The sequence below is a fragment of the Salvelinus namaycush genome, chromosome 15 (genome assembly GCF_016432855.1).
Source record: "Salvelinus namaycush isolate Seneca chromosome 15, SaNama_1.0, whole genome shotgun sequence".
Classification (NCBI taxonomy): Eukaryota; Metazoa; Chordata; class Actinopteri; order Salmoniformes; family Salmonidae; genus Salvelinus; species Salvelinus namaycush.
Window position 1 is genome coordinate 35,385,907 of NC_052321.1, and position 72,089 is coordinate 35,457,995.

Sequence of the window (72,089 nt, forward strand, 5' to 3'; positions counted from 1 at the left end):
AGGGTTGAACACTTATTGACTCAAGACATTTCAGCTTCTAATTTGTAAAGAATTCAAAAAACATAATTCCACTTGACATTATGGGGTATTGTGTGCAGGCCAATTTAAAAATTCAGGCTTTAGCACAACATAATGTGGAGAAAGTCAAGGGGTGTGAATACATTCTGAAGGCACTGTATACACTCCAAAAAGGACAAGTATGGACGTTAGCCATATAAAGGGAACAAAATGCTGTGCTCCAAATCCCCTTCTAACGAACCAGGACCCCAAAACATATCTGATGAGCCTCTCTGCGCACTCCAACAAAAGAGGAATATTATAATTTATTCCCCTCTACCGTTCAGACTAATGTAGATCAGTGGTTGTGTCGCAAATGGCAGCCTATTCCCTATACAGTGCACCACTTCTGACCTTTGCCTTATGGTAGTACACTTAATAGGGAATAGGGTGTCATTTGGGACACAGCCCCTGTGGCCCCTCGCTTCCCTTCCTCCTCCAAGGTTGTAGTCAGTCATAAGTAGCATCAGGCACCTCAGGTAGGCCTCAGAGCCCAGGGAGGGTAAATGAGATAATATACCTGTGACAAGCCTCAGGCCGGTTGAGGGTGACATCAGCACATCAAGCAGGCTGTGTATCATACAGACAGTTGGAAAGAGATGGAAAGGCAGAGGGCCAGCGGGTTAGAGGGCGGACAGGATAAAGAGAGCCTTTTAAAGGGGCAATCAGAGATCGGTAAATGCATGTTTTGCAGGTTTAGTTATTTGAAATCCCGGTTTTTCTCTTTAATCTGCTGTAAACACAGATCATCAAGGTTAGGTGAATGAGGTCTGGATTCTGTCCTGCATTATTGCATCTTGCCTCAAATAAAGGACTCTCAATTGGGATAGACACAGGAAATGGTGGCTTAGAAACGTATGTACATTATTATGCCTTAGAAATGGGAGATCTGTCTCGTCAATAACCATATTCTTAGGGCAACCCCTTAAACTCTTGATTTGATCTGATGTTAAGCAAAAGTATTAATTGTGGCGAGAGTAACTCCAAAGCTTTAAACACGCAGTTAAAAATAATAGAGACAATTCTGAGAGTAAACGTAAGATGTGTATCTTGGACTATGCTGTGGTGGTGTAATAAAACATTTTTATCAAAATGCCTGGTGAGATGCTTGTACAGCTGAGAGTACATGAGGTCATTTCTCTCCTCAACAAGCAGGATAAACCACTATTTCTTCCTTCAGCTTGGCAATCAGGGCCATGTGTAAGCACAAAAACTGAACACACAACCCCGTAAAGAGCCCGGAGAGAGTGTAAAAGTACACTCAGACAAACATATACTTAATACCTATACTTCATCTATTCCATAGGCCTTGATGTGATAAAATGGGAGAGGGGGTAGGGTGGGTGGTTTGGGAGAGAGGCTTGACTGAAGCCTCTCAGTGGCCATAAAGGGTGGGTAGAGCGGTTCACAAAGCTGGGCTGGAGTACTGAGGTCACCACCAGCGCCCACTAACACACACGCACAGTGAAACCCACTTACACACACAGCAACACGGCAAACCCCACTTAGACACACAGTAAGCCTTACTATTAAATACTGGACTGACCGCTGGACTGGAAGGTAAACATAGATTTCATAGAGTGTAGTTTGTAATCTTAATCGTGAAACTGACTTAAGCCCTTGGCTCCTATAAGGAGCATAGGCCGTTGACAAATGTCCTGCATATCACTCAGTTCGGGGAATGTTCAGGCCACTCTTGGTCATCTGTCTGGGCGTGTCTCCTCCCAAGTGTTTATGGGTTAAACTAGATGAATATTTGATTTCAATTCTCCTCTTTGGAAATCACAGAAGAATACTAAACTGAAGTATATGAAATTGCACACCAAACATTGAAAGCGTCACAATAAAAGCGGGGGGAACTCATAATAACATACCCAGAGTGTCATACCAGAATGAACGACCATACCATATCTTTATTGTAAATAAACTCGGGCTACAATTACAAAAATGTAACAAAAACTAAAAAGAATATTAAAGGTAATTGTGATCTATAAGGTGCAGACTGCAAACCACTGCAGCACGGTATTACAGTATGAGTGAGAAGTTGGTATTATTTTCAATGTCCCTTAAAATTCCCGCTGCAAGTTGTGATGGCCCATATTTCCCCGTACTGAAATCAATACATCATCAAATCTGTTCCATTCCATTCTATTCTGCTGGTGTTCCGCTGTTTGGTGACAATTACATTCTCACAAGTTCATTCACAAAAGTCACTGTCTGTCAAGACTCCCCATCCGCTAGAGCAACTTGCTGCTGTAAAGAGCGCATCTGATTATTAAGTTATTTTACTCCATGTCCAATGTAGAAGATCTTGTTTACAAATGTATAGGGGCTGGGAAAAGCTTGTTGTTGATTGAAATCATAATAGTACAATACACAAAATAAGGGGGGGCACATCTTTCTACTGAACATGCACTACTCATGTGGAACTAGTTAAATGTAATCTAACTCAAAGGGGGGAAATAGTTGACTAAACATAATTCAAGTCATGCCTATCGGAGGACATGGTAGTTTGTGGGTTGCATTACAATTCAATATTCAAAGAATAACATTGAAGGCAGGACATCGATGCATACACAACACATACATTTTAGCCCCCGTCCTATCGCAGAGATCTTTTAATTCTTTACTAGTGTATTCATCAGATGGTATCCTGCCGTAGGCACATCGTATCTTTCCCATCCATCGCTTCTTATGGTACAGACACACAGAGAAATCTGATTGCCGAAAGACACTAGTGCCGTAGGAGGCCGTTCCCTCTTTTGCTAGAACAAAAGACGCCCCTGCTGTGTCCCGACCTGGTACAGACGAACCTGTCGTTTCTACTAGTAGAACCACAATGATCTTCAGTGGCCGACAACGTGACTTTGAGACAATCAGAAAGTACGACCCCCACGTGGAGGATCTGACAGAAGTGACTTATTTGTACAGAAAAAAATAGGGGACTTTTCTGATGTAATCCACCCCCCTTTCGTCACAATTGTTGAAACTAATAAAGCCGCATAATTCATTTTTTTTTTCTAGAGCAAGTCTTTACATCATCTACATCTAGCTAAGGAGTTTTGTGCTTGAATTATTTTTTTGTTAGGTTCAGTTTGATAATGTGCACCTGCTCATTAGTTAGCTAATGTTAGCTTGCTAACTGAGCTTGGCAGTCACACACATTTCATATGAAACGAATGGGGTGGTAAGTGCAGCACAATGCACTAAATGCTTAACCAAGCTAACGATCTAGTAAGATGCTTCATTCAAAAACGTATCCAGTGTGATTCAAATATAATGTTGCTAGTTATCTAGTTGTGGCCATCTGGTTAATATGAACAAGGGCTTACTACAAATTCTAGCTAGCTAGCAACATTAGCGCAGCTTGCGCGTTAGCTTACATTAGCTACAGCAGGCACAAGCCAAACTAGCTACTGTCACCTTGTGGCCTGGAGTATTTAAACAAAGCAAATCAGAGATAAAACAGTTATAGGTGAACAACAAAAACTTAACTGCTGACACTCTGGGAAGAGGTGCCATGTACACATCGACAGTCAGATCTCTCTGTGTCTGACCCTTTAAATACAATTGTAAAATACCAGCAATCAAAACAGCAGCAAAGTATAAACCACAAGTTGTTCCTCCTCTTCACATAAAGGCAGCATCATATAAACACTTTGACTCTTTCTCTGACATAAGTATGGTGCCCAAGTGCAATGCTAAATTGTGCTACATGTACAAAAAGCAAAAGCAAACAAAAAACAATTATCAGTTGCCAAGTCCACAAACAATTGAGGACTACCTTATAACTACACTCCCATCAAACACCTTTACTAATACAACACTCAGGTTGTTGGAAATTGATCATGCTGCAACATCTGGCTTGACTGATAATTTCTTAATTGTGTATTTTCATCAGTGAAAAAAAGACAATGGGTGTGATACCATGTGAGTGATTTCATATTATTTTAAAGTCATCGCCCCAAATAAAACATTTGTGTGTGTGCACGCACGCATTGAAATTCCGGAACACATAACAGAACAAACCAAAACATATATAGATGAATGTTACATTAGCTGCAGTTCTTTAGACTGGCTGAGTGTTGGAGAGAGACAGTGTGCCTGGTAGTGCCTGAAGCTCCAATCTCCAGTCCGATGCTTGATGCTTATTATGATGAACAATGTACACTTTAGACCAAATTTCACTACTTAACAAATGCTTAACGGGGTCACACAACTGCTGCTTGAGAGCGTAAATCCAGATTGCACTCTATACGATGGCATCTGATGTCAAATTATATGTTATAAAACAAACTGTCAGAATATTAATATATATAATAATGTTCTAATATAATATACACCACTGTCGTTGAGTTAAGCCTTCCTTCTAGTCACATACACACACAACTTTTGAATGCTGTTATCAATAATGTATAAATTCAGCATATTTACATGGGTATTCCAAAGTTCAGAAACCAAATTCCATTGTATGGCACCAGGTTAAGTAATAGTATTGCATGCATACACACATACCCACTATGAACAAACAGTACTAGACTCGTTGCAGCTACTGTAGGCAAGGTTGCCTTCGAGAGACAAGAGTTGCAGAATTCACTTGATTAGTCAGGATACTGTAAGTCGAAAGGCACTGTTTCAGTTTGCGTTATTCGGCTGTCAAAAATATACGGCATCATCAAATAGATACAAGTAACTGTGGGAATGTTGCCTCTTTGCAAAGAATTACATGAGTTTATACATGTCTATATGTATATAGATAGATTACATTTTTCAAGGTACGGATATCACAGTAAAAAGACTACAGTATATATGTCACTGCAATAGATATTTGTCAAATTGCAGTTGTGTCCAGGAAAAACAGTTCATTTGTATTGATATATATATATTTAAACAAGACATTGTGACTGGCAATGATCAGAGTGCAGTGTCTTCTGAGGTAGGATTTTATGACTTAGCCATACATTTGCCCAAGTTGCCATACTAACGGAAAGCGTCGGAAGCATACATGATATATATATGAAATATAACACCATAAAATACACCACAAACCTCCTAATTCATTCATTCACTTTGGGCACTACTAAGTTAATCATTTGAAAGAGCTTAATTACATTTCTTGCACACCCACTGATTTAGGACAACACGGGTATACAGTTTAAGGAATGAAACAGCTGTGAGGAATGCCATTTTCAAGTGAGTTGAGAGTAGAGTGAGAAATTATCTTAGAATCTAGAATCTTAGGATCTGGAAATCTAGAATCTTAAGAGTTTTCAACCTACAGTAAGACTGGGCTGGCCACACAAGGTGAGAGAGAGAGATTTAGAGTGCAATCGGGTTACCTCAACAAGCTACAGTACAGATGGAACCCTCCTCGGATCATTGCTGATTCATTTATTTTTAATTTAAAGAGGATTGATGCTCAACAGAGACTAAACACGTTACTTTAGGCCTATGTATGTGCAGAATGAGAATACCCTCTGGTTTAACCCAACCAAATCTTCAAGCATTAAATCAAAAGAGGGGAGAGGGAAAAAAACATGACAACAACGAAGCTAAACCTCTACAGCTTGACGGCTGCTAAAACAGGCCAATCAACCCGACTGACAGATTTCAAAGGTCAAATAAAGAGGTATTGTAGGTACAGTGCAAAAATGATTAAAAATTCAAGCTTAAAACGAAGAGAAAAAAAATCATGGCACCATAAACGAAATTGCATGCAATCAACTGAGGTATTCAAGTGAAGAGGGCCTAATGACATTTTTGAGAGAAAATAAAAAACATTTAATCTACGAAGCTATGTAGTCACAATGTGTTTGAACTAAATAATAAAACAAAAAGGCTGGTATCCAAATCCCTAGGAACTCACATGTGCAACCCTGTAGCGCCACATCTGCATAAGCTTTGACGCGTAAAGGGATGTGTGAACCGCAATTCTGTTGAAGAACAACGTTGTCTGTGTGTCCTAAAGACGGTACTTAAAAGGTGCTCTGTGCCTTACAGAAGTATCCAATTCATACAAAATCTGCAGCATATTACCTGGGTGATATGTCTTCTTTTTCATAATATTTATAAACAACTCAGCCAATAGAGACATAACTAAATGCTAAAAAAATGACCAAAAGGTGATCAAAAGGAACATTATCAATCTTAGTATCAAAAGACATACTTGAAACCAAAGTTTCGACTTATGTCATAATAAACATATAATTTCTTTCACTTTAGATATATTGATAGATTTATAATGTTTATATAAGCCATCCAGTTGCCATTGTTATTAATACATAAGCTACACAAACATGCATTCTCAAATGCTGTTTAAAATCTATTTTTAAATTACAGTAACTGGGTATGTTGACTTTCTATAAAAAAAATTCAGGATACGAGGAAGGGCCTTTTAGTATGTAAGGCAAATAATATTTATATTTCATCATCAATTTATAGATATTGTTACGTATATTATTTGTGTCCATCAGACCACACAATTCTCAACACAACAGACCGTAATGGAATAAGTGCAATAATGACTGACGCTGCATTCCTAATGGCATCCTATTCCCTATATAGTGCACTACTTTTGACCAGGGCCCATAGGGTCGTATATAGGGGAAAGGGTGCCATTTGAGACACATCCTAAGAATACCATCTCAAGAGAGTTCAGACAGAGGTGGGCCCCAATGGTCTATTTCGTCGGTGGTCTGGCCTCTGCTTGCCATGTTCTTAGCCATAGCGTTTTTAAAAAACACTTTAAAACTGGCACTAGTGCACAGACTGAGGATTTTAGCGTTTTTTGATTTACACGTTTGATTTGAACCATCTATGTACAATCTAAAATTACTCATAATAAGCATAAGCCTCATATCTCACTGACACAAAGCAAACAAAGCGACACCTGACCCTTTTTTTCTTTTTAACACTTTGCTATATGTTAATAAAGCACTCTTGTGATTACACAAAGCAGAGAAGGAAAGTAAAGATTGTGTTTGCGCAAAAAAAAAATCCAACGTAAAATCCGTTACGACCAGATCAGCTCTCTTGTTGTGTTGGTACTTCCCCAGGTCTCTACAGAACGTTCCCTGGCTGCACCGTTGTGCGCTGGAGATACAGGGCTAATGTTGCGCTGTATTGGTAACTAGCATCAATCGCTAGCACCGGTAACTACTGGTTAGCGTCAGTAGCTAGCATCAGTGGCTACCGGCTAGTAACAGTTGTAGGTAGCTAGTGTCAGTTGCTAGCGTCAGTAGCTAGCTAGTTAGCGTGTGACGCTCAGTTGTTCGGGACCTGAGGTTGGTTGGCTTTGAGGCTGCGCAGAGCCCGGCGCGCAGCGGCAGACTTGGCGATCCGGTAGCTGCGGCCCACGCCTTTAAACTTGCCCTTGCCTACGACCTCCACCGTCACACGGACCTTCCCGTCGTACGTCCTCTCTGCAGGGCTGAAGGGGAGGGCAAAGAATTACATAAAGGACACTAGAAGGACAATGGCATCCTAGCAACACAACCAGAAAAACTTTCATTCTAGAAACTGATTAAATATGGTAAAATATTGTATAAAACAATGCATTTGTAATTTTAGGATCTATATAGGGTAGAGGGTGAGGGGATAGAAAAGAATGGGAAAGATTACATTAATTGCAATCAAGTATGTAAGCTAAAACCATCAACAAAAATAGTGTAAAAAAAATCTTCTTACCTGAACTTGGCCGTCTCTGGCTCCATCTCCAACAGCTCCCGCACCGGAGAGCGAGGGACATTAGCTGAGAATTTCTCTGAGAGGGAAAAGAAAAGTGTTATAACACGAACCCTCATCTTTTTACTTCCTCAATATGATGTATCACTGGGACAGACAAATATGAGAACCTTTACATTTTGCAAATCAGTGGAACTAAAAGCCTCCCTGCATGAACTATCAAACAATCAGAAAAGAGGAAATCTAAAATGTGGTCGAAGTTTCCCTCTCTCCGTTTCTCTCCTCCTTACCTATAAGTGGCCTCATCATTGGATAATACACTTGCCACACAGTCTCCAGTGACATCCTGCTATCCATGTAAATTGCTCCGGCTAGCGACTCAAAGATGTCTCCCATTGCCTTGGGGACCTCAATGTCCTCCTCTTTCGCCTCGTCTTCCTCTGACCGCCGCAGCTGAAAGAAAGAGTGGACTAACAGAGATGAAGTACAAGTTGTTTTTATTAGGGTGAAAAAAAGAAAGATTTTGTCTCGAATGGATTAAAGGAAAAAAAATGATTGTCTGTGCTGTAGTGTGGCATCTTTCTAATAACTCTGACTGAGCACTGTCCCCTATTTCATATCATATCCATCCAGTAACAAATGCGCTTAGAAAAAAGTAAACGTCAGCTATAGAGTGAATTTAGCATTTTCCTTTGAAAATGTAATCTGAGAAAAATATCTATTACACGCCTCATTTTACGTATAGGCCTACATCGATAGAAGATTGCAAATGTATAATCGGCAAGCGTCAATAGTTTATTAGAAGTATTGAATACAAGTGATACAGGTATTGAACTGTATTCAAGTTGTTACTGTATTACATTTAATCCCAAAAACTTAGTCAGCTGTACCCTTGCACACTCTTGAGACCCCGTCGTCCAGTTGTGCTTATTAAGGGGAAAATATTTACCAATGTTCCTGAATTAGTTTTTCCTCTTACTGTATCCAATGTTGTCCCTTAGGCATAAAACCAGCATTGCTCAAACGAGACCAGATTCACTGCCAAGATAGGCATTACAAAATAAATTAAATCCAACTGCTCTCACTCCAATCCAACTCTCTTTCCAATACTCAAAACTCAACAAAATATAAAACAGATTCATAAGAACTGACAGCCCATGTTTTGGGCTGTTAATAATTAGCAATAGGGGCAGAAAAAACATGATTATGTCCCACAAAACACATTTAAATGTTAGTAATTATCAACAAGGCCAAAGGCTATCATTATGTCCCTGCAAAAATGTATTGGTCAACATATACACTGGGGTGTGCTGGGAAAATTGGGAATGGTCGGACATTCCGAACAGTAGAAGAAGAGAAATAAAACAGATGTACATCGCACTATGACAAACAAACACATGCAACTTTTGTTTCTCATCCAGAAAGCACCAATAAATACACCACAACAAACAACTTCTTCACCAAAGCTGCATCTCAAATGGCACCCTATTCCCTATATAGTGCACCACTTTTGACCAGAGCCCTATGGGCTCTATATAGGGAATAGGGTGCCGGAGATGGACCACCTAACCGTAAACACACCTCAGAGTCCATGCCTTGCATCTCCTTCTTCTCCAGCTGGAATTGCACAAAGTCGTCGATGACGTGGAACAGCTCGGGTGACACAGCCTTGAAGTACTTGTGGTAGTCGTACTGGACGGCCAGGGAGGCGAAGATAGTGTTGTTGACGAGTGCCGAGCGCAGGTCTGTGAGCACGCCGGGAGAGTGTTGGCGAGGGTCTTCATAAAGGTGCTTCGTTATGAGGTAGTCTAAAATTGCATCGCCAAGAAACTCCAGCCGCTGGTAACAATCTGGGACAGAGAGAGAGCGGGGACGAGAAAGAGAGCAGGAAGGAGTGATACTAAGCCGACACAAAATACGCTTATCACTGAGCAGACATACTAAAGGCAAGCTGGAATCAACTATTTAAAGTTTCTTTTCTGCTTCTTTACAATGGTTCAGCTAATGGTATTGTTGTGATATCACAGCCCCTCAGGTATGATCGTATTGCAATTGAATTGGGTTGCTGTGCTACTACAGGCCCTCACCTTGTGTTATTATTAGGTCCTCACCTAATATTGTGATATTTCTAACCTGTAATGGTATTATAATGGTAGGAGGCGTGTGTGAACGCCTGCAGCAGGTAGGCCTTGTTCTGGAAGGTGTAGCTGATTTTCCTCTCAAAGTTCTCAAAGCCGGAGATGAGGTGGTTGAGGGTGCGCTCTGCGTCCGGGTGGTCGAACATGCAGCGGGGCGGGATCTTCAGCCAGCCATATTGGAGGTCAAGGTTCGCTACCTCTGTGACTCCGCCCTCCTCCCTCAGAGTCCGACTCTCCACCGGTAACACCTGTTTGATACATTGATAGAGAAAGATTTTATTATTGAACTACAAAGGGTAATTTTCCAGAAGAAAAATGGTGTGCTTGCATCAGCTGCTCAAAAGTATTTGTATTGTAGTGGAAGAACTTCCTCTCCACCTGTAATACCTGTTTTGATCCGTTGACATTGTTATTGGAATATAAAGTCACAATCATTGAAAAATTATCACGGTTTTCGATTTCAATATATATATTTTTTTTTACATTAAACGCGTTATGAAATAATGACGTTACAATGATTTTGTAGCTTTTTAAATGGAAATTCCAAAGCAAAAAAACTGAAAAAATATTCCATTGACTCTTTCAGGTCCACATTGGGTAGCCATCAACACAAAAATAGGAAATTACTATGAAATAATAAGTACATATATATATATATATATATATATATATATATATACATACATATATATATATATATATATATACACACATAGTACCAGTCAAAAGTTTGGACACACCTACTCATTCAAGGGTTTTTCTTTATTTGACTATTTTCTACATTGTAGAATAATAGTGAAGACATCAAAACTATGAAATAACAGATATGGAATCATAAAGTAACCAAAAAAGTGTTAATCAAATCAAAATATATTTAATATTTCAGATTCCTCAAAATAGCCATCCTTTGCCTTGATGACAAGCACACTCTCGACATTCTCTCAACCAGCTTTATGAGGAATGCTTTTCCAACAGTCTTGAATGAGTTCCCACATATGTTGAGCACTTGTTGGCTGCATTTCCTTCACTCTGCGGCCCAACTCATCCCAAACCATCTCAATTGGGTTGAGGTCAGGTGATTGTGGAGGCCAGGTCATCTGATGCAGCACTCCATCACTCTCCTTCTTGGTCAAATAGCCATTACACACCCTGGTGGTGTGTTTGGGGTCATTGTCCTGTTGAAAAACAAATGATAATCCCACAAAGCGCACACCAGATGGGATAGCGTATCGCTGCAGAATGCTGTGGTAGCCATGCTTGTTAAGTGTGCCTTGAATTCTAAATAAATCACTGACAGTGTCACCAGCAAAGCACACCATCACCCCTCTTCCTCCATGCTTCATGGTGGGAACTACACATGCAGAGATCATCAGGTCACCTACTCTATCTCACAAAGATACGGTGGTTGGAACCAAAAATCTCAAATTTGGACTCATCAGACCAAGGACAGATTTCCACCGGTCTAATGTTCATTGCTTGTCTAAAGCATTTATTTGGGCTGCAATTTCTGAGGCACACCTGTTAATTGAAATGCATTCCAGGTGACTACCTCATGAAGCTGGTTGAGAGAATGCCAAGAGTGTGCAAAGCTGTCATCAAAGCAAAGGGTGGCTAATTTGAAGAATCTCAAATATAAAATATATTTAGATTTGTTTAACACTTCTTTGGTTACTACGTGATTCCATATGTGCTATTTCATAGTTTTGATGTATGTCTTCACTATTATTCTATAATGTAGAAAATGGTAAAAATAAAGAAAAACCCTGGAATGAGTAGGGGTGTCCAAATGTTTGACTGGTACTGTATATACACATAAATCCACTACATAAACAAAAGTATGTGGACACCCCTTCAAATTAGTGGATTCGGCTATTTTAGCCACACCCTTTGCTGACAGGTGTACAAAATCGAGCACACAGCCATGCGATCTCCATAGACAAACATTAGCAGTAGAATGGCCTTACTGAAGAGCTCAGTGACTTTCAACATGGCACCGTCATAGGATGCCATCTTTCCAACAAGTCAGTTTGACAAATTTCTGCCCTGCTAGAGCTGCCCCGATCAACTGTAAGTGCTGTTATTGTGAAGTGGAAATGTCTAGGAGCAACACCGGCTCAGCCACGAAGTAGTGGGCCACACAAGCTCACAGAACGGAAACGCCGTGTGCTGAAGTGTGTAAAAATAGTCTGTCCTCGGTTGCAACACTCACTACCAAGTTCCAAACTGCCTCTGGAAGCAACGTCAGCACAATAACTGTTCGTCGGGAGCTTCATGAAATGTGTTTCTATGGCCAAGCAGCTGCACACAAGCCTAAGATCACCATGTGCAATGCTAAGCATCGGCTGGAGTGGTGTAAAGCTCGTCGCCATTGGACTCTGGAGCAGTGGAAACGCCTTCTCTGGAGTGATGAATCACGATTCACTATCTGGCAGAATCTGGGTTTGGCGGATGCCAGCAGAACGCTACCTGCCCGAATGCATTGTCTGGGGATGCTTTTCATGGTTCGTGCTAGGCCCCTTAGATCCGGTGAAGGGAAATTTTAACGCTACAGCATACAATGACATTCTAGACAATTCTGTGCTTCCAACTTTGTGGCAACAGTTTGGGGAAGGCCCTTTCCTGTTTCAGTATGACAATGCCCCCGTGCACATTACGAGGTCCATACAGAAATGGTTTGTCGTGAGCGGTGTGGAAGAACTTGACTGGCCTGCACATAGCCCTGACCTTAACCCCACCGAACACATTTAGGATAAATTGGAACGCAGACTGCGAGCCAGGCCTAATCGCCCAACATCAGTGCCCGACCTCACTAATGCTCTTGTGGCTGAATGGAAGCAAGTCCCCGCAGCAATGTTCCAACACCTAGTAGAAAGCCTTCCCAGAAGAGTGGAGGCTGTTATAGCAGCAAAGGGGGGACCAACTCCATATTAATGTCCATGATTTTGGAATGAGATGTTCGACGAGCAGGTGTCCACATACTTTGGGTAATGTAGTGTATCTATGTGGCAATATGAGAATGTGTATGACAAGTGTAACATGGAATGTTTGTATTATGTAGAGTGTGTAATGTACAGTGTCTATTTTGTATCCAGCAGTACTGTGTGTATAAGACAATTTACTCCTTGGGGACATGAAAGTTCATTCTAGATAGAGGTGGTGTATATACCTTGAGTCCCAGTGAGCAGAGGAACATCTGAGCAGCCCTCTCCCCACAGCTGGTGAGGTAGCAGCCCAGCAGTGCCTCTATACAGTCAGCGATGCTCTTGTCAGCGATGCACTGCTCCGTGTGCAGGTCGTAGGAGATGGACTGTTTTGCCAGCTCCACCCCACAGTTCTCCTCAGACGGGTTCCAGAAACCCACCACGAAATCATCCTCCTCCCCCGCCTTGCTGGGGTCCAAGTAACACATGGCGTCCCACGAGCTAATAATAATGCATAATAATTTAATGGATTTATATTGCACGTATCCACCTAGCCCTGCGATAGACTAGCATCTTGTCCAGGGGGTTTACTTGTACATCAAAGCTGCCTCAAGCTACAGAAACAGGAAATCGGCTCCTGCCCTATGGGCCATTCTGGTTCAGACAAGGCTTAATGACTTCGTAATTGATTGTATAAATATAGCGCTTTTCCACCTTGGTGCTCAGGTTCCACTTTACATAGTATTGGGGTGGGGGACTCACCTGTAGTCAAACTCATCTACTGAGCCACCACCGCCAGGCTCCGAGAGGTAGTCGGGGGTGGGGACCGGGCCAGGTTTCTTGGGGGGTTTCCACACCCCAAAGCTGGGCTCGGCTGCAGGGGAGGAGGAGTGGACGGAGGGGCTGGGGCCAGGGTCCGGGGTGGCGAGGGCAGCGGGGAAGGTCCTGAGGGAGATCTTCTTGCCGAAGGCACCGGAGCCCATGAGCATGTTGTCGATGAACTTAATGTGCTCCTGGTGTAGGGATGAGTTAGAGCAATGTTGATGGGGGGCATCTGTATTATCTTTTTTAAATGTAAGTTGTGTTTTCCATAGCTGGACAGACAAATTATTTTAAATAAACTAGATTGTGTTTTGATTCAGCTTTTTTCCGCTGTAATAGATAAGTAAGCATGTGTCTAGTATGCATTCATACCTCTTACTATATTTGGCCAAGAGAACTTAAGATTTATTAGTAAAAAATATGTTTTTATCACCACTAACCATCACCTTGCCTAATCAATTCTGAAAAACGTAAATATGTCCCAAATGGCACCCTATTCCCTATTAGTAGTGCACTTCCTTTGACCAGAGCCACATGGGCCCTGGTCAAAAGTAGTGCACTATATAGGGAATAGGGTGCCATTTGGGACAGACTCCTTGTGCTGAACTCCTCCCTACCTGGTAGTACTCCAGGTCGTCCTCGATGTTGACTTCTTCTTTAGACTCCTTCCACATCAGATTTTCATCCTCCTCCAGCAACTCCTCCTCGAGCTCCACCTCATCCTCACAGAACTCCTTTCCAGCACTACCGTTGTCCAGGGGGTCCTCTTTGGTCTGAAAGAAGGAGTGAGGAAGGAAGGAGGGAGAGGGAGAGAGGAGGGAAAGATGAGGGAGTAAGTGCGAGGATGGCGAGAGAGAAACAACGAAAGGAAGAGGGTAGAAGAATAGCGAGAATGGGAGACAGAAAAAGTGGATGGATTACTATGTGGATTGTATTAATGTCTTATTACCCAACGTCTCTTTAATCCAGTGGTGCCTCCAGGCCTGTAGTTGACTCCTGAAGCCGTGGTCAAGCCCCACAGTGGGATTTACACAGATTATAGTCTCAGAGTTTCACTCTCACCACAGCATTAGGTCAGCTAAGAGGGCTTTGGATGTGAGAGGGGAGGCAGGCCTATCCAACTCAATGACTCATAGGCCTAATGCAATTCAATATCTGACAAGCTGCGTCCTGAATGTTACATTAATAATCATTAATAACCCATAAAGTTGACCGTGTGGGAAATTCTCTAATGCATATTCATTAAATGCTAATGGCACTGACATCTAATTTTGTCAGAATACAGCCAGGCCTTGACACTGAAAATTACATTGCCCCGAGCACATTATGCACACACGGTACACCACACAGTGTTACGCATACACTCTCCACTTTCTCTCTCGCACACACACGACGAGCACACACATGGTAAGTAAATGCAGACTTGCCAGCCTAACAAAATTCAACACTGTGGTTGACCTCATATACCTCAGACACACACACCTCCCGAACAGCCCAGGAAGAGTCTCCAGCTATACCCAAGTTTCCCTAACAACCCCTTATCACCCTGTACCGTTTACTACCCTGCTGTTCTCATACTAATTCATGCTACATTTTTCTTATTTTATATTTAGCATTCATTTGGATAATGTATAAGAATGTCTACATGTTCACTAAGAGAGAGAACGCTACTATAACAAGAGATCATTCATGTACTGTTTATAAAGCTTACCCATGTGCATTTATTGACAATCTCCTTCGGTATCATATGGAGGAAACACTATCAGTTGAAGTATACCAGTAAGGTGAAAGCCTGCCCTCTGGTGGTCTAATGAATAACAGAGCATCACGTACCTCATCCTCATCCCATTTGTCTTCGCTGCTCTCGTCCACGTTGACCACGTAGCCAGGGGGCAGCCAGTTGACCGGCGGATCAAATATGGACACTACCATCCTGCTTGGAAGACCTTTCTTCTTCCCCAGACGATACAAGTTACAGTTGCTCACCTGTTAAGACAGAAAATAATTCACTTCACACCATCACACACATAGATCATATCCGTACTTTCTTAAAATACATGAAACATGAGAAAATTATGGGCATATGTGTCAATAACAAAAAACAAACTCTCTTACAGCAAATAGGCAAACACAAAGCATTCCATTGACAAACATTCCATTCAGACATTCAACCCTATTCCCTATATAGCGCACTACTTTTGACGATATGCGGGCCATGGTCAAAAGTAGTGCACTATAAAGGGTGCCATTTTGGACGCAGAGGCAAACTCCATTCCCCCCAACCCGCTGCCAGACTCACCTTCTTGCTCCTCATGTAGGAGAGTCGTCCCTCGTGTGCGTCGGGGTAAGTACAGAACAGGTAGGTGGTGATGGCGTGCTTCAAGAACGAGTCTCCCAGCATCTCCAGACGCTCCAGGTTGAAGCCATCGCTGGCGTTGGATAGGGTCAGGGCCTGCAGAAATGTAAAAAAAAAAGGATTCAATTGAAACCTATAAGTGAGTGCTTGCCTTTTTCATTTTTTGAAGTAATACATTTTTTGTTCAGGTAGGGGACCAGTTACATTAATCGGTTAGTCTATTCAGAGCATCCGAATTGATTCAAAAACGTGGGAATCGAACATCGAAAACAACACATTTAACTGATATTTTGAATTGCTGGACATATTCATTAGTTAAAACAATCAAAACTTCAATTAAGTAATCAATTAATCGACCTAAGAACTGACTATGAACAACTTGTGTTGAACCCCTACCTGAAGGATAAGCCCCGGGTTGGGCCCCAGGATCTTGGGGCAGGGACCAGGTGTGTCCCCCCCTGTGGAACTGGTCTCCTGGGTCTTTGAGTAGTCAGGTAAAAGTGCTGTGGTTGTGATGGGAGCGGTGCCTTTGGGCCACGTCACTGTTACTGGGCTGCAGGAGTCTGAGGTAGCTTGATTCACGTGTGGTCCATCGCCCTCACGGAGCTCTGTGGTCCCCCCTGGTTTACATTCATCGCTAGGCTGTGGGGGTCGAGGCTGGGTCCAGGGCTGAGGTTGGGTCCGGGGCTGAGGCTGGGTTAGATTCTGGTTCTCTGTGCTTGGAGAGAGCTGCACAGGAAGAACTGAGGTAGTGGATTGTGTTGTCATTGTTGTTGATACTTCTTCGCTCTCCAGTGGCGAACCAGGGCCAGCCGGGAGGAACTGGCAGCTATCACATCCGTCATGAAGGTGTGTGTGGTCGCCGTTCTCACTGTTGTCTTTGGCGACGGCAGCAGTGCCGTTAGTGAGGGTATTGGTGCAGGAGGCAGAGTCTGGCTGCTGGGGCTCCTCCTCCTCTGGCCTGTCAGCTTCTGGGTGTTTGCTGACATCACCCCTCTCAGGCTGGGAGGAGACATGACAGTCACTACAGGGTTGCTGAGCAACAGCAGGGTCAGGGGCTGCAGTCTGGTTGTGATGTTTACAGTTCTCATCAGCGCTATCCTCTTCCTCCTCCTCATCATCATATTCATACTCTTCCTCATCACGCGGACAGATGAAAGACTTGCTGTCGATGGATTTCTTCCATCCAAAGTCCAGGTTTGGATACCTATAAAGACAGAGTGAGATGTTGGAGAGTAGGGTGTTATTAAACAGCCAGTCATTAAATCAATTATTAAAAGGGATAGTTTTTCAAAATGTCATCAAATTCATCAAAGCAAAATGTATCAGATGTACCTGAAGTCAGGGGGCAGGGTCTGGGCTCCAACTCCAGCGTCGCTGGCTGTCTGGGCCCTCAGCTCCTCAGCTGTGAGGAGGCAGTGGAGGCGGTACAGTATGCTGGGGAGACACACAGCCTTCCGCCACAGAGAGGCTGGGATGGGGTGGATGGCACACAGCTCTGGGACCAGGATCTGGAAGGGCAGAGGTGAGGGGAAGAAAAAGAGAAAGAAAATTCGACATCCTTCCAGATGTTTGTAGGCTAGGGCCAGAAATAAAGTAGATACTGGGATGAGGTGGATGGCACACAGCACTGTGACCAAGTTGTGGAGGGGAGGAAACATATTTCTAGAAGTAGGAGAAGATAGTTCTCCAACATACTCTAATCTAGATTCTAGACCAGGGATCAAATCAAATATTATCTGTCACATACGCCGAATACAACAGGTGTAGACCTTACAGTGAAATGCTTACTTACAAGCACTTAACCAACCAGCTGTTTAAAGAAAAATTAAATACAATAAAAAAGAAAAGAGAAAAATAAATAATTAAAGAGCAACAATACAATAACAGTAGCGAAGCTATATAAAGGGGGTACCGGTACAGAGTCAATGTGCGGGGGCATCGGTTAGTCGAGGTAATTAAGGTATTATGTACATGTAAGTAGAGGTAAAGTGACTATGCATAGATAATAAACAGAGTAGCAGCAGTGTAAAAATGGGGGTGGGGGTGGGGGTATGGGTGGGGTCAATGCAAATAGTCCGGGTAGCCATTTGATTAGCTGTTCAGGAGACTTATGGCTTGGGGGTAGAAGCTGTTAAGAAGCATTTTGGACCTGGACTTGGCGCTCCGGTACTGCTTGCCGTAAGGTAGCAGAGAGAACAGTTTATGACTAGAGTGGCTGGAGTCTTTGGCAATTCTTAGGGCCTTCCTCTGACACCGCCTGGTATAGAGGTCCTGGATGGCAGGAAGCTTGACCCCAGTGATGTACTGGGCCGTACATACTACCTTCTGTCAGGATGCACTCGATGGTGCAGCTGTAGAACTTTGAAGATCTGAGGACACATGCCAAATCTTTTCAGGCTCTTGAGGGGGAATTGGGCACGTGTTGTCGTGCCCTCTTCACGACTGTCTTGGCGTGTTTGGACCATGATAGTTTGTTGGTGATGTGGACACCAAGGAACTTGAAGCTCTCAACCTGCTCCACTACAGCTCCGTCGATGAGAATGGGGACATGCTTGGCCCTCCTTTTCCTGTCGTCCACGATCATCTCCTTTGTCTTGATCACGTTGAGGGACAAGTTGTTATCCTGGCACCACACTGCCAGCTCTCTGACCTCCTCACTATAAGCTGTCTCATCATTGTCAGTGATCAGGCCTACCACTGTTGTGTCGTAGGAAAACTTAATGATGGTGTTGGAGTCGTGCTTGGCCATGCAGTCGTGGGTGAACAGGGAGTACAGGAGGGGACTGAGCACGCACCCCTGAGGGGTCCCCGTGTTGAGGATCAGCGTGGCAGATGTGTTGTTACCTACCCCTTACCTCCTGGGGGCTGACTGTCAAGAAGTCCAGGATCCAGGAGGTGTTTAGTCACAAGGTCCTTACCTTAGTGATAAGCTTTCAGGGCACTATGGTTTTGAACGTTGAGCTGTAGTCAATGAATAGCATTCTCACGTAGGTGTTCCTTTTGTCCAGGTGGGAAAGGGCAGTGTGGAGTACAATAGAGATTGCGTCATCTGTGGATCTGTTGGGGCGGTATGCAAATTCGAGTAGGTCTAGGGTTTCTGTGATAATGGTGTTGATGTGAGCCATGACCAGCCTTTCAAAGCACTTCATGGCTACCGAAGTGAGTGCTATGGGTCGGTAGTCATTTAGGCAAGTTACCTTGGTGTTCTTGGGCACAGGGACTATGGTGGTTTGCTTGAAACATGTTGGTACTACAGACTCAGTCAGGGACAGGTTGAAAATATTAGTGAAGACACTTGCAAGTTGGTCAGCGCATACTCAGAGTACACGTCCTGGTAATCGTCTAGCCCTGCGGCCTTGTAAATGTAGACTTGTTTAAAAGGTCTTGTTCACATCAGCTAGGGAGAGCGTGAACACACAGTTGTCCAGAACAGCTGGTGATCTCATGCATGCTTCAGTGTTGCTTGCCTTGAAGTGAGCATAGAAGTCATTTAGCTCGTCTGGTAGGCTTGTGTCACCGTGCAGCTCGCGGCTGTGCTTCCCTTTGTAGTCCGAAATAGTTTACAAAATCCGACGAGCGTCAGAGTCGGTGTAGTACAATTCAATCTTAGTCCTATATTGACGCTTCGCCAGTTTGATGGTTCGTCGAAGGGCATGGCGGGATTTCTTATAAGCGTTTGGGTTAGAATCCCGCTCCTTGAAAGCGGCAGCACTGGTTGGGCTTCCATGGCTTCTGGTTGGGATATGTACGTACGGTTACTGTGGGGATGTCGTCATCGATGCACTTATTGATGAAGCCAGTGACTGATGTGGTGTACTCCTCAATGCCATTGGAAGAATCCCGGAACATATTCCAGTCTGTGCTAGCAAAATTGTCTTGCAGCTTAGCATCTGCGTCATCTGACCACTTCCGTATTGCGCGAGTCTCTGGTGCTTCCTTCTTTAGAGTTCTCTTGTAAGCAAGAAACAGGAGGATAGAGTTATGGTCAAATTTGCCAAATGGAGGGCGAGGGAGAGCTTTCTAGGCATCTCTGCGTGTGGAGTAAAGGTGGTCTAGAGTTTTGCACATATGACATGCTTGAAGAAATTAGGTAAACAGATTTAAGTTTCCCTGCATTAAAGTCCCCGGCCACTAGGAGCATTTTCTTGTTTCCTTATGGCCATATACAGCTCGTTGAGTGCGGTCTTAGTGCCAGCAAAGGTTTGTGGTGGTAAATAGCTACAAAAAATATAGATGAAAACTCTCTTGGTAAATAGTGTGGTATACAGCTTATTATGAGATACTTTACCTGAGGCGATTCAAAACCTTGAGACTTCCTTAATATTAGATTTCCTGCACCAGCTGTTATTTACAAATAGACACAGACCACAACCCCTTGTCTTACCGGAAGCAGCTGTTCTATCTTGCCGATGCACAGAAAACCAAACCAGCTGTACGTTATCCATGTCGTCATTCAGCCACAACTCGGTGAAACATAAAGATATTACAGTTATTAAACGTCCCGTTCGTAGGTTAGTCTTGATCGGAGCTCATCCACTTGATTATCCAATGATTGCACATTGGCTAAATAGTACTGATGGAAGAGGCGGATTACCCACTCGCCTACAGTACCAGTCAAAAGTTTGGACACACCTACTCATTCAAGCGTTTTTCTTTATTTTGACTATTTTCTACATTATAGAATAATAGTTTAAGACATCAAAACTATGAAATAACACATGGAATCATGTAATAACCAAAAAAGTGTTAAACAAATCTAAATATATTCTATATTTGAGTTTCTTCAAAGTAGCCACCCTTTGCCTTGATGACAGCTTTCCACACTCTTGTCATTCTCTCTACCACCTTCAATGCTTTTCCAACAGTCTTGAATGAGTTCCCACATATGCTGAGCACTTGTTGGCTGCTTTTCCTTCACTCTTTGGCAAAAACATAATAATTTGAAACCTTGCATACATTTGTATACGATCATATATTATGCGTGGGAATACTTTGAACAGATTTTACTCAAAAATGTTACTCATTTGCAGCTGATTTGCTGATGTTTTTAGTCTTTTACGTCCAACAATTAAAAAAATGAAAGAAAAAAATGTTTATTTGCTCAGAAAACATGGGGGGCCAAATACAATCACCAGCGGGCCAAATTCGGCCCACGGACCGCCAGTTGGGGAACCCTGTTTTAAACCATCTTCAGAGTTAGTCTTCATCTCTAAATATGGTGGAAGGTGGATCCATGGCTTTGTATGTAGACTAGATTACCTGTTTGTTCTGTAGACTCTCCCACTTGGCCTTCCTCTTCTCTGTACTGCTGAGGGGCAGTGCTTTCCCCTTCTGGTTTAGGTGGCGAGGGGTTAAGAGGTTCAGTCTGCAGGCAGAGGTCAGAACTGGATGAGTTACACAGTAGTTCAGATACAGTAACCTTCATGGGTGTAAAGGTACAGATAAAGTGTTCTCCCCATATCTTTCTATTTTGATGGTGCTCCCCCCACCATCCGTGGAGGTCTGAGAGACCTCATAAGGGCATCCTTATGATGATGGAGATGAATAAGATACATTTTCCTCTCTCTCCCTCCTTCCTCCCCCTCTCCCTCCCCATCTCCTTCACCTCTCCTCTCTCTCACCGTGAGGAGGTGTGGTCGACATCCAATAGTGGCTGGTTTACATTGGATAGGTCCAGGTTGTACTTGGTTTTGTAGTACTCAGCAAAAGTCTCATACTCCGGCGACGGGAACTTGCTAAGTGGTGTGAGGTCTGTGTAAACGTCAGCCACGTAGAAACGGTGAGGCTGGTCAAAGTTACGATACCTGAGAGAGGGAGAGAGACAGGGATTAGAGGTCAAGGGTTGGCATAAATGGAACAGTGAAGATATACACTTAGTGTAAAAAAAACATGAAGGACACATTCCTAATATCCGGTTGAACGAGAAATGTTTTTTGTGCGTATGGAGCATTTCTGGGATCTTTTATTTCAGCTCATGAAACATGGGACCAACACCTTACATGTTGCTTTTATAATTTTGTTCAGTGTATAATCTTATGGCTCATATCAAATTAATTGTATGCTGTTTAAATCAAGTCTCTTCCCTATGGACCCTGGTCAAAAGAAGTGCACTATATACAGGGAGCTATTTGGCTCCTCAGTCAGGGAGGGGTGAAGCAAGCAGCGTAAGGTGAAGCAAGGTGAAGCAAGCAGTGTACCGTGGAATGATGACAGCGTCTTGGTAGTCTTCCAGTTTGAAGGTGAAGGGGTTCTGCTTGGTGTACAGGGTGGTAGGAATGCCAGTACGAGCCTCAGACTTCTCTATGTCCTCCATGAATTTAAAGTCCAAATCTAGAGTGATGGAATCCTCAACTGGAAGTAGAGAAAATGTAAACAATGGAAGTTTACATGGTGAATGAATACTTTCAGACATTGTTAATTAGCTGATTTGACACTAGGGTTGGGTGGTATACCGTATTTACACCATATCCCAGGGTATTTCGAAACACCCTCAGTATGATTTTCCAATACCGCTTTAAAAAAAAAAAAAAAAGTCAGAAGTTTACATACACTTATGTTGGAGTCATTAAAACTTGTTTTTCAACCACTACACACATTTCTTGTTAACAAACTATAGTTTTTGCAAGTCGGTTAGGACCTCTACTTTGTGCATGACACAAGTAATTTTTCCAACAATTGTTTACAGACAGATTGTTTCACTTAATCTGACCCACTGTATCAGAAGTTTACATATACTAAGTTGACTGTGCCTTTAACGTCTTATGGCTGCAGGGGCAGTATTGAGTAGCTTGGATGAAAGGTGCACTGAGGTGCCCAGAGTAAACGGCCTGCTCCTCAGTCATAGTTGCTAATATTTGCATATTATTATTAGTATTGGATAGAAAACACTCTGAAGTTTCTAAAACTGTTTGAATTATGTCTGTGAGTATAACAGAACTCATATGGCAGGCAAAAACCTGAGAAGTTCCTCTTCGGATTTTTTCTGAGGGTGGCAGATTATCAACCATGCTCTCATTGAAATTACAGCGAGATATTGATGAGTTTTCACTTCCTACGGCTTCCACTAGATGTCAACAGTCAATAGAACTTTGTCTGATGACTCTAATGTGAAGGGGGGCCGAAGGAGACAGGAATTAGTCACCACTGCCACGAGCTGACCATGCTTTGACCACGCGCGTTCACGTGATAGGCAGCTCCGTTCCATCGCTCAACTGAAGTCAATCTAATTCTCCGGTTGGAACGTTATTCAAGATGTATGTTAACAACATTCTAAAGATTGATTCAGTACATCGTTTGACATGTTTCTACTGACTGTTATGGAACTTTTGGACATTTCGTCACGTTATAGTGGACGCGCTTTGTGACTTTGGAATTGTTTACCAAACGCGCTAACCAAAGTAGCTAATTGGACATAAATAACGGACATTATCGAACAAATCAAGCATTTATTGTGGACCTGGGATTCCTAGGACTGCATTCTGATTAAGTTCATCAAAGGTAAGGAAACATTTATCATGTATTTTCTGGTTTCTGTTGACTCCAACATGGCGGCTAATTTGGCTATTGTTCTGAGCGCCGTCTCAGATTATTACATGGTTTGCTTTTTCCGTAAAGTTTTTTTGAAATCTGACACAGCGGTTGCATTAAGGAGAGGTATATCTATAATTCCATGTGTATAACTTGTATTATCATCTACATTTATGATGAGTATTTCTGTTGAAACGATGTATCTATGCAAAATCACTTTTTTTGGAACTAGTGAATGTAACGCGCCAATGTAAACTCCGATTTTTTCATATAAATATGAACTTTATCAAACAAAACATGCATGTATTGTGTAACATGAAGTCCTATGAGTGTCATCTGATGAAGATCATCAAAGGTTAGTGATTAATTTTATCTCTATTTCTACTTTTTGTGACTGCTATATTTCGCTGGAAAAATGGCTGTGCTTATTGTGGTTTGGTGGTGACCTAACATCATCGTTTGTAGTGCTTTCGCTGAAAAGCATATTTGAAATCGGACACTTTGGTGGGATTAACAACAAGATTACCTTTAAAATGATATAAGACACATGTATGTTTGAGGAATTTTAATTATGAGATTTCTGTTGTTTGAATTTGGCGCCCTGCACTTTCACTGGCTGTTGTCATATCGATCCCGTTAGCGGGATTGCAGCCATAAGAAGTTTTAAACAGCTTGGAAAATTCCAAAAATTGTAGACCTCCACAAGTCTGGTTCATCCTTGGGAGCAATTTCCAAACGCCTGAAGGTACCACGTTCATCACGTTCAAGTATAAACACCAAGGGTGTCACGCCCTGACCTTAGAGAGCAGTTTTATTTCTCTATTTGGTTAGGTCAGGGTGTGATTTGGGGTGGGCATTCTATGTTGTCTATTTCTTTGTTTTTGGCCGAGTATGGTTCCCAATCAGAGGCAGCTGTCTATCGTTGTCTCTGATTGGGAATCATACTTAGGCAGCCCTTTTTCCCACTTGCTGTTGTGGAATCTTGTTTTTGTTAGTTGCTGGTTTAGCGCTACATTACTTTACGTGTCGTTTATCTTTCTTGTTTTTTTGGTGTTCGTTTATATAAATTCATATGTACGCCTACCACGCTGCACCTTGGTCTCATTCCGACGACAGCCGTAACAATGGGACCATGGAGCAGTCATACCGCTCAGGAAGAAGACGCGTTCTGTCTCCTAGAGATGAACGTACTTTGGTGCGAAAAGTGCAAATCAATCCCAAAATAACAGCAAAGGACCTTGTGAAGATGCTGGAGGAAACAGTTACAAAGTATCTATATCAACAGTAAAACGTGTCCTATATCGACATAACCTGAAAGGCCACTCAGCAAGGAAGAAGCCACTGCTCCAAAACCGGCATTAAAAAGCCAGACTACGGTTTGCAACTGCACATGGAGACAAAAATGTCACTTTTTGGAGAAATGTCCTCTGGTCTGATGAAACCAAAATAGAACTGTTTGGCCATAATGACCATCGTTACGTTTGGAGGAAAAAGGGGCCGAAGAACATCTTGCAAGCCGAAGAACACCATCCCAACCGTGAAACACGGGGGTTGCAGCATCATGTTTTGGGGGTGCTTTGCTGCAGGAGGGACTTGTGCACTTCACAAAATAGATGGCATCATGAGGTAGGGAAATTATGTGGATATATTGAAGCAAAATCTCAAGACATCCGTCAGGAAGTTAATGCTTGGTTGTGAATGGGTCTTCCAAATGGACAATGACCCCAAGCATACTTCCAAAGTTGTGGCAAAATGGCTTAAGGACAACAAAGTCAAGGCGTTGGAGTGGCCATCACAAAGCCCTGAACTCAATCCCATAGAAAATTTGTGGGCAGAACTGAAAAAGCATGTGCGAGCAAGGAGGCCTACAAACTCAGTTACACCAGCTGTCAGGAGGAATGGGCCACAATTCACCCAACTTATTGTGGGAAGCTTGTGGAAGGCTACCCGAAACGTTTGACCCAAGTTAAACAATTTAAAGGCAATGCTATCAAATACTAATTGAGTGTATGTAAACTTGACCCAATGGAAATGTGATGGAAAAAAATAAAAGCTGAAATAAATCATTCTCTCTACTATTATTCTGAAATTTCACATTCTTAAAATAAAGTGGTGATCCAAACTGACCTAAAACAGGGAATTTCTACTAGAATTAAATGTCAGGAATTGTGAAAATCTGAGTTTAAATGTATTTGTCTAAGGTATATGTAAACTTCCGACTTCAACTGTAAATACATGCAGTCAACTTGTGCACTAGGTAATATATAAAGCAGATCGCATTAATACATTTGCCTGTTAGATTATCTTTCACTATGAAGCTTACCAGTAATAATTTCCCAAAACAGCTGCTTGAGACAGTCAGCTTTGTTTGTTTAGAAGCACAATGAGCAAAATGGGAGCATCGTGAGGTGAATCACTCCTGCAGCGTAACTTAAGTGAGGTGATCAAGTTGCACTTCTATGAATTTCAATAATAATGTTTGCCAGCTATAGATTTTATAATTATTAAGGTAACTATCTAAAATGTGGCAAATAAATTCTCTCCAGATGTGTTTTGCTAACTTGCTAACATTAGCTTGTGTAACAGCAGCAGAGACAATTCCCTCCTGGATTAAGATCCCTCCTGTCTAAGATTTATTTTGTGTGTGCTGCAAACTGCATTTTGAGATACTTGCGTAACTTTATGAGCTGAGCTGTCTGTCTCAGAAGTAAAGTATTGCATTTGCTAGATAGCACTTACCTAGCATCTGCTATGGGGATTCCTTAGTACTTGTTAGAATTTTGTTAGCATTCTGGTAAATTACGTTTTATGGGCTTTTTTCACATTTTAAAATACATTTCGCCCCTTGTGTGCACTACTGGTAATACCGTTAATCCCGGGAAGACAGAGTATGAAAATGTGTACACCGCCCAACTCTATTTGACACAGTACGCATCCCTATGTGCCCTGCTCAAAATGAGTGCACTATAAAAGGGAATAGAGTGCCATTTGGTACCCACCCATAGGCTTACTAATGGAGTAAGGCCTACAGTATGTGCGCAACGTTGGGCTCTCACTCACCAACATTGAGCGGTAGCACACAGCAGACTAACTCACCAACATTGAGAGGTAGAACGCAGTAGGCTGAGTCGGCCTGCGTGGGTTTGAACTCCAAAGCAGGTTTCTCCAGGCGGAGGATGTGAGAGAAGATGTACTGGTGTAATCTAGTGATCAGGTCCAGCTGGATAGCACTCAGGGTGAACCCTGCCTTCTGGAGCTCGATGGAGATGGTCACCTCACCAGACCGTGTGTAAACAGGAAAATGGGGAATCTGTGGAGAGGGATGAGGGGGTTAGGTGAGTTTCAATGTACACTTAATAAAGGCCATACTAACTTTGGAAAATCAAGTGGGCCCTGCTGTCCAGCTGTTGCTTCCTAGAAAAATATGTTCTCGATCAGTTTCAATAGAAATTGTTAATGTTTGCATCCCTAAATATTGCTTTGAGGACCTGCCCGGAAACAATGAAAAGGGAAACTGAGATAGGTGTGTTCCTTACCCGAGGTATAGGTTTGGCGGTCAGGATGCCGAAGCACCTGGTAGTGTCTTCTGGAGGGTAGAGCTTCCTGCGGCGGAAGTTGAGCTCATCAGGCAGAGGGGTGGTGAGGACCATGCCGACCACATACAGGTAGGAAGACTGCTGCGGTACAGGGTAACTGTCCCGAAGACACTCCGGTATCTGGGGTGAAAACAGCATTGGATTGGTGAAAACGAGTTTCCACCCTCATTTTTACACCAGTGAATTGTGTTTACATCCATGGGGGAGGTAATGAACGAGTGAACACTTCTGTGTGAAGAGAATCAGACAGTAGCCAAGGAGAGGAAGCAGTTCCACACCATTTAAATGAGAGGCACCATACAGTGGCTTGCGAAAGTATTCCCCCCTTGGCATTTTTCCTATTTTGTTGCCTTACAGCCTGGAATTAAAATAGATTTTTTGAGGGGTTTGTATCATTTGATTTACACAACATGCCTACCACTGTGAAGATACAAAATATTTCTTATTGTGAAACAAACAAGAAATAAGACCAAAAAAATTTAAACTTGAGCGTGCATAACTATTCACCCCCTCAAAGTCAATACTTTGTCGAGCCACCTTTTGCAGCAATTACAGCTGCAAGTCTCTTGGGGTATGTCTCTATAAGCTTGGCACATCAAGCCACTGGGATTTTTGCCCATTCTTCAAGGCAAAACTGCTCCAGCTCAAGTTGGATGGGTTCCGCTGGTGTACAGCAATCTTTAAGTCATACCACAGATTCTCAATTGGATTGTGGTAATGGGCTTCAATTAGGCCATTCCAAGATATTTAAATGTTTCCCCTTAAACCACTCGAGTGTTGCTTTAGCAGTATGCTTAGGGTCATTGTCCTGCTGGAAGGTGAACCGCCGTCCCAGTCTCAAATCTCTGGAAGACTGAAACAGGTTTCCTTGTATTTAGCGCCATCTATCATTCCTTCAATTCTGACCAGTTTCCCAGTCCCTGCCGATGAAAAACATCCCCACAGCATGATGCTGCTACCACCATGCTTCACTGTGGGGATGTTGTTCTCGGGGTGAGGAGAGGTGTTGGGTTTGCGCCAGACATAGCGTTTTCCTTGATGGCGAAAAAGCTCAATTTTAGTCTCATCTGACCAGAGTACCTTCTTACATATGTTTGGGGAGTCTCCCACATGCCTTTGGGCGAACACTAAACATGTTTTCTTATTTCTTTCTGGACACTCTTCCGTAAAGCCCAGCTCCGTGGAGTGTACAGCTTAAAGTGGTCCTATTGACAGATACTCCAATCTCCATTGTGGAGCTTTGCAGCTCCTTCAGGGTTATCTTTGGTCTCTTTGTTGCCTCTCTGATTAATCCCCTCCTTGCCTGGTCCGTGAGTTTTGGTGGGCGGCCCTCTCTTGGCAGGTTTGTTGTGGTGCCATATTCTTTCCATTTTTTAATAATGGATTTAATGGTGCTCCGTGGGATGTTCAAAGTTTCTGATATTTTTTTATAACCCAACCCTGATCTGTACTTCTCCACAACTTTGTCCCTGACTTGTTTGGAGAGCTCCTTGGTCTTGATGGTGGCGCTTGCTTGGTGGTGCCCCTTGCCTAATGGTGTTGCAGACTCTATGGCCTTTCAGAATATATATACTGTATATATACTGTGTATATATACTGAGATCATGTGACACTTAGATTGCACACAGGCAGACTTTATTTAACTAATTATGTGACTTCTGAAGGTAATTAGTTGCACCAGATCTTATTTAGGGGCTTCATAGCAAAGGGGGTGAATAGATATGCACGCACCACTTTTCAGCTTTTAATTTTTTTGAATTTTTATAAATAAGTTCTTTTTTTCATTTCACTTCACCAATTTTGACTATTTTGTGTATGTCCATTACATGAAATCCAAATAAAAATCTATTTAAATTACAGGTTGTAATGCAACAAAATAGGAAAAACGCCAAGGGGGATGAATACTTTTGCAAGGCACTGTATCAGCAATGGAAAACAGCCCCAGTAAAAAGTACTGCACTACAGTATACACAGAGTACACAAAACATTAAGGACACTTGCTCTTTCCATGACATAGACTGACCAAGTGAATGCTATGATCCCTTATTGATGTCACCTGTTAAATACATTTCAATCAGTGTAGATGAAGGGGAGGAGACAGGTTAAAGAAGGATTTTTAAGCCTTGAGACATGGATGTATGTATGTGTATGTGTGCCATTCAGAGGATGCCTTTGAAAGGGGCATGGTAAAGGGTGCCAAGCGCTGCTGGGTTTTACAGGCTCAACAGTTTCCTATGTGTATCAAGATCTTCTCATTTATTTAACCTTTATTTAACTACGCAAGTCAGCTAAGAACAAATTGTTATTTACAATGACTGCCTACACCTGCCAAACCCGCACGACGCTGGGCCAATTGTGCACCGCCCTATGGGGCTCCCAATCACGGCCGGTTGTGATACAGAATGGTCCACCACCCAAAGGACATCCAGCCAACTTGACACAACTGTGGGAAGCACTGGAGTCAACATGGGCCAGCATCCCTGTGGAACGCATTTGACACCTTGTAGAGTCCATGCCCGATGAATTGAGGCTGTTCTGAGGGCAAAAGGGGGTACAACTCAATATTAGGAAGGTGTTCAGTGTATTGAGAATAGGGTTCCATTTGGGATGCATTAGTGATGAGTACTCACAGCTTTAGGGTAGCACTGCCTCCTCTTGGTGGATCCTGGCCTGCCTGGAACACTGGTCTCCTCCTCATCATGGAGATCCAGCTCCTCCTCATACTTCACTGTCTCCTTCCCCACAGGCATCAAGTGGTCATCTAACTCACCTGGGGGAGGGAGGGAGAGAGAGATTTACCTACTATTTACCTACTGGCAAAATGAAGTTAAATATGTCACAGCAGTTAATACCAGGTTCCCCTCTTCTCACACCACACAGAGAACCCCCCACCCCAGCAAATTCAATTACATTCCCCACAAGCTTGAAGAGAGAGCGAGGGAGATTTGAGGGAGGAAGAAAGAAAGAGAGATGGGGAGGGAGAGATACAATCTGGGACTAGCTGCAGTGAGCTAGTCTGGGTACCAGTCTGTTTAGCTATCATTCCACTCCGGTCATGCTAAACATGGCATAATCTTTGGCATAATGACACAGAGTACAAGTAGTAGAATGTTAGCTAAACAGACTGGTACCCAGGCTAGCAGTGAGCACTACAAGAATAATATTCTACCAATCAAATAGCTGCATTTTATTTACCTTTTTTGTGAAGCTTTTCACAACAAAGCAGTGCTACTGCTTTCTCTGCCAGTCTTGCACAGTTCATTGTCGGCCCCTGCAGTGACAAAACAAAGTGTACATTTGTCTCAAAGACATCCATTATACACACCATTAGTTGAATCTTGACGTCCCGAATAGAAACAGTGGGTGCTACACAATGCTGGTGGATGAGGTGAATTTCCTGCTTACTATGTAGCCTACTACAGCCCTTTGAGCACCTGGAAGCACTGTATAATTATGTGTGTCTCAAAAGGCACCTTTTTCCCTATATAATGCACTACACTTGATCAGAGCTGGAATATATAGGGAATAGGGTGCCATTTGGGATGCAAACCTATAAATCCAATCAATGACGAAAGCCTGCAGACTCACGGCGACGGGCACCCGTAGAGGGGAGTTGATGGGCAGGTAGAGGGTTGACTGGTAGCGCCCATCCTGAAGCTCCTTGGTCTTACACTTGGGTGCCAGGTGGGTAAACGGGTCACTGGGCAGACGGGCACAGTATCTGGGGCAGCCATGGGGGAGAGGGACATTAGCACGCCAGACCACCAACAGCAAAATGAAAACAAGAACCAACAAAAATGTAATCTTCAAATCCAATTTAGCAACATCGCCTGCTTATAATTATAGTATTTTGAGACAACTTATTTTGTTCTCAGTGAATTTAGTCTTGTTGCCACAAAGCGCCCTTTCTAGAACCCTTTTTAGATTTTTCACAGAAGCAAAGCAGTCCCCATTTCCTCTTACCTGTTGATGTGTCCGATGGCCGTGTTGATGGTGACGCGGGGCCCTGCGTCCTCAGAGCGGAGCACGTAGGGAGGCAGGATGTTGTCATCATCCAGCTCCTGTTCCACCTCAAACTCACCGACCCCAGCTGCCTTGGAACACTTATTCCTCAGAATCTGGAGAGATCAAGAGAAGATCTAGAGTCATCAGTATTAGGGTTGTCACAATACTAGTAGAGAAACACAGAAACACTTTTTACATCAGGGATCCCATTTTCCTCTTCTCAAACGTACACGTCAAACTCCCCTTGACATCAAAACTTGATTTACGTGAAAGGTTTACTTCCACAATTAAGCAGCATTCACCAATGACCTCGCATATCATTCAAGGATGGCCCTTGTGGACAGGCTCTGAAAACCAGTGTTCCCCAAACAGACACACCAATCAATTGAACATAATTGAGTGGATTATGGTGAAACCATAATCAGCAAAAACAGGAAGATAACTTAGGCTTAGTCCCAAATGGCACCCTATTCCCTATATACAGTTGAAGTTGGAAGTTTACATACACCTTAGACAAAAACATTTAAACTCTGTTTTCACAATTCCCGACATTTAATCCTAGTAAAAATTCCCTGTCTTAGGTCAGTTAGGATCACCACTTTATTTTAAGAATGTGAAATGTCAGAATAATAGTAGAGAATTATTTATTTCAGCTTGTATTTCTTTCATCACATTCCCAGTGGGTCAGAAGTTTACATACACCCAATTAGGATTTGGTAGCATTGCCTGTAAATTGTTTAACTTGGATCAAACATTTCGGGTAGCCTTCCACAAGTTTCCCACAATAAGTTGGGTGAATTTTGGCCCATTCCTCCTGACAGAGCTGGTGTAACTGAGTCAGGTGTGTAGGCCTCCTTGCTCTCACACGCTTTTTCAGTTCTGCCCACAAATGTTCTATGGGATTGAGGTCAGGGCTTTGTGATGGCCACTCCAATACCTTGACTTTGTTGTCCTTAAGCCATTTTGACACAATTTTGGAAGCTTGGGGTCATTGTCCATTTGGAAGAGCCATTTGAGACCAAACTTTAACTTCCTGACTGACTGAAGTCTTGAGATCTTGCTTCAATGCATCCACATAATTTTCTTACCTCATGATGCCATCTATTTTCTGAAGTGCACCAGTCCCTTCTGCAGCAAAGCACCCCCACAACATGATGCTGCCACCCCCGTGCTTCACGGTTGGGATGGTGTTCTTCGGCTTGCAAGCCTCCCCCTTTTTCCTCCAAACATAACGATGGTCATTATGGCCAAACAGTTCTATTTTGGTTTCATCAGACCAGAGGACATTTCTCCAAAAAGTACGATCTTTGTCCCCATGTGCAGTTGCAAACCGTAGTCTGGCTTTTTGATGGCGGTTTTGGAGCAGTGGCTTCTTCCTTGCTGAGCGGCCTTTCAGGTTATGTCGATATAGGACTCGTTTTACTGTGGATATAGATACTTTTGTACCTGTTTCCTCCAGCATCTTCACAAGGTCCTTTGCTGTTGTTCTGGGATTGATTTGCACTTTTCGCACGAAAGTACATTCATCTCTAGGAGACAGACCGCGTCTCCTTCCTGAGCGGTATGACGGCTGCATGGTCCCATGGTGTTTATACTTAAGTACTATTGTTTGTACAGATGAACGTGGTACCTTCAGGCATTTGGAAATTGCTCCCCAGGATGAACCAGACTTGTGAAGGTCGACAATTTGTTTTTCTGAGGTCTTGGCTGAGGTCTTTCTTTTGATTTTCACATGATGTCAAGCAAAGAGGCACCAAATTTGAAGGTAGGCCTTGTCTGGAATTTTCCAAGCTGTTTAAAGGCACAGTCAACTTAGTGTATGTAAAATTCTGACCCACTGGAATTGGGATACTGTGAATTATAAGTGAAATAACCTGTCTGTATTCAATTGTTGGAAAAAATTACTTGTGTCATGCACAATGTAGATGTCCTAACCGACTTGCCAAAACTAAAGTTTGTTAACAAGAAATTTGTGGAGTGGTTGAAAAGCGAGTTTTAATGACCTAACCTAAGTGTATGTAAACTTCCGACTTCCACTGCAGATGCATACTTAGACAACAATCTCTGAGAATCCCTGTGTTCCTCAGACAGACACACACATTGAGGACAGGCTCTGAAAACCACACCTTCTCTATGGCCTTGTAGGTCTTTAGGTCATCCTCGAAGGTCTTGGTCCTCTCACTGTCAGCCAGCATGATGTAGTTGGATACAGGAGCTCTGGCTCGGCCTTTAGACTGAACGTAGGACCTGCAGTCGAGTCAAGTCAACATTTATTTAAAGTGCATTTAACAGGGGTCACAACACACTTTACATGATTAAAAAAGAAGAACAAAACAATGTAGAAAAGCGAGGGGAAGAGTAATAATATCAACAACAATATAAAATAGCACAATGGGCAGGAAGCAACAAGGAAGTGGATAGACAAGCAGTGCTGTACCTGTACTCAGTGGGCAGGTCGAACCGCACCACCAGGTTACATTTGGGAATATCCACTCCTTCCTCCACGATGCTGGTCGCTATGAGCAGGTTGGTCTCGTGGGCTCGGAACTTACGCAGAACCTGAGGGATGATGATGTAAGGTAGTTAGGCGTGGATGGATGGAAAAATGGGTGGATGGATGGATGGACATACAAATGTAGGGGTAGGTCAATTTCGATGTATCTACATAGGATGATGTCCGAAAATACAAAATGGCGTCAATCGGTTCTTACCTCTTCCTGCTTCCTGAATTCCACCTCCATCTGTTTGTTGCGTGGCTGGTTCTTGCCGATGCTGTGGCCGGTGATGAAGTTACTGCTGATGTAGGCCAGCTCTGTGTCCTGCTTCCCGGCCTCTTTTATCAGCCTGACACAAAGAGGGACAATAATCATGGAAATGGTATTAAGACAACCTAAATCCTCCCAAAATAAGATATTATTATTATTTTCTTCCTATATGGTGACAAGTCCTTTTGAGCAGTGTAAAATGAAGAATCTAAGTAGACAAGGTAGCAGAGGCATCACACATTTGAACCAAAATGGCATTGAACCCCAGAATTGTACCGGTTGAGGACGACGGCAGTGTAGCGCCTATCCACGAAGATGATCCCACACAGAATGTTGGTGAATGGCGAGGGGAAGATAGCCTCAGGCTTCTCCTTCACCTCCTCATCCTCGTCTTCATCCTCTGAGTCACTCCACGATACGTAGTTGTCCTCGTTGCGGTTGTTGTACCACTCCACGCTCTCAAACTGCTGCCTCTCGAAGGGCTTGTACTCATGGAGGATCTCTAAGAGACGGATGACCTTGGGGGTCACGAACTTTAGGTCCAAAGAAGCGGGGGAGAAGTGCTCTTCGCACAGAGCGTGGACCTAGGATACCAGTAATAAATAACTTCACTAGCCTATACCCAGAGGGGAAATTCAGCTGCCTATGTACACACACAGTAGATTGCACAGGAACACAAAATACAATTTATTTATATAGCCCTTATTACAGGAAGAGTTGTCACCAAGTGCTTTACGGAACTCAACTAAACACGAATCACAACATACACACATGGGATAATTAGTACAGTTGAAGTCAGAAGTTTACATACACTTAGGTTGGAGTCATTAAAACTTGTTTTTCAACCACTCCACAAATGTCTTGTTAACAAACTTTAGTTTTGGCAAGTCGGTTAGGACATCTACTTTGTGCATGACAAGTAATTTTTCAAACTATTGTTTACAGACAGATTATTTCACTTATAATTCACTGTATCACAATTCCAGTGGGTCAGAAGTTTACATGCACTAAGTTGACTGTGCCTTTAAACATCTTGGAAAATTCCAGAAAATTATGTAATGGCTTTAGAAGCTTCTGATAGGTTAATTGACATCGTTTGAGTCAATTGGAGGTGTACCTGTGGATGTATTTCAAGGTCTACCTTCAAACTCAGTGCCTCTTTGCTTGACATCATGGGAAAATCAAAAGTCAGTCAGTCAAGACCTCAGAAAAAAAATTGTGGCCTCCACAAGTCTGTTTCATCCTTGGGAGCAATTTCCAAACGCCGGAAGGTACCACGTTCTGTACAAACAATAGTACGCAAGTATAAACACCATGGGACTACGCAGCAGTCATACCGCTCTGGAAGGAGACGCGTTGTCTCCTAGAGATGAACGTACTTTGGTGCGAAAAGTGCAAATCAATCCCAGAACAACAGCAAAGGACCTTGTGAAGATGATGGAGGACACAGGTACAAAAGTATCTATATCCACAGTAAAACGAGTCCTATATCGACATAACCTGAAAGGCTACTCAGCAAGGAAGAAGCCACTGCTCCAAAACCGCCATCAAAAAGCCAGACTACGGTTTGCAACTGCACATGGGGACAAAGATCGTACTTTTTGGAGAAATGTCCTCTGGTCTGATGAAACAAAAATAGAACTGTTTGGCCATAATGACTATCGTTACGTTTGGAAGAAAAAGGGGGAGGCTTGCAAGCCGAAGAACACCATCCCATCCGTGAAGAATAGGGGTGGCAGCATCATGTTGTGGGGGTGCTTTGCTGCAGAAGGGACTGGTGCACTTTACAAAATAGATGGCATCATGAGGTAGGAAAATTATGTGGATATATTGAAGCAACATCTCAAGACATCAGTCAGGAAGTTAATGCTTGGTCACAAATGGGTCTTCCAAATGGACAATGACCCCAAGCATACTTCCAAAGTTGTGGCAAAATGGCTTAAGGACAACAAAGTCAAGGTATTGAAGTGGCCATCACAAAGCCCTGACCTCAAACCTATAGAACATTTGTGGGCAGAACTGAAAAAGCTTGTGAGAGCAAGGAGGCCTACAAACCTGACTCAGTTACACCAGCTCTGTCAGGAGGAATGGGCCAAAATTCACCCAACTTATTGTGGGAAGCTTGTGGAAGGCTACCCGAAACGTTTGACCCAAGTTAAACAATTTAAAGGCAATGCTACCAAACACTAATTGAGTGTATGTAAACTTCTGACCCACTGGGAATGTGATGAAAGAAATACAAGCTGAAATAAATAATTATCTCTACTATTATTGTGACGTTTCACATTCTTAAAATAAAGTGGTGATCATAACTGACCTAAGACAGGAAATCTTTACTAGGATTAAATGTCAGGAATTGTGAAAAACTGAGTTTAAATGTATTTGGCTTAGGTGTATGTAATCTTCTGACTTCAACTGTATACACATACCTTACATCAAACACACAGGAGTATATAGACAGCTCACTGGACATACCTTCCTCAGGATGGTGTCAGTGAAGAGCAGGAACTTCCTGTTGATCTCTTCCTGTTCGTGTTTGATGTACTTCTGTAGCTCCCTCACCATGATACCAGCCACCTTGTCAGCACACCATGGCCCCAGCACCAAAAGCACTGCCCGGCAGTCCCTCAGCACCTGGGGAAGAGCAGGGAGAAATTTCTTTATTTTGCCTTTATTTAACCAGGTAAGTAATTGAGAACACATTATCTTTAACAACGACAACTTGTGCAGCAAAGCAGACAAGTGACATTAAAGACAAAGCAGACAATTACAATTCTCAGATGTATAGGCTAGGCTGTAGGGCTCTGAATAAAAGTAGTGCACAAATATAGGGAATATGGTGCCATTTGGGATACAAGCTTGGATATGTATATAAGGTCAGACCTGTTTGGTTATGAAGGTGGGGTCTCTGTCCTCTCGAGGCACAGATAGGTTGCAGTCGTTGAGGAAGTGGAGAGCCTCATCCAGCTCGCTCAGCAGACACTCAGAGAGGCCACTCTTGTCCAGGTAGGGTCCACAATCCAGCACCACTTCTCTGGGCTGGGAAGCATATCTGAGACACACACAGTTCAGTTTTCCCTTTTCGATCCTAAATAATACGATTGTGGACAGTCGGGGACCTGCTCCTAGATAAGTACTCCTACTAGGAGTTGCTTGATGAATACGGGCCATGGTGTGTATTATTACAATACCTGTCGAGGACTACAAGGTCAGTAGCGGTCTCTGCATTGCTCCTTAAGATCCGCTCCAGGTTCTGGATCTTCTGCTCCAGTTCAGATGGGTCACATTTACCATTCAGAATGGATGCTGTGAGGCCCAGGATGCGAGGGCTGCACAGGGAGCCCTCACATAGCTGAAACAAAGATTGCGAGAGACAGATCACACATTACTGAAACAGAGGAGAGAGAACCCTCACATTAATGAAACAGAGATTGAGAGCCTTCACATAAATGAAAACAGAGATACAGAAGAGACAGCTCTCACATAGCTGAAACACAGATAGACAGACCTCACATATCTGAAACAGAGATAGAGATAGAGATAGCCTTTGCATAGCTGAAACAGAGATAGAGACAGACCTCACATAACTGAAACTGTGTGAAACTCACATAGCAGAAACAGATACAAGGACAGAAAATGCTAAAACATTGAACAGCCTGCAACGAGGTTTAATAAGGAAGGCTGACTGACAACACTTTTCCAATGGTGAATAATATAATGACTGAACTCCAATCTCCATAATGCTTTGGCTCTCGCCATACAGGGAAGGAAACTTGAATGCATAACTACGTAGAGTAGACTGTAATTGTACCTTCATTATCTCCCGGTAGGGATGGTCTGTGATTGCCAGGTGACACTCATCAAACACCACCAGGTTGAGTTTCGATAGTGGCAACACTCCATTCTTCAGCACATGCAGGAAGATATGGCAAGTCATAACGAGCACCTAGAAAAACAGAAATGATGGAGAGAATGAGTGGAGGGGAGGATGGAGGGATGGCATATTGCCTTGAATAATAGATTACAGTGTCGTGACATTGATTGGGTCCATCCACAGAATGATAACTTTCCAGTCCTCATGGAAATGACACTGGGAATTCAGTGGTTTTTCAAAGTTGTTGAAATTGAGAGGGGAACACTTTAGTAATGCTATTACCAATGGTATTTATCATGAAAGTAATTGGTAACAATTGGTACATTATTCTGGCAATTGTAATTATATGACAAAATTGGTAGCAATTGGTATTTTCCAGATCTGTGTTCAATGAACCCCCACCTGATTTTCGATCATTTCTTGGCTCCACTTTTCCCCGGACCATGAGGACATCTTCTCCGCGCTGGTGTATTCTCCAACCTGGAGATCAGAGTGGGTCCTAACAATAGCTGCTTGCTGAATCACAGACGATGCTTTATTTATCATTCAAGAAAAGAGGGGAAAACAGAGAAATCTCATGGTCTCAATCATACCTTTGGGAGAAGTGTGAAACGTTTGGATGCACTGAATAGTGGATTTCTTTGTGACTCCAAATGTAGCTACCTGTATTCACCAGGAAAACTGTCCTCTTCCCATGTTCGGCAAAGTCTCCCCGGATTTGGTGGGAAAGCTCTTTAGTTAAGATTACTGCAATAAAGGTCTTCCCTGAGCCAGTATTTAAACAGACGATAGTATTGTGTTCAAGAGCTGCTTCAAGAAGTTCAACCTGGCAGGGAAGAGAAGGTTACAGTCATTAGTTTCAACTGTTGTGCAAGCACACTCAATAATTGGATACAAATAAAAAATAAATAAAAATAAAGATAAAATAAAGATAGATACCCACACACTGACGAATGTTCCCACAGTTTATTTAACAACATTTAGACCCGAAGGTCTTCCTGCTAAGTTACAATTGTTTCTGTTATTACGGTGCTATCACTCTGTTATTAGTGTGCCTGCACAGTAATGTCACTGGAGATGGACCAGACCTGAGTGTGATGGCGACTATGTACTGTTGTAATACGGTGGCATTGTTAAACTGGAACCTAGTCGTTGTGTCACTTTGAGTTAGCACTTCTGTCAAGCCAGTCGAAGTCTTGCACAAAAAACTGCGGGAGCATTCATTTGCGTGCGCGGGTATACATCTTTATTCCATAGGTTAGGCTATAGTCATTATCAGATATTAGATCAATGGGGAAAGTGATACCAATGTCTACGTACAACGCACTGCAATCTTTTCCCTAGTGCATAGTCAAGTGCCAGTTTAAACACGTCAGTTGAGCTCCATTGTCAATTGGACTTCCTCCTTCCTTACCTGATATTTCCTAGGCGTGTAGATGTTGTCGTGGATGGCCTCCTGTTGCCACGGGAGACCAAAGAAAGGCCCCATGGGATTGGAGGCGGGGGTGACTAGCTGGAGTCCTGACATGTTGCTTCAGGACTGGGGGATGCAGTCTATCTCATTTCCTCATTCTCTTCCTCTAAAACTTACTGGTTCCAAAAAAAAAACAGGCATCACGCAGGCTGGATGTTACTAACAATACAATCATTACTAATATTATTGACAAGATCAATAATAAACATGATATTATTATTCACACAAGTATATACTTACAGGTAGGGTCATACTCTGTGATGGACCAGGCAGCACTTACTCTGGGCTTCATGATCAACGCTCATCAATCAGCTCATCATACTCCCCCACATCTTAACTAGAGGAGCTGTACAGAGAAATACACAACCCCCCCGACATCAAATCCATGAATATGCCTATTACACCGAAGCAAATAAAACTAGTGTCCTAGATTCTGGATTGCTAGCTATAACACGTTAGTTAGGCTTATGGTAAAACCAATGTTACCTCTACACAGTTGAAAGGCTTTAATGACAGTGCTTGAGGAGCTGAAGATTCTTCCTTCCTAAACCGCAATCACAGACAGAGAGGGAAAATAAATGAGAACACAGACATCTTGCTTGGAGGGAATGAGAGAGGGCTGGTGTGGAGTGGAGAAGGGAGCGCACCTGGTTAGGGGGATCTAATTTCTGGATGACAACTGGCTTTTCAACACATTTTGCCACCCTAAAATCAAGACCACACGCCTGCCCTGACCACTGCTGTAGAACACAGCTGCAACCAATCCCAAAAGTCATTTCAGTTTAGCCAGCACAAGCCCTCATTTTTATAGAGTGCTCACATTTGCTGCTGGTTAAAAGCTGTTGGCTCTCTCGTTCTCTCTGTCTACGTCCCGAATGACACACTACTCCCTATATAGTGCACTACTTTTGATCAAAGCCTCTGTAGATGGGTTGGCTGGCAACGTCACGAAAACAATGCGCACGCTTCCATGGGACAGAAGTCAGCCTGTTGTTGTAATTCTGGATGGCTAGCAAGAATGACAAGAAACTGCCATGTGGGGAATCGTACGTGGCTCGTATCAGCTTGTTTCATCTTGTTATTGATACCATGTCTTGTTTTGAAGTGTTTTGACTGATTTCATGGCAATGCTAATATGGCTAAGATTCGCTAGCTAACCAACAACTGTAACGATGTATTTGAGAGACAAGTGGTCATTGTGCTAATGTATTTATGTGTTCAATAAACATTGGAGACAATATATAGTTTACATGTTGTCAACCATCTCAGGCAACCTCATCTGTTTTGTCCCATTTTGCGCGCGCGTTGTTTTTGTTGCTAAACAACCAACCCATATATGGGCCAAGGTCAAAAGTAGTGCACTATATAAGGAACGTATGGGATGGGATGCAGTCTCTGACTCCATGAAGAGAAAGAGCACATACACGCATATATAAATAAAACAAATCCAACAGATTATGTACATCTCGGCCGTGCCTCAAATGAAATGCATGCTGCTGACATCCCTCAACTTTCGCCGGTTCTCATTGCTCTTTCCAAGTCAAAGATCTGTCTGGGGAAGAGCGCAACTTCTGAACCAGACCACACTGACGAAGTAGGCAGTAATGATATAGCAATCACTGAAAAAAATGCATTCGCTATACTGCAGTTCCTCACGACAAGCAGAATGCATGTCTACAGCCCAGAAAGGCTGTGCCCAAGGCTCTGGTCAAAGGTAGTGCACTATATATAGTGAATAGGGTGCAATTTAGGACTCAAAATCTGAGTGGGGATGCAATCAACTAACAGGTTAACATGGGGCTTCATTCATCTAATCTAGAACAAGCCCTTAGGGACCCTCTGCTTTCTTTCCACCTCGCTGACTACTGTGACCCAGAAAGAAAGGGGGTGTGGGGGTTGGACAGTGTGTGTCTGAAATGGCACCCTATTCCCTACATAGTGCACTACATAGAAAATAGGGGGCCATTTGGAACAGATAATTAAAAGTAGTCTACATCAATAATTTATTCCTGTTTACTCCGCTGCCACTCACATTTGGGGGAAGTGACAGAACAATTTTGTGTGAAGAAACATTTGCTAAACACATGTAGGCAAAATGGTTACAACCCTCTCCACTTCAAAACCCATGCACACGCTTGCACACACAATACACATTCAGAAAAATGGTCTAATAATGAAACTGAGCAGGCCTGTGTATATGGTGTGTGTGTATAAAACAGATGGAATAAACTAGTTAAATGGAGATGGGCAAATTAACTTTACCACATAACCCAGTGTTTCCCATATATTAATTTAGCAGAGGCATGCTGCTGCTAAATTGTTGCCGCCACTCTAAAAATATACAGTACCAGTCAAAAGTTTGGACACCTACTCATTCAAGGGTTTTTCTTTATTTTTACTATTTTCTACATTGTAGAATAATAGTGAAGACATAACTATGAAATAACACATAAAATCATGTAGTATCCAAAATAGTGCAAAACAAATCAAAATATATTATATATTTGAGATTCTTTGAAGTAGCCACCCTTTGCCTTGATGAGAGCTTTGCACACTCTTGGCATTTTCTCAACCAGCTTCATGAGGTAGTCACCTGGAATGCATTTCAATTAACAGGTGTGTTTTTCTTTCCTTAATGTGTTTGATAATTTCAGTTGTGGTGTGATAAGGTTGGTATACAGAAGATAGTATGGACTTTGTAACTCTTCGGAAGAAGAGGAGGAGTAGGGATTGGACCAAAGCGCAGCGTGATAGTTTGACATAACGAAGTTTATTAAAGTAAAGACGAAAAACCGAAAACACTTCAACAAACTACAAAATAACAAAACGACGTAGACAGACCTGAACATGGAACTTACATAAATACACGAAGAACTCACGAACAGGAACAGACTACATCAAACGAACGAACAAACCGAAACAGTCCCGTGTGGTGCAACATACACAGACACAGAAGACAATCACCCACAAACAAACAGTGTGAACAGCCTACCTTTATATGGTTCTCAATCAGAGGAAACGTCAAACACCTGTCCCTGATTGAGAACCATATAAGGCTAATTACCAATGACCTGAACATAGAAACACAAAACATAGAATGCCCACCCAAACTCACGCCCTGACCAACTAAACACATACAAAAATAACAGAAAACAGGTCAGGAACGTGACAGACTTGGTCTTTTACCAAATAGGGCTATGGCAAGAACAGCTCAAATAAGCAAAGAGAAACAACAGTCCATCATTACATTAAGACAAGAGGGTCAGTTAATCCGGAAAATATCAAGAACTTTGAAAGTTTCTTCAAGTGCAGTCACAAAAACCATCAAGAGCTATGATTAAACTGGCTCTCATGAGGACCGCCACAGGAAAGGAAGACCCAGAGTTACCTCTGCTGCAGAGGATAAGTTTATTAGAGTTAACCTGTTGAGGACAGAGGGCGCTGTTTTCACTTTGGGGGAAAATCGTGCCCAATTTAAACGGCCTCGTACTCAATTCTTGCTCGTACAATATGCATAGTATTATTACTATCGGATAGAAAACACTCTCTAGTTTCTAAAACCGTTTGAATTATATCTGTGAGTAAAACAGAACTCCTTTTGCAGCAAACTTCCTGACAGGAAGTGGAAGATCTGAAATCGATGCACTGTTCTAGGGGCTGCCTATTAAAGTCCTTGATATTTATTAGTTTAGATGCACTTCATACGTCTTCCACTAGATGTCGACAAGCAAGAAGAAATTGAGTGTGTAACTTGATCTGGGCTCGAATAATAGCTCTTGGCATGACGTGTCACCAGTTTCCTGTTTTCTGGAGAGCGCGAGAAGGGACCTGGATTTGCCTTCTGATACGACTAATATCTCCGGCTTTGATTTTATTTGATACATGTGACAATATCATCGTAAAGTATGTTTTTTCAATATAGTTTAATCAGATTATTGAAATTTTTTCGGGAGTTTTGCCGTGTTCCGTTCTCTGAGTTTGTTGACGATGGAGAGATTCGCGCCACTTGGCAAGTGTGCTTGCTAAATCGAGAGGGAAAAAGGCCGTTCTAAAACCAAACAACGATTGTTCTGGACAAAGGACCCCTTGTACAACATTCTGATGGAAGATCAGCAAAAGTAGGACCCATTTTATGATGTTATTTCATATATCTGTCGTACATGTGAACTAGTCGTTTGCGCCCAGAGTTTGGGCACTCTCTCGCTATACCTAAGCTGGATGTCGTAATGAAGTTATTTTTAGAATTCTAACACGGCGATTGCATTAAGAACTAGTGTATCTATCATTTCCTATACAACATGTATTTTTTAGTTATGTTTATGAATAGTTATTTGGTCAGAATATGTGTGTCAGAAAAAGTGTCCGAAAAATATCCGGACGTTGTGGGAAAAAGATGCTACGTTAGCACAATTTATAACCACTGATTTCAGCTCTAAATATGCACATTTTCGAACAAAACATAAGTGTATGTATAACCTGATGTTATAGGACTGTCATCTTGTGTAGTTTAGAGTAATTATCGTAATTACCGAGGTTAGCTAGCCAGCTATTTTCGTCCTAACGTAGGCAACACTGCTAGCAAGCCAGCAGCTAGCCAACGTCTACCGTCTACCGAATTGCAGCACTGTAGAAACTATTACATTACAACGATTAGTGTAGTGTTAGCTAGCTACATAGTTGTCTTTGCTGTCTTTGTATCCAAGATAATTGTGTAGTTTAGAGTAATTGTCAAGGTTACCTAGCCAGTTACCGAGGCTACCTAGCCAGCTACACTTTCAAACTAAGTCAACAACGCAGCCACTGCTAGCTAGCCTACTCCACCAGCCAGCAGCACTATCATTTTAGTCAATAAGATTTTTTGCAACGTAGCTTAACTTTCTGAACATTTGAGACGTGTAGTCCACTTGTCATTCCAATCTCCTTTGCATTAGCGTAGCCTCTTCTGTAGCCTGTCAACTATGTGTCTGTCTATCCCTCTTCTCTCCTCTCTGCACAGACCATACAAACGCTTCACACCGCGTGGCCGCCGCCAGTCTAACCTGGTGGTCCCAGCGCGCACGACCCACGTGGAGTTCCAGGTCTCCGGCAGCCTCTGGAACTGCCGATCTGCGGCCAACAAGGCAGAGTTCATCTCAGCCTATGCTTCCCTCCAGTCCATCGACTTCTTGGCACTGACGGAAACATGGATTACCACAGATAACACTGCTACTCCTACTGCTCTCTCCTCGTCTGCCCACGTGTTCTCGCACACCCCGAGAGCTTCTGGTCAGCGGGGTGGTGGCACTGGGATCCTCATCTCTCCCAAGTGGACATTCTCTCTTTCTCCCCTGACCCATCTGTCTATCGCCTCCTTTGAATTCCATGCTGTCACAGTTACCAGCCCTTTCAAGCTTAACATCCTTATCATTTATCGCCCCCCAGGTTCCCTTGGAGAGTTCATCAATGAGCTTGACGCCTTGATAAGTTCCTTTCCTGAGGATGGCTCACCTCTCACAGTACTGGGTGACTTTAACCTCCCCACGTCTACCTTTGACTCATTCCTCTCTGCCTCCTTCTTTCCACTCCTCTCCTCTTTTGACCTCACCCTCTCACCTTCCCCCCCTACTCACAAGGCAGGCAATACGCTTGACCTCATCTTTACTAGATGCTGTTCTTCCACTAATCTCATTGCAACTCCCCTCCAAGTCTCCGACCACTACCTTGTATCCTTTTCCCTCTCGCTCTCATCCAACACTTCCCACACTGCCCCTACTCGGATGGTATCGCGCCGTCCCAACCTTCGCTCTCTCTCCCCCGCTACTCTCTCCTCTTCCATCCTATCATCTCTTCCCTCTGCTCAAACCTTCTCCAACCTATCTCCTGATTCTGCCTCCTCAACCCTCCTCTCCTCCCTTTCTGCATCCTTTAACTCTCTATGTCCCCTATCCTCCAGGCCGGCTCGGTCCTCCCCTCCTGCTCCGTGGCTCGACGACTCATTGCGAGCTCACAGAACAGGGCTCCGGGCAGCCGAGCGGAAATGGAGGAAAACTCGCCTCCCTGCGGACCTGGCATCCTTTCACTCCCTCCTCTCTACATTCTCCTCTTCTGTCTCTGCTGCTAAAGCCACTTTCTACCACTCTAAATTCCAAGCATCTGCCTCTAACCCTAGGAAGCTCTTTGCCACCTTCTCCTCCCTCCTGAATCCTCCTCCCCCTCCCCCCTCCTCCTCCCTCTCTGCGGACGACTTCGTCAACCATTTTGAAAAGAAGGTCGACGACATCCGATCCTCGTTTGCTAAGTCAAACGACACCGCTGGTTCTGCTCACACTGCCCTACCCTGTGCTTTGACCTCTTTCTCCCCTCTCTCTCCAGATGAAATCTCGCGTCTTGTGACGGCCGGCCGCCCAACAACCTGCCCGCTTGACCCTATCCCCTCCTCTCTTCTCCAGGCCATTTCCGGAGACCTTCTCCCTTACCTCACCTCGCTCATCAACTCATCCTTGACCGCTGGCTACGTCCCTTCCGCCTTCAAGAGAGCGAGAGTTGCACCCCTGCTGAAAAAACCTACACTCGATCCCTCCGATGTCAACAACTACAGACCAGTATCCCTTCTTTCTTTTCTCTCCAAAACTCTTGAACGTGCCGTCCTTGGCCAGCTCTCCTGCTATCTCTCTCAGAATGACCTTCTTGATCCAAATCAGTCAGGTTTCAAGACTAGTCATTCAACTGAGACTGCTCTTCTCTGTGTCACGGAGGCGCTCCGCACTGCTAAAGCTAACTCTCTCTCCTCTGCTCTCATCCTTCTAGACCTATCGGCTGCCTTTGATACAGTGAACCATCAGATCCTCCTCTCCACCCTCTCCGAGTTGGGCATCTCCGGCGCGGCCCACGCTTGGATTGCGTCCTACCTGACAGGTCGCTCCTACCAGGTGGCGTGGCGAGAATCTGTCTCCGCACCACGTGCTCTCACCACTGGTGTCCCCCAGGGCTCTGTTCTAGGCCCTCTCCTATTCTCGCTATACACCAAGTCACTTGGCTCTGTCATATCCTCACATGGTCTCTCCTATCATTGCTATGCAGACGACACACAATTAATCTTCTCCTTTCCCCCTTCTGATAACCAGGTGGCGAATCGCATCTCTGCATGTCTGGCAGACATATCAGTGTGGATGACGGATCACCACCTCAAGCTGAACCTCGGCAAGACGGAGCTGCTCTTCCTCCCGGGGAAGGACTGCCCGTTCCATGATCTCGCCATCACGGTTGACAACTCCATTGTGTCCTCCTCCCAGAGTGCTAAGAACCTTGGCGTGATCCTGGACAACACGCTGTCGTTCTCAACTAACATCAAGGCGGTGACCCGTTCCTGTAGGTTCATGCTCTACAACATTCGCAGAGTACGACCCTGCCTCACACAGGAAGCGGCGCAGGTCCTAATCCAGGCACTTGTCATCTCCCGTCTGGACTACTGCAACTCGCTGTTGGCTGGGCTCCCTGCCTGTGCCATTAAACCCCTACAACTCATCCAGAACGCCGCAGCCCGTCTGGTGTTCAACCTTCCCAAGTTCTCTCACGTCACCCCGCTCCTCCGCTCTCTCCACTGGCTTCCAGTTGAAGCTCGCATCCGCTACAAGACCATGGTGCTTGCCTACGGAGCTGTGAGGGGAACGGCACCTCCGTACCTTCAGGCTCTGATCAGGCCCTACACCCAAACAAGGGCACTGCGTTCATCCACCTCTGGCCTGCTCGCCTCCCTACCTCTGAGGAAGTACAGCTCCCGCTCAGCCCAGTCAAAACTGTTCGCTGCTCTGGCACCCCAATGGTGGAACAAACTCCCCCACGACGCCAGGTCAGCGGAGTCAATCACCACCTTCCGGAAACACCTGAAACACCACCTCTTTAAGGAATACCTAGGATAGGATAAAGTAATCCTTCTAATCCCCCCCCCCCCCTTAAAAGAGTTAGATGCACTATTGTAAAGTGGTTGTTCCACTGGATATCATAAGGTGAATGCACCAACTTGTAAGTCGCTCTGGATAAGAGTGTCTGCTAAATGACTTAAATGTAAATGTAAATGTAAATCTGATGAAGCTTATCAAGGTTAGTCAAAAATTATATATCTTTTGCTGGTTTATTCGCTATTGCTAACGTGCCTATTGCTATCGCTAACGTGCCTTGATGAATGAATGCGGTAGTGTGGGAGGCTATTGTAGTAAGCTAATATAATGCTATATTGTGTTTTCGCTGTAAAACACTTAAAAAAATCGGAAATATTGGCTGGATTCACAAGATGTTTGTCTTTAATTTGCTGTACACCATCGATTTTTCAGAAATGTTTTATGATGAGTATTTAGGTATTTGACGTTGGTGTCTGTAATTACTTTGGCTGCTTCGGTCCTATTTGTGACGGTAGCTGTGATGGTAGCTGCAATGTAAAACTGATTTATACCTCAAATATGCACATTTTTCGAACAAAACATAGATTTATTGTATAACATGTTATAAGACTGTCATCTGATGAAGTTGTTTCTTGGTTAGTTTGGTTGGTTCTTGGTTAGTTAGGTTGGCTTTGTGCATGCTACCTGTGCTGTGAAAAATGTCTGTCCTTTTTTGTATTTGGTGGTGAGCTAACATAAATATATGTGGTGTTTTCGCTGTAAAACATTTTAAAAATCGGACATGTTGACTGGATTCACAAGATGTGTATCTTTCATTTGCTGTATTGGACTTGTTAATGTGTGAAAGTTAAATATTTCTAAAAAATATCTTCTGAATTTCGCGCTCTGCCTTTTCAGTGGAATGTGGGAGGAGTTCCGCTAGCGGAACGCCAGAGCCAGACAGGTTAACTGAACCTCAGATTGCAGCCCAAATACATGCTTCACAGAGTTCAAGTAAGCGACACATCTCAACATCAACTGCTCAGAGGAGACTGCGTGAATCAGGCCTTCATGGTCTAATTGCTGCAAAGAATCCACGAAGATGGCGCCGAAGAACATGGCTGACGTTTTACATTCTCCCAACCAATTGTTCTATTTTGTTAGTTTTCTTGCATTTTGTGTAACTTATTTTTAAACTTTTTTGTACATAATGTTGCTGCTACCATCTCTAATAACCGAAAATAACTTCTGGGCATCGGAACAGCGATTACTCACCGCGGATTGGAAGAAACCTTTTCCTTTAACAAGTCCGACGAGAAGGATATACTGCTTTCAATTGAACAGCCCAGATCCCCGTAATTTCCTTGAAGAACAAGACGCAGGAAAAGGGCCCGCAGATCGCGCTGCCTTCTGAGAATCCGTAGGCGAGCAAGTGAACTCCCACTACCATCCATTCTTCTTGCTAACGTGCAATCATTGGAAAATAAAATTGATGACCTACGATTACTTAAAATAAAATTGATGTCCTACCAACAGGACATTAAAAACCGTAATATCTTATGTTTCACCGAGACGATACGGATAATATAGAGCTGGCAGGATTTTCCATGCACCGGCAGAACAGAGAAGCTTCGACTGGTAAGACGAGGGGTGGGGGTGTGTGCGTATTTGTCAATAACAGCTGGTGCGCGATGTTATTGCTTGCCTGAGGTACTTTATGATATGAGTACTTTGAGTACTTTATGATAAGCTGTAACCACACTATCTACCAAGAGAGTTCTCATCTATATTATTCGTAGCCATCTATTTACCACCACAGAACGAAGCTGGCACTAAGACCACTCTCAACCGACACTATAAGGCCATAAGCAAAGAAGAAAATGCTCACCCAGAAGCGGCGCTCCTAGTGGCCATGGACTTTAATGCAGGCAAACTTAAATCAGTTTTACCAAATTTTTACCAGCATGTCACATGTGCAACCAGAGGGGAAAAAAATCTGAGACCACCTTTACTCCACACACAGACATGCATACAAAGCTCTCCTCTACCCTCCATTTTGCAAATCTGACCATAATTCTATCCTCCTGATTCCTGCTTAAAAGCTAAAACTAGAGAAGGAAGGACCAGTGACTCGCTCAATACGGAAGTGATCAGATGATGCGGATGCTACACTACAGGACTGTTTTGCTAGCACAGACTGGAAAATATTCCGGGATTCATCCAATGGCATTGAGGAGTACACCACCTCAGTCATCGGCTTCATCAGTAAGTGCATCGACGATGTCATCCCCACAGTGACCGTACGTACATATCCCAACCAGAATCCATGGATTACAGGCAACATCCGCATGGAGCTAAAGCCTAGAGCTGCCGCTTTCAAGGAGTGGGAGACTAATCCAGACGCTTATAAGAAATCCCGCTATCCCCTCAGACGAACCATCAAACAAGCAAAGCATCAATAAAGGATTAAGCGTGAATCTTACTACACCTACTCTGACGCTCGTCGGATGTGGAAGGGCTTGAAAACTATTACGGACTACAAAGGGAAACCCAGACGCGAGCTGCCCAGTGACGCGAGCCGACCAGATGAGTGACATGCCTTTTATGCTTGCTTTGAGGAAAGCAACACTGAAGCATGCACGAGAGCACCAGCTGTTCTGTATGACTGTGTGATAACGCTCTCGGTTGCCGATGTGAACAAAACCTTTAAACAGGTCAACATTCACAAAGCCGCTGGGCCAGACAGATTACCTGGACGTGTACTCAAAGCATGCATGGACCAACTGTCAAGTGTCTCCACTGACATTTTCAACCTCTCCCTGACAGAGTCTGTAATACCTACATGTTTCAAGCAGACCACCATAGTCCCTGTGCCCAAGGAAGCAAAGGTAACCTGCCTAAATGATTACCGCCCCGTAGCACTCACGTCGGCAGCCATGGAGTGCTTTTAAAGGCTAGTCATGGCTCACATCAACAGCATCCTCCCGGACACCCTAGACCCACTCCAATTCACATACCGCCCCAACAGATACACAGATGACGCAATCTCAATCACAATCTACACTGCCCTTTCCCACCTGGACAAAAGGAACACCTACGTGAGAATGCTATTCACTGATTACAGCTCAGTGTTCAACATCATAGTGCCCACAAAGCTCATCACTAAGCTAAGGACTCTGGGACTAAACACCTCCCTCTGCAACTGGATCCTGGACTTCCTGACGGGCCACCCCCAAGGTCTACACCTGTTGTATTCAGCGCATGTGACAAATAAAGTTTGATTTGATTAAAGGACACCAATAAGAGGAGACTTGCTTGGGCCAAGAAACATTTTTGATTCCAACCACTGTGTCTTTGTGAGGCGAAGAGTAGGTGAACGGATGATCTCCGCTTGTGTGGTTCCCACCGTGAAGCATGGACGAGGAGGTGTGATGGTACTTTGCTGGTGATTTGCAAAAGTATTCACCCCCTTGGCATTTTTCCTATTTTGTTGCCTTACAACCTTGAATTAAAATAGATTTTTTGGAGGGGGTTTTATATCATTTGATTTACACAATATGCCTACCACTGAAGCTACAACATATTTTTTATTGTGAAACAAACAAGAAATAAGACAAAAGAACTGAACTTGAGCGTACGTACCTCAGCAATTACAGCTGCAAGTCTCTTGGGGTATGTCTCTATAAGCTTGGCACATCGAGCCACTGAGATTTTTGCCCATTCTTCAAGGCAAAACTGCTCCAGCTCCTTCAAGTTGGATGGGTTCAGCTGGTGTACAGCAATCTTTAAGTCATACCACAGATTCTCAATTGGATTGTGGTATGGGCTTCAATTAGACCATTCCAAGATATTTAAATGTTTCCCCTTAAACCACTCAAGTGTTGCTTTAGCAGTATGCTTAGGGTCATTGTCCTGCTGGAAGGTGAACCACCGTCCAAGTCTCATCTCTGGAAGACTGAAACAGGTTTCCTTGTATTTAGCGCCATCTATCATTCCTTCTGACCAGTTTCCCAGTCCTTGCTGATGAAAAACATCCCCACAGCATGATGCTGCCACCACCATGCTTCACTGTGGGGATGAGAGGTGTTGGGTTTGCACCAGACATAGCATTTTCTTGATGGCCAAAAAGCTCAATTTTAGTCTCATCTGACCAGAGTACCTTCTTCTATATGTTTGGGGAGTCTCCCACATGCCTTTTGGTAAACACCAAACATGTTTGCTTATTTTTTTTCTTTAAGCAATGGCTTTTTTCTGGCCACTCTTCCGTTAAGCCCAGTTCTATGGAGTGTACGGCTTAAAGTGGTTTTATAAACAGATACTCCAATAAACAGATACTCCTCGCTGTGGAGCTTTGCAGTTCTTTCAGGGTTATCTTTGGTCTCTTTGTTGCCTCTCTGATTAATGCCCTCCTTGCCTGGCCCATGAGTTTTGGTGGGTGGGCCTCTCTTGGCAGGTTTGTTGTGGTGCCATATATTTTGATTTGTTTAACACTTTTTTGGTTACTACATGATTCCATATGTGTTATTTCATAGGTTTGATGTCTTCAGTATTATTCTACGATGTAGAAAATAGTACAAATAAAATAAAACCCATGAATGAGTAGGTGTGTCCAAACTTTTGACTGGTACTGTATACTTTAGAGAAAATAAAATGGGGATGGTAAAACGTTTTCAGTGTAAACGTAACTGACTAAAACCAGATATAATGTAGAAAAGATAATGGACTTATGTTTTATTAAATCATATTTGAGCACTAACAATCACCAAAATCAAAACTAGATCATCAAGGAGAATCTAAACGTCCCAAAAATTTGAAGGCATGGGGCCCCAATTGATTTTGTTATGTTTGAGTCACTCAGATAGCATAAGAACATGGCATAAGCTATGGCAAAATGTGTAGAATTGCAGGAAACTAGCTTTAAAACTGTAAAATGTTGTCTCTGTCCCCACCAGGGGAAATACTGTAACATATCACAGATAATGAAATGTGGGTGTTATGCCACAACCCCAGTTAGCCATATTGTGGCAATCTGACTGGGGGACATTTGTATCAATGAATAGGCTATCATTACCAGTCCACATAAAAGTCAATATAAATGTATACATAGCACATCATTCATAAATTTAGCTGAGAACTGAGAACATAATTTCTCACCACCAGCAACTTACTAACGAATTTCATTTCGAAACATCAACCAACACATTCCAAACTACGACGAGAGATCAGGTCGGGGAAATAATGACTAGCCAACTAGCTAGTTATACGTCTTAATATTTTAATAGTTTATACGTTAGGCCGCTAGGAGACCTTGGCCTTTTAGTGAAACGAGTTAGTTAACGTTAGCTGGCGAGCGAATGATAAAAACTCTGTTGCGTTAGCTAGCTTTCTAAATGCTAACTAAGCACAGGTGGCTAGCTACATCAACCTGATGGCAAACAAACACGTCCACGAGGACAAGTTTATACATTGGAAAAATATCTAAATACATGAACAAATATTTCATGTGGTTCTTCTTTGATGGTTTGATATTTAGTAAACTGAGTGATAGATGCAATGGCTTGCTATCCCACGCGTGCAGCTAGCGTAGCTACCGAACTTGACAGTGACAGCTTAGCAAAGTTGCTAGCGAACTAGCTGGCCGGTTGACTAATTATAATTAAATACACAGAGAGCATAGATGCATACAATTATTTTGTCTAAGACAGCTGATGGACATTGTAGCTTTGCATGCAACTATGTATAAATTATCTATTCGTATAATGATTAATGTGCAACGAAAGTGAGCCTCGCTAACGTTAGCTTGTAAACATTATTGACTAACTTAGTATTTTAGCTAATATATACTTATATTGTGGATGCGACAAGGCATATTTCACACTGTCGACAAAGTCAGCGCATAGCCACGAGTAAGGAATAGCATGCATTCCTAGTGCTTTCGTTAAACGTCCTCACCTAATAAATATTTTTTATTGGGCCGTCTTGAATGAAAATTGTCCTGATATTTCGTCTGTTACACTCTCCTCCATTCCCTCCTGCTGCTGTCAGGAACTTCCCCACCACGATACTTCCTTCCACCTGGGCCTTCGAAACGCAACATTTTGCGTAAAATACGTAAGATTGTTGTTTTTCATAGCATGGATGACATGCGTGAGTGGTGGTCGAGAATACAAATCCCCTCAAAACCCAAGAGTTGGTACGCAAGTGAAACCATTTGCCCCCAGCATTGGCTCCTGAAAAGAAATGTCATCTGGACTCAAACTATGAGCTGTTTAACTTTGCTTTGACTTGGTTGTGATTTTATTTTGGTTTATTTGATACAAATGTAAAGGGGGGGGGGGGGTCCGCAACTTTGAAGGCTGATTGAATTTCAAACAAGGCAACAGTCAACATGTCCTCCCTCACGAATGATTCAGCACCCCCCTTGGGATAATTCGTGGCAACATGTCAAACTCGGACAGGAGATCCAGATCAAGTGGTTTGACAAGATGAGATGTGTGTGACCATCAATACCTAAAGAGGAACTGACTTGTTCTAGCTTAAACAATTTAAATATGATATCCATCAACTATGAGTATCACATAAATCTTAACTTATTTGTGCATGTTTTTTACACATACACACCCTTCATAATATACAGTATATTTTTAACCTTTATTTAACTAGGCAAGGCAGTTTAGAACAAATTCTTATTTACAATGACAGCCTACACCAGCCAAACCTGGGCCAATTGAGCACCACCCTATGGAACTCCCAATCACAGCCAGTTGTGATACAGCCTGGATTCAAACCAGGGTGTCTGTAGTGATACCTCTAGCACTGAGATGCAGTGCCTTAGACCACTGCACCACTCATTCCACCAAATGAATGACTTTCATACCCATTACTTCAATATCGGTAACTATGTAGTCAAAAAATATATTATAATATAATTATTATTAAATCAAATACATTAAATGTATTATATCTATGTCAACAACACATGTCTGTATAAAATACTCTTCATACAGTGACTGGAGCATTGAAACATGCAGGAGCTTGATTATTACATTTTTTGATGATTTATTTAAACACTTGATTTTTGTGTGATGTTCAGTAAGTATTCACCAGGTCATAATTTTTTCCACTTATGGAAACGCACAATAATTAGAGTGAAATTTAGTAATGGTTCTTACCTGATTAATTTGCCTGGGGTCTGGTCCCCAGGCAACTGAATCATATGCTAATTGTTATTTGGCCATTTACTGTTTCTGTATCTGTGAACCAGGATGAAGGTGACTCTCTTGCTGATGCTGATGGCCCTGGGTGCCGTGGCGACAGCGTCCTCTCAGAACCAACCACTGAGCTCTGAGATGGATGGTGTCTGGGAGGGCAGGAAAACCCAACCCAGCAAACAGTGTGCTCAGGTTAAACAGACCCTTACATGTCCTGATAATGATCAACTCAACACGTGAAAACAGTGAGCTGAGGATAGTAAGATTTAGGTGTTTCTCCTGATTAATATGTTTTGTTCCTATCTCAGATTTCTTTACTGCTTCTACAGTGGCTTCGGAAAGTATTCAGACCCCTTGACTTTTTCCACATTTTGTTACGTTACAACCTTATTCTAAAATGGATAAAATACAAATAATTCATTACTAATCTACACATTGCCCCATAATGACAAAGCAAAAACAGGTTTTTGAAATGTTAGCAAATTTATTATAACTAAAAAACAGAAAAACCTTATTTACATAAGTATTCAGACCCTTTGCTTTGAGACTCGAAATTGAGCTCAGGTGCATCCTGTTTCCATTGATCATCCTTGATTGGAGTCCACCTTTGGTAAATTCAATTGACTGAACATGATTTGGAAAGGCGCACACCTGTCATTATAAGGTCCCACAGATGAAAGGGAAAGGAAAAGGGGGATACCTAATCAGTTGACAGTGCATGTCAGAGCAAAAATCAAGCCATGAGGTCGAAGGAATTGTCCGTAGCGCTCCGAGACAGGATTTTGTCGAGGCACAGATCTGGGGAAGGGTACCAAAAAATGTCTGCAGCATTGAAGGTCCCCAAGAACAAACCTGCTCCAGAGCGATCAGGACCTCAGACTGGGGTGAAGGTTCACCTTCTAACAGGACAACGACCCTAAGCACACAGCCAAGACAATGCAGGAGTGGCTTCAGGACAAGTCTCTGAATGTCCTTTAGTGGCCCAGCCAGAGCCCGGATTTGAACCCGATAAAACATCTCTGGAGAGACCTGAAAATAGCTGTGCAGCAATGCACTCCATCCAACCGGACAGAGCTTGAGAGGATCTACAGAGAAGAATGGGAGAAACTCCTCAAATACAGGTGTGCCAAGCTTCTAGTGTCATACCCAAGAAGACTTGGCTGTAATCGCTGCCAAAGGTGCTTCAACAAAGTAATGAGTAAAGGGCCTGAATACTTATGTAAATGTGAAAATATCATTTAAAAAAATAATAAGTTAATTAAGAATTATTTTTTTTTAAATACGTTTTTGCTTTGTCATTATGGGGTAATGTGTGTAGATTGATGTGGGGAAAAAGATGTAATACATTTTAGAATAAGGCTGTAACGTAACAAAATGTGGAAAAAGTCAAGGGGTCTGAATACTTTCCGATGGCAATGTATAATGCTAGATATAAGGTAGCGTTATGGGGGGCTACTGTAAGTCTGCATCCCAAATGGCATCTATTCCCTACCCAGCTAACAACAAAGATTTGCACAACTTTAGAGAACGTTCCCTTAATGGTCATTAACTAATGTTTTCGTAGAAATGTTCCCGTGATGTGCAAGGAATGTTTTCAAGAAGCCATTTCCTTATTGTCAACTAGAACTTAACCAGAACGTGGTTACCATGTTGTCAAAATATAAGATATTAATGTTCTAGGCACAGTTCATGGGAACGTTGCAAGAACATTTGTGTCTAAAGAAAAATTTGTTACACATCATGTTACCGAGCCAATCAAGGTCCTGATTGGTGAACCTCTGCTCTATTCTTAGCCTGTTGGCAAGATTAGGGATAATCACACAATGCTTTGAGCTTACAGTGTTTTCAATATACTTGACAGATGATTACCTTGTGCATTTATACAGTAACTAGTATTCAACATGTCCTCACCTGGGATTTGAACTCACCACCTCTTTGTTCACCGTACTCCGATCTTCCTGCTATGCCACCATGTCCGCCTCTGGTATCAATTAATCTGACTATTCTCTCATCATTGATTTTTTTGTATTTATTTCAGCAATTGAAGGGATTTCTGTATAGTTGTCTAATGTTGGTGGGGCATATTAACCTGTTTTAATGATAATCCTAAATCACTATGATCAATAAAATATTTTATTGAGTTTACATTTAACAGAGCTGAGATTTACTTCAAAGTGCATTCAATTTATTGCTTACACCTATCAAATTGTTTCATTGTTTCTACACAAGTGCCTAGGGAGGAGAGTTTAGGGTTTCTTCTGGACAGGGCCTAACTATACTGGCCCAATAAGCATGCCCTAGAGCATGGGTGTCAAACTCTGGCCCGCGGGCCAAATTTGGCCCGCGGTGTAATTATATTTGGCCCGCGAGACAATACCAAATTACTACTAGAGCTGGCCCGCCGGTATTATACAGCGCATTCACCGCTAATACTACGAATCCCATAATGCTCTGCTGTTGTTTTCGCGCGCCAATCAGGACAGGACCCAGAAACGCCCTCTCCTCTGTGACAGTAGTCATAGCAACATAGACGCTACCACTGTCAGCGCGCTATCCCTTCCCAAAAATGGCGAAAAGAAAGGCAGAAAACAGGAGCTTTCTGGACAAGTGGGAGGCAGAATATCTGTTTACATATGTAAAAGACATACCTGTTTGTCTTGTTTGTGGAGTCAACGTGGCTGTAAGTAAGGAGTACAACATTAGACGACACTATGAAACGAAACACCATGACAAATACAAGGACCTGGACATGACTCAAAGGAGCCAGAAAGTAGAGGAGATGAAAAGAAGTTTGGTTTCACAACAGAATATGTTCAAAAAAGCCACATCACAAAGTGAGGCTGCTGTAAAGGCTAGTTATATAGTGGCAGCAGAGATCGCAAAATCAGCCCGGCCCTTTAATGAGGGAGAGTTCGTGAAAAAGTGCATGATGAATCTCTACCGCCGTGTTCCCATGCGCACAGTTTGCTGAAAAACTCAGTGTTCTCGCCGCTGAGTTTAGCCGGCGATTTGCCGACTTCGATGTCCAGAAATGTAGGTTTGAACTGCTTAGTAATCCCTTCGCAGTTGATGTGGAAAATGCACCAACCAACATCCAAATGGAGCTGATTGAACTCCAGTGCAACGACACGCTGAAGTCAAAGTATGATGCTGTGGGCGCCGCACAGTTTCCACGGTTCATCCCTGACACAATGCCTCAGCTCCGCACCCAAGCTGCTCAGATGCTCTCCATGTTCGGCAGCACTTATCTATGCGAGCAACTTTTCTCCTCGATGAAGATGACCAAAACAACTCACAGGAGACGTCTGACTGATGAACACCTTCGCTCGATACTGAGGATTTCTTCAGCTCAGAGCCTGAGCCCAGACATTGATGAACTAGCATCCAAGAAGAGATGCCAGGTATCTGGCTTGGGCACATCAGATTAGATCAGTGTGCAATAATTAAAGTTTTCTTTGTGCACTTTTTCTTGCTACAAGGCATGGGCTTGAATGGTTGATTGATTTATTATCATTTTATTTGTAAAATTATTAGCCAGTGGAAAAAGTTTATTTTGGTATTTAAATCAGAAGGCTGCAAATAGAAAAGAGGAATACGATTTTTATTTATTTAATAAATGAATGCCATTGATGTGTTTTTTCATTTGAAATTCGATTTTGCATGTCTCCACTATTAAATTATATATTGTATGGTAATAAGCGATGCTTGTTCCATATTCAATGTTAAAGCAAAACTTGTTTGGGTCCATATTAAAAGGTTCATTTGTTCAATGTTGGCCCGCGACTTTGTTCAGGTTTTACATTTTGGCCCACTGGGTATTTGAGTTTGACACCCCTGCCCTAGAGCAAGGGGGGTCAAAGTACAGCCCGCGAGACATTTACAAAGTTTTTATTTTAATTTTTTATACCTTTTTTCTGGTTATAGTCTTGTCCCATTGCTGCAATTCCCGTACGGACTCGGGAGAGGCGAAGGTCGAGAGCCGTGCGTCCTCCAACACACAACCCAGCCAAGTCGCACTGCTTCTTGACACAATGCCCGCTTAACCCGGAAGCCAGCCGCACCAATGTGTCAGAAGAAACACCGTACACCTGGGGACCGTGTCAGCGTGCACACGCCTGGCCCGCCACAGGAGTTGCTAGAGCGTGATGGCACAAGGAAATCTCAGCTTTTCAAACCCTCTCCTAACCCATATGATGCTGGGCCAATTGTGCGCCACATCATGGGTCTCCCAGTTACTGCCAGTTGTGACCGAACCCAGGTCTTTAGTGATGTGGAGTTACTGCTAGTTGTGACCGAACCCAGGTCTTTTGATGTGGAGTTTCTGGATGACGAAATCAATGCTGCATTTGCAGAGTTTGTATTTGACTAAAATGTTGTTCTCTTTCTCCTCGATTAACTCAAAATAATGGGAGCATTTCCTCAAGGAAAAGTTTAAAGGACATGAACAGTCAAAATCATGTTTTTCATGAAATTGGATGATATTTGAAGGAAACCAGATCAAAGTATGATGACTGTCGTGTCTCTGACTGATTAAATTATATGACATGCTATTTTATCAAATCGATTACCTAACATTTAATTGATTATGTGATTGAAATAAACCATGCAACAATTAAACCATTAATAACCTGGGGCACCAAGGAAGCATTATTTATATAGAACAGTTATCTCCCGAATCCACTCTCTTGAAGATCTTTTATATCAATAACAGTCAATTATTAATTGTCACCTCAACTGGTCTCATTCTGATTGTCGTAAGTACTTGGTTAGAAGTTTACATACACTCAATTAGTATTTGGTAGCATTGCCTGTAAATTGTTTAACTTGGGTCAAATGTTTCAGGTAGCCTTCCACAAGCTTCCCACAATAAGTTGGGTGAATTTTGGCCTATTCCTCCTGACAGTGCTGGTGTAACTGAGTCAGGTTTGTAGGCCTCCTTGCTCGCACATGCTTTTTCAGTTCTGCCCACAAATGTTCTATAGGATTGAGGTCGGGGCTTTGTGATGGCCACTCCAATACCTTGACTTTGTTGTCCTTATGCCATTTTGCCACAACTTTGGAAGTATGCTTGGGGTCATTGTCCATTTGGAAGAACCATTTGCGACCAAGCTTTAACTTCCTGACTGATGTCTTGAGATGTTGCTTCAATATATCCACATAATTTCCCTTCCTCATGACGCCATCTATTTTGTGAAGTGCACCAGTCCCTCTTGCAGCAAAGCAACCCCACAACATGATGCTGCCACTCCCGTGCTTCACGGTTTTGTTGGTGTTCTTCGGCTTGCAAGCCTCCTTTTTCTCCAAACAATATCGATTTTCATTATGGCCAAACAGTTCCATTTTTGTTTCATCAGACCAGAGGACATTTCTCCAAAAGTACAATCTTTGTCCCCATGTGCAGTTGCAAACCGTAGTCTGGCTTTTTTATGGCGGTTTTGGAGCAGTGGCTTCTTCATTTGCTGAGCGGCCTTTCAGGTTATGTCGATATAGAACTCGTTTACCTGTGAATATAGATACTTTTGTACCTGTTTCCTCCAGCATCTTCACAAGGTCCTTTGCTGTTGTTCTGGGATTGATTTGCACTTTTTGCACCAAAGTATGTTAATCTCTAGGAGACAGAACGCGTCTCTTTCCTGAGCGGTATGACGGCTGCGTGGTCCCATGGTGTTTATACTTGCGTACTATTGTTTGTACAGATGAACGTGGTATCTTCAGGCGTTTGGAAATTGCTCCCAAGGATGAACCAGACTTGTGGAGGTCTACAATTTTTTTCTGAAGCCTTGGCTGACTTCTTTTGATTTTCCCATGATGTCAAGCAAAGAGGCACTGGGTTTGAAGGTAGGCCTTGAAATACATCCACAGGTACACCTCCAATTGACTCAAATTATGTAAATTAGCCTATCAGAAGCTTCTAAAGCCATGACATAATTTTCTGGAATTTTCCAAGATGTTTAAAGGCACAGTCAACTTAGTGCATGTAAACTTCTGACCCACTGGAATTGGGATACTGTGAATTATAAGTGAAATATTCTGTCTGTAAACAATTGTTGGAAAAATTACTTATGTCATGCACAAAGTAGATGTCCTAACCGACTTGCCAAAACTAAAGTTTGTTAACAAGAAATTTGTGGAGTGGTTGAAAAGCGAGTTTTAATGACTCCAACCTAAGTGTATGTAAACTTCCGACTTCAACTGTATATACACAGGATAGAGCACACATCGATTACTAATCATATTTAAACATTTAAAATGCGCAATAATGCATTCTCAGCCTAAATTACTATAAATTTAGCAGTGTGTAAACCTCCTCGATCAACCTGATACCCCAAATAACAATTTCAGACAAGTCTAAATCAACTACGGGCACAGTTGACCATCCCCCTCCCTTTCCCGGCACTCAAACGTCTGGTATTTCTTAATTTTTCTTCTTCAGATAGCTTCACAGTTCAAAGTGGATGGCCCATGATAATGTCCCAATTTCAATGTCTCAGCTGAACCCCACCACAACTCCTACTATGTCTTGTCCATTTGCCAACCAGTATCCATGCTCACTCCACGTGGACTTCTGAGAGAAAAGACAGTCGATAGATGCTGTACACCGGTTGCTGGCTCGGACTCAGGTCTCTTGACAGAAGTGGTGCAGGACAGGGCCGTATTGAACGCCATTTCTTTATTACTTCAGACCAATATTCTTAATAAAAATGTCTAAAATAAATGTCAAAAAGAATAACAACCCATTCTGTTGAAACACTTTTTCAAATTAGCTTATACTCCCTTATCACACTGTCAACCTCATCGCAGAATCATAGAATCAGGAAGTTATCCCGATCATTCAGCAGACCCAATCTGGTGAGATTTATCGAAACAAAACAGAACAAACAACGTAACAATACACTCCTTCATACATCATTCAATACATTTCTATATATCACTCAAAGTGTATAAACTTAATTCCAAAAACCTCAAAAGACTGTAATTCCCCCCATTTTGACACATAATTCACATAGTGACTAATGTATAAAAACAACACTACTGGTTAAAAAATAAAACGAATCAAATTAAAGTCATCACAACCCATAATAACTTCATCAAGATTTTTTTTACCCATAACTTGATTCTGTAAGGACCAACGCCGGAGATGAGAAGCAGGTACGGGGAGTCAATATTTAATCAGGAAACAGACAAAGACCAAGACAAGAACAGCGTCGGCACATGGGTACAAAATGACAATTAATGCTGCAGCAGGGAATAGAGCGGGGAACAGACATATATAGGGGAGGAAATGACAGAGATGATTGAGTCCAGGTGAGTCCAATAATCGCCGGGGAAAGGCAGTTGTGCGTACTAATGGTGGCAGGAGTGCGTAATGCTGGGGAGCCTGGCGCGCGAAGGAGAGCGGGAGCAGGCGTGACAGATTCAAGAAATAGAAAAATAGACTAGAGACAGGACTATCCTTCTCGTGGTCCGAATCACACATATAACTATTAGAACCTTCTTCGTAATTATCCTCATTACAAATGACCTTAAATTGACCTCATCCAATGTCTCTCGGGTTTCCAGTGAGGGCAATCAAACCATACTAGAAAGTCAGGACAGAGGTGGGAGGTCATTCAAACCCTTCAAATAAGTGTTACTTTCTCCATTAGACCGATTACCTAAAAACAGTCAAACCTTTCATTAATTTTGTATGCCAGGTTTACAGTAAGTTTCTTCAATACATTTTTTATCAAAATAATTAACTTGTTCAATTAAAAATCAGAAATGAAAAATTCCATGTGTGTGTGCCTTTAAGATACCTCGACACTAACCCATATTCATAACCAGTAAGTTTTGTGTGCATGCTGGTGTGTGTGTGTGTGGTAAACCATATGGCAAAAACAAACAAAAATGACCAGGCCTTATTTAATTTGGTAACTCCTCTTTACCACCGAATCCGGATACCTTTATACCTATAGAACTGCTGAATATCACTAACCCCTCTCCCAAGACCATAGCCTCAGGAAACATTTCAAAGAGAAAAAAACTGCTCTACCACAGTTTACTAATGTGGCGATGTTTGGTATATGAGTTTCTTTGTCTTTTCACACCAATAACAAATTCACTACATATTTTACCAACATAGAACCCCCAAATCTACACCCTTTAGCGATGGTTAAATGCGGCGTGATACAAAATTCTTAACATATACTGCCAATTCTAACATGTTACCTAATATTCACAGTCCTTGATTCTCACAAAGATTATTCAACCCCAAAATCTGCTAAGGAGCAGGGTTGATCCAAACTCTGACTTTTTGCCTCACACCCAAGCTAAATGGCTAAAATATGCTAGCTTGCTAGCTAATGTTACTTCCAGACACAAATAAGAGAATACATTTTCACTCTCCATTCTACTCACCTAGCAGAGCTGGTTGGCTTTTTTCATGTTTATTCAAAGCATTGGTGACTAACTGTGCGGCTGGCAATAATTTAAATTACGTTATTTCCCTAACGTTGACTGACACCGGCCATATTCAACCGGTGTTGAGCATTCTTAAATTCATCAGTTAATCTGAGCTCTGGTACATTCACACCAGTGCTTTGAAAGCCGAACAAAATAGCCTGAGCGAATTTACCAAGTACCCCATTTAACAATGTCTGAAAGATTATTGGAATCTGTGTGTGTAGCTGGACAGGTAGGATGACTGACAATAGTGAAGGTGACAGAGGAATGGATGAGACTGAGGCAGGAATTCCTTTAACCACAAAGTGGTATATTTACTGGGTAGTTTGTCTGTGCTGCATAACAAAAGAAACAAAATAACATATATCCAATCCAATTCAAATCAAAAAGTCAAATCATAACAATCGTTCTCATTATTAACTTGTTAGGGCTAGGGTCCTTTTTTTCTGAATTTCAGCCTGTCTGACGTGCCCAAAGTAAACTGCCTGTTACTCAGGCCCAGAAGCCAGGATATGCATTTAATTGGTACCATTGGATAGAAAACACCTTTAAGTTTGTAGAAGTGTTAAGATAATGTATGAGACTATAACACAATAGATATGGTAGGAGAAAATCCAAAGAAAAAACAACTTACAATGGAAAGTATAGGGGCATATCCAAATCCAGCTCCCAGATTGCAATTCCTATGGCTTCCACTAGATGTCAACAGTCTTTGTTCAAGGTTTCATGCTTGTTACTTCCCAAACGAGGAAGAATTTTGAGTTTTAGTACTGAGACTCAGAGTTGGAAATCAGTCTGCGCGCGCGACAAAGAGGACACGCACCTGCTAATATCATTTTCCTATTGAACATACTCATTTCCGAATGAAATATTATAGTTAAATTACATTTTAGGGTACCTGAGGATTAAATAGAAATGTATTTTGACTTGTTTTAACAAAGTTTAGCAGTAGCTTTTTGGATTCCTTTCTCTGCATGTAGAACGAGTGGATTACTCAAATCGGTGGTGCCAACTATACAAACCTTTTGGAATATAAAGAAGGATTTTATCTAACAAAATTACACTACATGTTGTAGCTGGGACCCTTTAGTTTGAAAATCAGAGGAAGATTTTCAAAACGTAAGTGAATATTTAATCGCTATTTGTGATTTTATGATGCCTGTGCCGGCGGAAAAATATGTTGATATCAGGACGGTCCGCAAGACATTTTCAGTGACAGTTTGGTCCCCCAGGACAACTCGTAAGACCATTTTCACAGATTTGATCTCTCACTCCCATGTTCCTCCAAAATGAGGAGCTCCTGGAGGGTTAAATTTGAAGGAGATTTGTTGGTCCATCAGTTGATCCTGGAGGCTTGGTTCCATTGCTTGGAAGGCTTCCTCCAATCTGGCTTCTCCTGCCTTGAAATTTGTGCCCCTGTCAGCCAGGATCTCGTAGGGTTTCCCCGTTGGGAGATAAACCGCCGTAGGGCCATGAAGAAGGCTTCAGTATCCAAACTCTCCAGTAGGTCCAGGTGGACACATCTAGTTGTCAAACACTTGAACAGAATGCCCCGGCGCTTCTCCACTCGAGGACCTAGCTTGATCGTAGAGGGGCCAAAGCAATCTACTCCTGTTGACCAGAAGGGGGGTTTGAGGAGGCGCAGGTAAGCAGGGGGCAAATCTGCCATTTTGGGCACAGATTCTCCGGCCCGCCATCTCTGTCATTGGTGCTTATGAATGGCTCCTCGTCCTCCAAGTATCCAGCACTTCCGCCTCATCTCCCCATAGACCCTCTGGCCCTGGGTGGAGAAGCCTCTCATCATAACGCTTGATGAGGAGCCTGGTGAGAGGGTGTCTGGAGTTGAGGATAATTGGGTTGATAGCATCAGGATCCAAGACTTCTGCTTGGCGCAGCCTCCCTCCGACACTGATCACTCGGAAGATTTGGTCGTACTCTGGGTCAAGAGAGAGAAGACGGCTGTCCTTAGGCACTTCCCTACCGGCTTTCAGAGCTTTTAGCTCCTCAGGGAAGCTGACTGCTTGTGCATACTGTAGGAGTAGTGTCTCTGCAGCGAGGGAGGTGGGTATGGAAGCCACCCCATCTGAGGTTTGGTTTGTGGCGGCGATCAGATCCTGCAGTGTTTGGGATTGTGCTGAGTCAGGGAGAGATGTTGTTGGCTCCGTAGAGAAGCTCAAGCGATGGGGTTGAGCCAGTTCCTTAAGAGTTTTACCACGAGTGATGTCATCAGCAGGATTGTTTACACTGTCAACATACCTCCAGTCATTGACTTCTGTTAGGTCTTGGATTTCCGCAATGCGAGTTCCGACGAACACCTTATACCTGCAGGACTCCGACTTGAGCCAGGTCAGTACAGTGGTCGAATCACTCCAGTAGATGACCCTTTGGATTGGCAAGGTGAGCTCGGCTCGCAAGGTGGAGGCCAACCGGGCTCCGGAAAGGGCAGCGCTGAGTTCCAGCCTAGGCATTGACAATTGCTTCTTGGGTGCGATCCTGGACCTGGCTAAGATAAAGGAGACATGGGTGTGGCCTGCCTTATCCTCCACTCGGAGATAGGAAACTGCCACATAAGCGTGCTCTGAAGCGTCACAGAACACATGCAGTTCCAGGCTTGATCCCAGTTGGTCAGCACAGGGTGGCACATACACCTTGGTATCTGGACATTAGAGAGGTCCGACAACTCTGCTTCCCAACAGATCCATCGTTCCACTAGGTCAGCCGAGTGGATCGGTTCATCCAGTCCCTTGTGGTCTGCCACAGGTCCTGGACTAAGACTTTTGCCTGGGTTGTGTATGGTAGGATATACCCGAGGGGAACGTATTGACTAGCTAGGGTCCGATAGATGGTGTGCAGAGTGGTTTTGGTGCTCAGGGCTGAGTGGTGCTTGTACCCCAGGGTATCCGGTATGCAGCTCCATCTCAGTACTAGAGTTGACACTTGTGGATTAGCGCCAGACTGCGATAGCCATAGTTCACTGCTACTTGACCTGGCTTGTGGCGGGAGGTGCTGAAAAACCTCAGCTCTGTGCTCACCCACTGTCTCACCCAGAATCCCCCTTTGGACAGGAGATTCCGTGCTTTCGCTTCAGCAGTGGATGGGAAGCTCTTTAAGCAGTTATCCACATAGAAGGCATTCTCCACTGAATCCCATACTTCTGGGTCACTGTCTGGGTGCTCCCGTGCGTGTTTCTGCAGAGCGTATATAGCACAGCAAGGACTGCATGTGGTGCCAAATGGGAGTACTTGCCATTCATAGATGGTGGGCTCTGCGTCTCATTCCATATCTTGCCATATGAACCGGAGCAGTGTGGTGTCGGAAGGTAGCAGACGAATCTGATGAAACATTGCTTTGATGTCTCCACTGATGTCTGTGGAGTGCTGCCGGAACCGGAGAAGGACACCGAGCAAGGAAGGACCTAATGTTGGTCCGGGGAGATGACAGGTTTTCTGAACATAACGCGCAAACGAAATGGCGGATTTTGGTTATAAAACTAATCTTTATCGAACAAAAATAACATTTATTGTGTAACTGGGAGTCTCGTGAGTACAAACATCCGAAGATTATCAAAAAGGTAAGCGATTCATTTTATTGCTTTTCTGACTTTCGTGACCAAGCTAATTTAAGGCTAGCTGTTCTAGCAGTGATTGATACACTCACAAACGCTTGGATTGCTTTCGCTGTAAAGCATATTTTCGAAATCTGACACGATAGGTGGATTAACAACAAGCTAAGCTGTGTTTTGGTATATTTCACTTGTGATTCCATGATAAATATTTTTTGTATTATTTTTGAATTTGGCGCGCTGCAATTCAGCGGTTGTTTACGAAAATGATCCCGTAAAAGGGATCTGTGAGGCAAGAAGTTAATTGGCATACCTGTATAAATAAAGGTGAAATCAAATTAAACAACCTAGGCAATATGGTGCTATTGGGGATGCATATCTACTTACATTATTTACCATGTAAATACACAGATAGTGTGCCACAATTTATAGTTGGACTTACAGTACCTATAATAAGTATTCACCCCCTTGGATTTCTTCACTTTTTATTTTGTTATGAAGGGGGATTAAAATGTATTTAACTGTACTTTTTTGTCAATAATCTACCCGGTCTTTGCCGATATAACTGACAGTGGCTACCGATACTGGCTCATATTTAACATGTTACAAATTGTAAAAAATACAGTGAAAAGTACGGGCATATAATTAAAACATTTTAGAAATCCAAAATCAACTTGGTAGGTTTGGCGCTAAACTGTCATTTGTGCATGGCTACAGAAGCCTATAACTCCTAAGGCCAGCATATCATAAACTTCACTGTGGAAAAGGTGATCTGTTGATATGCTTCAGTTTACTGCCATTTTTGTCTCCAGCAGTCTTAAGGTAAAATACATTTAAAACAATTGTATATTTATGTTTACAATCGACCTTATCCAAATGGCTTACTCATTTACCTAGCTCTTATCAATAGCTCTTATCAATTTGTAAATTACAGTGCATGGACAATGGTGTTATTTCTATTGGAAAAAATAAAGTAGATGCTGTTCCACTTGGTACCGACAGGTTGCTCAACCTTATTCATTGTTTCATTGCTGTCACGATCGTCAAAGGGACTGAGAGAGGACCAAGGAGCAGCGCGTGGAAAGTACATCTTCTTTTATTTTAAAGAAGGAAACAACAAACAGAACAGACGACCGTGAAGCTATACAAACATCAGTGCTGACACAAAACACTTCGACATAGACAATTCCCCACAAACAGCTAAAGCCTATGGTTGCCTTAAATATGGCTCCCAATCAGAGACAACAATAACCAGCTGTCTCTAATTGAGACCCAATTCAGGCAACCATAGACTTTCCTAGATACCTACACTCAACCATAGACACAGCTAGACTACTATACTAAACATAAACCCAACTACTCTAATAAACCCCCTAAACCTTACAACCACCCTAGACACTACAAAAAACACATACATTCCCCATGTCACACCCTGACCTAACTAAAATAATTAAGAAAACAAAGAATACTAAGGCCAGGGCGTGACAATTGCACTTAAAGGTGGTGGAATTATGAGGGTATTAATTCAAGGACAGAATACTATGTATCTGGATGTATTTACATGGCTTTCTTTCATTGATCTCTAATATTCTGAACCGTATTGTATTCTAGTGAGTCTGTCGAGAAAATTCTAATTAAAGTTTAATGAAAAAAATGTTTATTTTTAATTTACAATCCATGGAAGCTATGAGGATAGGAAGATTCAAATCTTTTGTGAAGCATCACAGCACAGTTGAAAAATATATGGCAAATAAAAATCCGAAATGGATGATGTTGGAAGATAGATGGGAAGGGTTGAGTGGAGCTGAAGGGTGGGACTAATAACAAGATAAACAATGTAGGGCATACGGGATCTGTGAAATGTGTATAGGTGCAGAGCTTTTGTGAAATAGCACAGTTACAAGTGGAAATCAAACTGGATGGACAACAGAAATAGAGGAAGGACTAAGAACAAACAAGAGAGAACTATTATAAAGTAGACTGTGTCTGTAAAATGTGTATAAGATGTATAAATTGAAGGTAAAAACAGAAATGTTTATCAGTTTACTCCAATTGGGGGATCGGTGGTAGGGTTTGCGGGGAATAATAATAAAGGTATATTCTTTAAAAAAGTATGTATATGTATATAGGTATGTGTATGTATATATGTGTATATGTATGCATACGTGTATGGATATGTATATTTACCCAAAAAAATATGGGGGATTGGAAATGATGCAGACAATTACATTGGAAGCAACATTCTTTCCGCAATATTAAGCTGATCCACCCCTAAAAAAAAATATAATAAATAAATAAATAAATAAGTCTGAATATCAACTACTGGGAAGTGTACAGGAAAGGCGTGCGTAAGAAAGGCATACATTTCCTGTGTCTGAAACGGGCCCCAAGATCGATTCACACTTAGACTGTGCAATATTTTCCCCATTATTCTTTTCAAAATTCTTCAAGCTCTGTCATGGTGTTGGGGATCATGGTTAGACAGCAATTTTCAAGTCTTGCGATAGATTTTCAAGCAAATGTAAGTCAAAACTGTAACTTGGCCTCTCAGGAACATTCACTGTCTTCGTGGTAAGCAACTCCAGTGTAGATGTGTCTCAGTGTCTTGTGTAAAGCAGACTGAAGCAGGTTTTCGTCTAGGATTTTGCCTGTGCTTAGCTCCATCCCATTTCGTTTTATCCTGAAAAACTCCCCAGTCTTTGCCGATGTCAAGCATACCCATATCATGATGCAGGCACCACCAAAAAAAGTGTATTCCTTCGCTGTGTTTTTTTGCAGTATTACTTTAGTGCCTTGTAGCAAACAGGATGCATGTTTTGTAATATTTTGTATTATTCTATTCACTCATTTAGGTTATTATTATGGGGTCACTACAATGGAAGGCAAAGATAACTGAACTAAATGACTACCGCACCGTAGCACTCACTTCTGTCATCCTGAAGTGCTTTAAGAGACTAGTCAATGATCAAATCATCTCGACCTTCCGGCCACCCTAGACCCACTTCAGTTTGCATACCGCCCAAACAGGTCCATAGATGATGCAATCGCCATCACACTGCACACTGCCGTATCCCATCTGGACAAGAGGAATACCTATGTAAGAATGCTGTTCATTTACTACAGCTCAGCATTCACCACCATAGTACCCTCCAAGCTCATCGTCAAGCTGGAGGCCCTGGGCCTCAATCCCACCCTGTGCAATTGAGTCCTGGACTTTTCTGATGGGCTGCCCCCAGGTGGTGAACGTAAGAAACAACATCTCTACCTCGCTGACTCTGAACACTGGGGCCCCACACGAGTGCATGCACAGCCCCCTCCTGTACTCCCTGTTCACCCATGACTGCGTGGCCATGCACACCTCCAACTCAACCATCAAGTTTGCAGACGACACAACAGTAGTGGGCTTGATTACCAACATCGACGAGACAGCCTACAGGGAGGAGGTGAGGGCACTCGGAGTGTGGTGTCAGGAAAACAACTTCTCACTCAACGTCAAAAGAAAAAAGAGATGATCGTGGACTTCAGGAAACAGGAGCACAAACCCCCCCCCCCCCCCCCCCACCTACATTGAAGAGACAATAGTGGAGAAAGTGGAAAGTTTTAATGTTCCTCGGCATACACATCAACGACAAACTGAAATGGTCCACCCACACAGAGAGTGTGGTGAAGAAGGCACAACAGCGCCTCTTCAACCTCAGGAGGCTGAAGAAATGTGGCTTGTCACCCAAAACCCTGACTAACTTTTACAGTTCCACAATCGAGAGCATCCTGTCAGGATGTATCACAGCCTAGTACGGCAACATCTTGCCCTCAACCGCAAGGCTCTCCAGAGGGTGGTGCGGTCTGCACAACACATCACCGGGGGCAAACTACCTGCCCACCATGACATCTATAGCACCCGATGTCACAGGTAGGCAAAAAAAGATCATCAAAGACAACAGCCACCCGAGCCACTGCCTGTTCACACCGCTACCATCCAGAAGGTGAGGTCAGTACAGGTGCATCGAAGCTGGGACCGAGAGACTGAAGAACAGCTTCTATCTCAAGGCCATCAGACTGCTAAACAGCAGTCACTAACTCAGAGAGGCTGCTGCCTACATGGAGACCCAATCACTGGCCACTTTAACAAATGGATCACTAGTCACTTTAAACGATGCCACTTAATAATGTTTACATATCTTACATTACTCATATCATATTTATGTACTGTATTTTATACCATCTGTTGCACCTTGCCTATGCCGCTTGGCCATCGTTCATCCTTATATTTATATGTACATATTCTCATTCACCCCTTTGAGATTTGTGTTTATTAGGTAGTTGTTGGGGAACTGTTAGATTACTTGTTAGATATTACTGCACTGTCGGAACCAGAAGCACAAGCATTTCGCTACACTCGCATTAACATCTGCTAACCATGTGTATGTGACAAATAAAATGTGATTTGATTTGATTTGAACATGCGTGCCAATTAAAGATCTTGACTAATCAGATGCAAGGCCCAATTAGGGCGTAATCCAGCCCAGGTGTGCAGCCTGGTTGGTTGTTAAAAGCTACCTCAGTTTCATCAATTGTAGCATAGCAGAGGCACGCTGTCCTCTAACCTACAGAGTCACATTAGTTGTTGGCATGGGACTCATGATGGCAAACATGCTCAGGTTATTGTTCAAGCTACTGGTTTGGTTTTTACTTGTGGAAAACTTCTTAATCTCTCCTGCTTTGTCATATACTTATAGCACTGACACATGGCAACAACTTCCAAGGCGAACACTGCAATTTGACAATCGGCCACACTTTAAACAGCCTCCAATCCAACAAACAGTTTCAAGGCCAGTTAGAGTAGAAACTGTCGCTGTGACGTGCCATTCAGACTACATGGAGATAGTCGTGAAGGCTGATTTGTTTAAACTCGGTAATCTAATCGACGTGGATGACCTGCGACTTGGAGTTGAACAGTACCAAGACCAAGACCACTGTAGGGCTACAGCGTCAGCAGCCGGTGATGAGTACAGAATATTTGCAGCACTTTCGGACTGTGGAACCAAGTACCTGGTAATATATTTGTTTTCAGTAGTTGACTTCTTGAAACAACCTTCTCTTAAATGCTGCTTTGTGACTCCACAGATGAACGAAGACTCATTGATCTACACAAACCTCCTCAGATATACACCCAGAACCACACCAGATGCCGTTATTCGAATGGCTGGTGCTGTAATCCCAATTGAGTGTCATTATGAAAGGTGAGTTTAGGCTATACTGTTGTATGACGATCATAGGAATCCTGCGTTGACCTATTGGTATATTTACCGGTCTGTACTTTGTTTCAGGAAGTACAGTTTGGACAGCTCTCCTCTCCAGCCGACCTGGATCCCTTTCACCGCCACAGTGCCTGCTGAAGACACCCTGCAGTTCTCATTGAAGCTTATGACAAGTGGGTATATAAATCCTGGGCTGCATTTTGCAGGGTACAATTTTGGGTACAATGGCGCTCTCCCAGAAGCTTGGTAAAACCCGTGAATATAATGTTCAGATATCACATTTATTTATATAGCCCTTCTTACATCAGCTGCTATATCAAAGTGCTGTACAGAAACCCAGCCTAAAACCCCAAACGGCAAGCATTGCAGGTGTAGAAGCATGGTGGCTAGGAAAAACTCCCTAGAAAGGCCAAAACCTAGAGCAACCAGGCTATGGGGGGTGGCCAGTCCTCTTCTGGCTGTGCCGGGTGGAGATTATAACAGAACATGGCCAAGATGTTCAAATGTTCATGCGTGGTCAAATAATAATCACAGCAGTT

At 42.9% G+C, this 72,089-nt stretch overlaps 2 protein-coding genes across 2 annotated transcripts in view; one reads left to right on the forward strand and one right to left on the reverse strand.

The window, feature by feature from the left end:
• Positions 1–6,949: 6,949 nt before the first annotated feature.
• On the reverse strand, positions 6,950–53,132 carry dicer1 (dicer 1, ribonuclease type III). Its single transcript, XM_039009814.1, has 35 exons — positions 53,030–53,132; positions 39,708–39,765; positions 39,462–39,567; positions 39,162–39,337; positions 38,411–38,573; positions 38,150–38,280; positions 37,685–37,819; positions 37,065–37,225; positions 36,757–36,925; positions 36,349–36,507; positions 34,150–34,457; positions 33,820–33,952; positions 33,546–33,667; positions 33,235–33,355; positions 31,067–31,221; positions 30,692–30,824; positions 30,299–30,374; positions 29,734–29,873; positions 27,044–27,223; positions 26,604–26,817; positions 22,178–22,331; positions 21,602–21,784; positions 21,240–21,345; positions 17,313–17,488; positions 16,374–17,184; positions 15,921–16,073; positions 15,455–15,607; positions 14,239–14,394; positions 13,562–13,812; positions 13,045–13,300; positions 9,874–10,126; positions 9,322–9,590; positions 8,031–8,193; positions 7,744–7,819; positions 6,950–7,486 (listed from the first exon to the last, which is right to left on the reverse strand). The coding sequence occupies exons 4-35, from the start codon at positions 39,273–39,275 to the stop codon at positions 7,321–7,323; spliced, it is 5,940 nt and encodes a 1,979-aa protein (XP_038865742.1). The 5' UTR covers positions 39,276–39,337; positions 39,462–39,567; positions 39,708–39,765; positions 53,030–53,132; the 3' UTR covers positions 6,950–7,320.
• A 17,042-nt stretch (positions 53,133–70,174) lies between these two features.
• The window catches only part of LOC120060055 (zona pellucida sperm-binding protein 3-like), a 6,392-nt gene continuing 4,477 nt past the window's right edge, over positions 70,175–72,089 (forward strand). Inside the window, exons 1-4 of the mRNA XM_039009119.1 lie at positions 70,175–70,202; positions 71,115–71,344; positions 71,417–71,532; positions 71,620–71,723. Of these exons, the coding sequence (XP_038865047.1) occupies positions 70,175–70,202; positions 71,115–71,344; positions 71,417–71,532; positions 71,620–71,723 (478 nt within the window). The remainder of the gene's footprint in view (positions 70,203–71,114; positions 71,345–71,416; positions 71,533–71,619; positions 71,724–72,089) is intronic.

Coding starts and splice junctions, on each gene's coding strand:
- dicer1 (XM_039009814.1), bottom strand. CDS start 39,275: ATGTCAGGACTCCAGCTAGTCACCCCCGCCTCCAATCCCATGGGGCCT. Junction 38,574..39,161: donor ACACGCCTAGGAAATATCAG/GTAAGGAAGGAG, acceptor CTTCCCTGCCAG/GTTGAACTTCTTGAAGCAGC. Junction 21,785..22,177: donor GACGCTGTCATCATTCCACG/GTACACTGCTTG, acceptor TCCCTCTCTCAG/GTATCGTAACTTTGACCAGC.